Genomic DNA, 72,089 nt, shown 5'->3' with positions numbered 1-72,089 from the left:
ACAACTTTCTCATGTCTTTCTCATTCAGTAAGCCAAAAGTGGGGCACTCAAATCACTAAATCACTCTGTTTATGTGCTACTCTGTGTGTCTGTAAGAAAGAGAGAGAGTTGTTGTGTATCCTGAATGATTTATTTGCTGGCCTTCACAGCTATGAGGCTACAGCTCTGATTCAAAGCTCCTCTGTAACACTGACAAATGACATATATTCCTGGCTGACATGAATACTGTACTGAATATGACCTGCTCAATGGGGACAACCATCACGGCCCTCTCTATTTTGAAGTTCCTCAGAGGGCAACGGGACACAGAAGTGAAGGGCTTGAGATAGAGAGATCTGTGACATTCATCCTCAGGTGGTTTCTAGTACATATTTAGCACTGTAAAGCGGTTGCAGTGGATCTCGCATAAACGTATCATTCCCAGAGGGGCAGGAACGTACGCATGATGTTAGTACAATAGACCTACTAGAACATCCATTTGCATGTGCTTTCAACCCAAAACTCACCCTAGATAATACTGTATTGCTTGCTGTTAAAGGAATAGTTCAGTTCTGTTGTCATTTACTCACCCTCAGGTTGTTCCAAACCTGTATGTTTCTTTCTTGAACACAAAAGAAGATATTTTGAAGAATGTTGGTAAATGATCAGTTTCTGGCAGCCATTGACTTTCACAGTATTTTTTCCATACTATGATACAAGGCTCGCAAAATCACTGGCCATCCCATTTTTTTTTTGTTGTTAGTTTTTTTTTTTTTTTCAGTCAGGCTACCAAAACATTGGCGTTCGTCTTCCCGGTGGTCCTTAAAAAATGTCTTCAATTTAGTTGTGTCAAATTCAAGAGCATAGAAAGTATTAAATATCTTACGTGGTATAAGAAAAGTGTTAATTATAAGTTCAAGAGGTCTTACATTTGGGGACGGAAAGACAAAAAATGCATTATTGCTTAATGTGAATATTAAACTTCAAAAGACTATGATTTCATTGAACACAGTATGTTTCCATGTCAAAACGTTGTGCGGATGTTTTTATATGAACGTACCTCTGAAAGGAACCGAGTGTCTTCAGAAAAGTTGCGGTGGCATTTACATTTCATCTGACCTGTAACTCTTGACAAAGTAGTATTTATGTGTACAGACTTTACCAGGGAAACCGCTATTTCTGCAGTTCCAAAAGCGCCACCCAGTGGCAGAAAATTGCATTTTCTTTCAGTCCCTTTTGCTGTTTTTGCTCAGACCAATGCGAATGCATTAACAAAGAAGCTAATGTGCCTTCTAAAAATCTAAACAATTAAGACAGTAAGATCTTTTTTAATATAATTATACATTTGACTCAAGCCTTTTATAAAATATTGTATAAACGCTGAAATGTGTTTATCATTTTATAAGGTTTGTGTTTGTATGTGTGTGCGTGAAAACCTGTAACTGTACTGTAAATCGTGTCACTTTACGGTTTATTATGTCAACACAGACATTGCTCTGACCTGCTCACACAGTGTTCATTTTATTTGTGCAGGTCTTAAAAAGGGTAATAAAAGGCCTTAAACTGACTTTTATAAATTCTGCAGATACCATGTTAAAAGTGAAATAAATCCTTCCTTTGATATTTGAAAAATTGACATTTTTCTATCCAGTTTTCTAAATATACAAACAAATGTATTTTTTATTTGGGCTAGTCAAATTTATTTTGGGGTCCCAAATCTGAAGAGTGCCTGTTCGAAGGGCTACCAAGGATTTGGGAATTTTGCGAGTGCTGGAAGTCAATGGCTACAGTCAGCTGTTTCGTTACCAACTCAATTTTCAGGACATTTTCATGTTTGGGTCAACTGTCCCTTTTATCTTGTCAACAAAATTCCAGCAAAAAAAAAAAAGTTTACTACTTTTATTTATTATTATTTTGTTAACTGATAACTTAGAACCTAAACACTCATAATGACACATAATGACGAGAATTAAACAACTTAATTTAATTAACACATACAGTTGATGAAACTATCAGGAGGAAAAAATAACGCCACTAAATATTATCAATGCTTTCTGAAGATATGTAAAAAAATCAGTTTAAATCTGCACAACTAAAAAAAAGGCAAGTAGCACATTGAATCAAACGTGATAGATTGAAATTATATTTTCTTGTAAAACATACTCAAAAGTCAAAATCTTCCAAAAATCATTTCGTTCAGTGTAGTAGTCAGGCCAGAAGTCTTAAAAAAGTTTGTACATGTTAAATGTACTGACAAAATCAAGTCTTGCACCCTGGCCAAATGGCTAAACGCTTTAGCCACAGTCAGTTTTTGCTCACTCCTCAAAAAAAAGAAGAATTTCAGTTGAAGAAGCAGACATCCTTGTCTCGACCCCCAGAGACTCTGCAGAGAAATGGCTTCCTGTGAAGAAGTTTATCCAAGGGTACGCATGATTAACGAGGATATTTTCATTGGACGCCTCCATTCCATGCCACGCATAGTCGGAGGTGATAAGATCAGATTATTTATTGTGCCTTCCTCTCCAGGTCATTTACTATGTTAATTTTTATGAGCTGCGTGTTGCCTTTGTCTGTGGGTTGTGCGCTGCTCTTCTCAAACCTCGGGCGAGGGGTGGAAAAAAGGGGATTTGTGTACTTAGCGCACGCTCTGCCAAATTAGTCACCCATGCCGATTATTTCTGCCATTCAGGGCTGCTATGGAATGTCTAATTTAAGTTACACTCTGTGAAATTCAATTCTATTAGCAGAGCCGGAAAAATAGGCCTCTATTTGCGGGACCTTGTGGTTTGTATCTGAAGAGATAATGAAATGTTACTTGTAACAGATTGGTTTGACTTGGATCCTTCAGGCAGAGGAGTTCTTTGTTTCTTGTATCTAGGTCTTCTCCAGAGATCGCACACATCCCAAAAGAACCAAGCTATTTGGAGGAGTCCAAAACGAATGATGCAAATATCAGCCTCTGAACCTGTAATGAAACAAAAGACAAAAACATAATTAAGGCATGCATTTATGAGGCTATTTTTGGAATTTCAGCAACCATTTCCACAAATCTCAAACTTGGGACTGTTTACTCTGCCTTGTGATATTGAAAACAGATATAAAGTGGGGTCAGAGCAAAGGGTCGACCTCGGCACCCCTAGAATAGAGCGAGGTTAAGTGCTTTGCTCCATTGGCCGGAGGAACTGCGGCCCACAGGATGTGAAAGCAGGAGAACTATCCAGAGTCTACTACCATACATTAGACTAATTGCTCCGTGTACAATTTTCCAGTGACAGCAACTATGAAAAGAACTTGTGTCGAGACTTAAGTGCACCTTTAGTGGCATAAGCCCTCAAAATACCTGAGAGTGATGTGAGAGGCTTAACCACAGTCTGTCTGTCACCTCTAACAGACAAACCTCACGTCGACAGAGACAGATTTAACATCAAGGCCTTCATGGATAATTCATGTATAATTACAGAAAGCTTTCAAACAGGTTTAAATCACAGTCCCTCCCATCTCTCCACTACATCCCCCACCACACACACAGACATGCACAAAGTGGGGTCCACTAGTGAAAGTTTCTGTATAGCATTTTTGTAATTTTAAACATTATTTTTCACTACAAATTATATTATCAGCATAATACTTGGAGTGAACTCCATTAGGAAGAGAAATTTCACTCGTTGCTTATAAGTAGGGCAGAATAAGTATTTATAAATGCTAATACTTAGAGATATTTATAAGATTATGCTTGGATTGTCTAAAGAGAAAATCTATGTAACTTTTCACTAAGGCTGCATACATTTAATTTAAAATACAACAACACACTACTACTACTACTACTATTACTACTATAACTAATACATTAAATATACATCTTTTTAATATATTTTATGTAATTGATATTTGATGTAAGTTATCCCAATGCTGAATTTTCAGCAGTCATTACTCAAGTCTTCAGTGTCACAAAATCCTTAAGAAATTATTTTAATATGCTGAGTTTCTTATTTTTTATTAAACATTTCTTATTATCATCACCAATTGTGAAAACAGTTCTGATTAATATATGTATGGGAACTTAGCAATAGCATTATATAAATCTGTTTGTCACCTGTATGTAATTTCAGATCAATTAAATGTGTCCTTTCTGAATAAAAGTATTACTTTCTTTTAAAAAACAAAACAAAACACATTTCAATTAAAGTTTTCTGACTCTAAAATATATAAAAATATAAAAATAATGAAGCAGGTAAATAATATAATATAATATAATATAATATAATACAATATAATATAATATAATATAATATAATATAATATAATATAATATAATATAATATATAATTTTTAAATTTTTTTAAAGAATTTTGCACACACTTTTATCCAAAGTGACTTACATTGCTTTCAAAGTACACATTTTATTTCAGTTTTTGCTTTCCCTGGGAATCAAACCCTTGACCTTGCTTTACTGTTTGAGACAAATAATAATAATAATAATAATAATATAAAAAAAAAACATAAAATAAGATAACAAAATAAAACAAAACAAAATATATATAGATATAATAATAATAATATAATATAATAATATAATATAAAAAATAACAAAAAATAAAATAAAATAACAACACAACATAACAAATAAAATAAAATAAAAAACACACTAAAATAACATGAAATGACAAAAAATAAAATAAAATAAAAACAAAATAAAGTAAAATATCATAAAATAACATAAAATAACAACATAACATAAATAAAAAATTAAAATAACAAAATAAAATAAAAAAATAACAAAAAATAAAATAAAATAAAATAACAACATAACAAATATAATAAAATAAAAAAGTAAATTAAAATAACATGAAATAACAAAAAATAAAATGCGTACAAGTACATGTAGTTAAATAATATTACTCAGTACTCAAATTTATAATTACACTGTAACAAGGACATCTTAAAATGAAGTGTACCCAAATATTTTTGTCTTCAGAGTGTAATTGATATTGATTGTTTAAATGTAAAATAAAATGTGCAAAGAAGGCATTAAAATGAGAGCAGCTGTATATGTAATTTACCCCCCAGCCCTTAACTGTTCTATATTATCACTGCCCTCCTTCATTCCCAGTCTCATTCACATCAGCGCTAATAATCAAGAGCTCACAATGAGGTGAGAGGTTCTAACCCATGATTTACCCTTTGTGCATGTGTGTGGGTGTGTGTAAGAGAAAGAAAGCGAGTGTGTGCGTCTGAGAGTGAGAGGGCTCCCTTCAAGGTCAACTGCAGGTGAACGCCGGGTCAAACGGAGGTCGCTGGAGCTTCTAGGCGGGTCAATAACGCCCCCGGATCAGCATCCTCACACGGGCGATGCCTGGGCCACACATCAATTTGCCAGCTTGTGAAACAGTAATAAAAGAAAAAAAAGCAGGTGTAGCGGAGATGAATTGAAACAGTTACGGAAGGGGAATAAAACAAACGTATGGGGTGACTGCAAAACAGCACTGGCTTTCAAGTCTTAACTCCTTTTCATGTAAACGTCTCTGTCTGACACCTCTCATACATCCTTTTTTTCTCTCTCCCTCCCTCTCTCTCTCTCTCTCTCTCTCTCCTTCTAAAGAAGAGAACTCGCGCAGGGAGGAACGAGGCACTCGTTGGGGTTGGCGAAAGGTCAGTGCTGACAGGATGCAGGGTTAAACTGCCAGCTTAAAATACTGTTCATGACCCTCACAGCCTCGTTCTAAATACCCCCCTTTTGTGTCACCGTCACTGGCGGCATCAATATTCGCCTCTCTCAGATTTATTACACATTGTTGGGCAGGAGGGAAGAGACCATTTATGCACAAAAGTTACATTGATCTAATAGCTAATTCAGTCGAACGGCAAAAACAATCACAACGCTGTGCTGCGCTGAACGAGTGGCTGGGTGCTGTTGGGAGAACATTTGTTTCTATGTTTCAAACTTTTATAAGTTGTTGTTATGTAGGGACTGTACACTGAGTGTTTTTATACAGGACAGTCAAGCAACAACAGGAAACAATGGGGAGAAGAGAGGAGTTGGTGGGAAATGACCTGAGGAGGAATTGAACTTGTGGTGTTTGCACAAAAAAAGCACATGCACTACACATCAGGCTACTGTTTTTTTAACCAGTTTAAAATACTAAAATATAAGAATCTCTTAAAATATAATGAACATTTTGTGATTTATGTGTTGCTTGCAAACAAACTAACAAACAAACAAAAAACATCAACTTCATGAGAATACATGACTAGTTTTTTTTCTTTTTTTTTTTTTTTTTGTGAAAGCCAGCTAGATTTGCAATGCATTGCAATGGCAGCAATTTCACTTTGGCATAACTGTGCTCTTTTTGTATAATTAAAATACTATAACAGTTTTCTATTATAATTTTTTATTAATACTATTTTTTTTTTTATTTGTAAAGTTTCAGAATTTTTATTTTTTTATTTTTTTATTTTTCATATTCATATACATGTTTACTAAGATCCTTCTATTGTCTACTGAAACAATAATATTTAAAATATCAGTAAGCTTAATATGTATAAAATCATCATTTATTGGTTACTTTCAATTAGGAGGCGACTTTCCCGAACACTAACCCCAATAAACTTTTAAAAAAAGGATATTGAAATAATTTTAGCATTTTATTCCATTGTTTTTTTTTTTTTTTTTTTAAATATCATTTTAAAGTTTAAAAATATACATATTTATTTTATATTTTCTTTGTAATTCATTTTTATGTCACTACTGAAACAATGTTTTATTCTATTGGCTGAGACTGATTTGAACTACACCCCTACGTTTATGATTAGGAAATATTTATGTGTCACTCTCTCTCATAGCTACATGGTGCCCTGTTGAAAAAAACAGCATATGCTGGTTAGGTATGTTTTGGTGCTGGGATGCTGGTTTTAGCTGCTGATCCATTGCTGGTTTATGCTGGCCCTTTACTGGTTTATGTTGGTCCTTTGCTGGTTTATGACCAACATGACCAGCATAAACCAGCAAAGGACCAGCATTAACCACTGCCCTCCAAAGCCAAAGTGCAGTAACTACGCCAACACTGAAACTGAGAAAAATGCCTTTAAAGTTTTTACACCAGCTAGTCAAACATGTTGAAACTCTCATCTCTGAAACGGGACACAATTTAACCAGGAGACTTTGCCACAAGACAAAACAGTTGTCACAAAGTCCATTTTAAGCCTTAACTCAATTTTGACCAAATGTGTAGTTACTGTGCTTTGCCTTCCAGCTAAGGACCAGCATAAACCAGCTAAAACCAGCATCCCAGCACCAAAAACCTAACCAGCATATGTTGTTTTTTTCAGCAGGGTGAGTAGATACTGTAGACCCCATCATTGTGAGGTAAATGTATTTAAAAGCATGAAGAATCTGTATGTAACTTTCAGGAACGTCACTACCGAACACCTTTTTTTTTTTTGCAATTAAGCACACTTTCTTTTAACATTTAGTTTTATGCGTGTTTAACTGTTCAGAACTGTGCTAGCTAACCATGTGCTGATTAGCATCTTTAAACTAGACACAAAAGTATCTAAAACTGGTACTACCGAAAGTTACCTCCAAAACATGTGGTGATGTTTCAATTTTATTACATACAATTTTGCTTTTATGCATGTACAACTGTTCAGAACTGTGCTAGCTAGCCATGTGCTGATTAGCATCTTTGAGCGAGGTTCAAAAGTATCTAAAATTGTCACTACACCAAAACAGTCACAACTGAAACATGTCATCATTGTTTCGGTAGTGGCAAAAGGGAACACATAATCCTTTACGTGGGGAAAATAAGCAAAATTTTAGTACAGTTATGCATTTGTTTAGTATTTTAGTATGTTTTAGTAGCGTTAGTGAGCAAGTTAAAGGGGTCCTATTATGCTCTTTTACAAAGTCTTTATTTTGTTTTAGGGGTGCACTAGAACATGCTCTCATGCTTGGTGGTTTGAAAAACACAATTTTTCACATAATTTACATTATTACAATGGCTTTATTCCAAGGCTGGCACAAATGGCTCAATTTGTTCCGGGTTCCGGGTTCCACCTTCCGAAAAACCAAATGTATTGTGATTGGTTAGCAGTCCCACTGCGTTGCAATTGGCGAACAGCTTAGCCACCTAGAACAGCAGCAAACTAGATTAAAGTGATTCCTAAATTTTAAATATGGATATTTTTCTTACAAAAACACATCGGATTGCTAAAGGAGACTTTTACTGACCCTCCCGTAGCCATGCGAGACACTTTTTATTATGGATCGACTTGTTTTGGACTGATGGAGAGAAACACTTGTCTATACCGTTCAGTTCTAAAATTCGGGAGTGCCAGGATTATTTTTAATATAACTCCGATTGCATTTGTCTGAAAGAAGGAAGTCATATACACCTAGGATGCATAAAGTGTGAGTAAATAAAACAGTATTGTTGGTCCTATCGTCAGCCTGTGAGATCGCCAAAACATGATATTATCATTATTGTACTAATGTATTTAATTATTTACATGCCTGAAACCAGCTTCAGCATAAGACTAGTGAAGCTATCTACATTATGGAATTTGAATTTCCATCATAGCATGCGGAAAACAAACGCTGTAGTCCAAAGGAGCCGTTCGTTGTAGTTCCTAAAAACTAAATATCTCCCTTTGAAGTGTACTTTGAGATTTGTAACATTGTAGATGTTCAAACATACACACCACACACTGGCTAAAGTTCAAAAAGTGAAAAAGCATAATAGGACCCCTTTAAAGTTCTGTGTCAGTGATGTGGTCGGTACCAAAACATTAAAGTAAAACATAAATGTGCAGTCACAACCGAAACATGGGATGTTTTGTCAAAAATATAGTATATTGAATTTAGGGCTACAACAACTAATCCATAAAATCGATTATTATCGATAATGAAAATCATTGACAACGATTCTCATTATTGATTAAACGGGTCCGCCTACAGTGCAACTTCAGAGGGTCATGTCAAATTACAGCACTGAATGACGCATTTCTATGGAAAAGATGCATCTAATAATAGTGGAAGAAATAGAATGAGATGCTGCAGGAGAGTTCCAAGCTGCAAAAAAACACGAGAATAATTTATTTTAAACTTTAACCCCCTGGGGTTGACAAACGCGCCGGCACGTTTTGTGGCAGTTTCTCTGATAACCCCAAAAGGCAACCTGTGAGGCGCTTTGACAGATTTGTTTGCATCCTCAGCATGAAAACTTTCAGTTTACGGTTATGTCCTTTCCTGTAAATGTCACAAATTCACAAAAGCATTTCCATTTTTGCATAAAAGTCCATCCTGATTGGTTCAGTGTATATTCAAACTAACGAATCCTTAACTTTGAATTAACGTTATGCCTTTTTACAAAGAAATTATGTACTAAAAATACAGCAAATCTCATAAATCACACTTGAAATATTGTTACAATTTTAATTGTTATTGATTTGCCTGTGAAAACAACTTTATAAAATAGCCAAAAATATATATTTACAAGGATGTAAAGAAAATTCTAACAGGTCAATATAACCCTTCTTATTAAATTATATATTATTGTGTTTCGCTAGTGACACGGTAGTGACAAGTTTGGGGAGAGGAAAAATATTCCAAAAGTTTCTGAAAATACAATATCAGAATTAACTGCACAATTACTAGAAATGTGTACGTTGGATAGTATACAATTTGCAAACATACAAAATTTGTGGAAAAAGTTTATATGCGTAAACCATCTTGGTATATATATATATATATACAGTTAAGCACAGATTAACTGTCACTGGTAACCAAACCTTTACCCACTGGCCAAAATGTAAATGGTATTCTAAAGAATTGCATGGTTATTATATTGGCATAAGCTTAAAAAAGGTACTTTTGGTACTTTTAGTTAGTGTAATTTTGGTTCATTTTTTCATGAACATTGCATAAAGGAGGTTCTATATAAAAATACAGGAGAAATAAGGTAACAAGCAAGTGGTCAGGTGTACAGCCCGAATACGAAACGAACACAACGCAGAGCTAATTTCCCTTCTATCATAATTCATCTCCACCCTTTAAATATGTAAGACACATTTAAACGGATCCATGCATGTTCTAGGCAAATTAAAGCAGCTCTAATTAATGCTATGCAAAACACGGCCGTACGTTTATTACTTGATTTATCTTTGTTCTACTTAAGAGGGGCAGAGTTGTCTTGCCAATTTGTCTTCCTCTCACATACTTAAGATTCAGTATGTGTTTAAATGATTTATTTAATAAATAAGTGAATAAATCACCTCACAGCTAATTTCCCTAATGATATTAGAAAAGAGTAACTGTACAAATTGTGCAAAATAGAAGCCGCTATTAACCTGCAGCACCTTTCGTTTGCCGGGTTCACAACGTCCATCCATTTTCATTTGGGCGAAAACAAAAACATGATTAAAAGATTTGACATTTGACACAGATTTCACAAATAAAACCACTTTGCTTTCCGTGTCTAATAGACGAGGGTCAGGTCCCCGGCTCTCACGGTGATACATCAAAACACGGGACACGCTGTCCCATTTAGGACCCAAGACAACCGTAGGAACACCGAGCAGTTTAAAACATAACAAAATAAATGAAAACACGCACGAATAACCACCGCAATGCAATAAATTCTGGTTCACACTGCCTCCAAGTTCACAACTTGATCTTTTTTTTTTAACCCACCATTCGTTTTTTTCCAGTTGGGGTATTGGGTCCCTGGAGGCAGTGAGAAATAGATGGTGGAACTTAATAACTAGAGATGAACATTATTCCCCCAGCTACAGCGAATGTTTCACTGCTTGATTATGAGTGAATGGCCGACACAGACTAAAATGTTCCGTTTCCACAAGCATGAAGAGGGCATAAATAATTCAAAATTTATTCCCGCAGAAGGAGGGACAATGGAAATCATAAATTATCCATGTGCGATGCTTTAATGCAAGAGCTCAATGAACCTGCTCTAACTAACTAGTCTGCTTCCTCATTACACGCTAGGCACAGACCTCTTAACCTTTGAATATTAATTTAGCGACAACTACGGTGGGATGGGCTTTCTGCAAATGGGAATGATGGCTAGTGGAGAGGAAGCGTGGGTATATGCGGGATTATGAAATGATCCTCAAGAGGTTATTATCTATATTTGTCTCTGCTACCATCTGTAAATACCACAAGCTCAGTGTGACTGCTGCCTTGTAAGTTATGACTGGAAGAGATGGATAGACATGCCAGAAAAACCCTGAATTATATTCAGAGCGCCATCGATCTTAAATCGCCAAAAAGATGTACGTTTTGTATGCTCCATGCAGCTTTTTTATGGTCATATTAGTAAATAGCAATAATAAAGGGATTGTTTTTATAGAGGTCATCTACCAGTAAAGGCCATAATGAAGAGAAGAAAGCAGAAACTGAGAACTGAGTCATTACATTGTGACTCACGGTACTGATAGCGATAATTTTCTAAAAAGGTCTTGAGTGCGGGAAGAAAAGACCTGTAAATGTACTGTGTTTCATGAGTAATTGTGACATATACGAGTCCCATGATTACACTAAAAGCTCCATATATTTAAAAGCAAACCAGAAACATCTTTTAAAACTGATGAAATTGATAAAACTTGAATGGACCATGAATAGATTTGGCATTGTGGTGCGTCATCTGTCTTATGTTATTACTGTTCATAACAGTGATGGGTGCAGACTTCCCCAATGCAGAATACTTTCAAATTAGAGAATTAGCCCATGACATATGGGATTTAGAGGAATCAGTTAAAATGCCAGATATAATACCCAAGATCTATAAGGTTTTACTCAATCAGACTAATTGAAATAGAACATCGAAGATTTCTCTTGGAAGCTTCGGATTATTCCCCCTGAATAAGACAGGCAATTATATGTAATAAACTTTAACAGGGCTAGTAGTGCATGGTGACAATGGCCAACCAGTCCTATCATGCATTAAGAGACAACAGATTTTAGTAGCAACGTTCTTTGTTTAACTGTGTTCAAGAAAGTACAAAATTATACTTTTTATATAGATTTTATATTAAGCTCGGTCTACTGCATACTGTCAGAAAAAGGTACAAAAGCTGTCACTAGGGAGGCGCCTTTTCAAAAGGTACACTTTAGGTATTATTAAGCTATTAATATGCATATTCCAGGGTAAACGAGGTACAAAAGTGTACTTTTTTCCTGATAATGTGAAAGGACAGCCAAAAATGTATAGTCCAAAAAAAAAAAAAAAAAGATATTACATCCAGTATCAACACTAAAATAAACAAGCTAGAAAAATGCATACTATCCTTAATATAAAATAGGATTAAAGTGGACTGTAAAAAAAAATCTGTTGCTTTTACAAAATAATTTTGGCTGCTGCGGTTGCCAGAATAATTTTGTAAAAATACAGAAAAACTGTACACACACTTAAAGAACAATTTTACTGTATAAAACTGTAATTAACAACCAAGAAAATTTGAATATAAACCCGTAAATTCAACAACACACACTCCTACCAAAATCTGTTTCATAACTTTAACATATACTGACAACCACCATAATACTGCAGGTGGTAAAAGAGAAAGCCACATGAAGAATCAAAGTTCATCACAAGTACTTTTCCAACAAGCTGAAGTATATACTAGTATACAAATGGTGCTATTCATTCACACAAACACAAAACACCCTCATGGTAACACACAACACAAAAATGCAATAAACATTTATTACACAACATAAGATGTAACATAAATCTCTAATGTACATAACTGGTAACAAAAACTATTAAAGGAGTCATCGGATGCCCATTTTCCACAAGTTAATATGATTCTTTAGAGTCTTAATGAGAAGTCTATAACATACTTTGGTTAAAATTTCTCAATGGTAGTGTAAAGAAACACTCTTTTTACCTGGTTAAAATCAGACCTTTTTAGCCCCGCCCCTCTCTGCTGTGGGATGACAAGCCGTAATGTTTATTTTAGCCACGTTTAGCTGCGAAACTTGCTAACTATCACATTATTAAGAAAGGCCATTTGCAAAGATGCATAAAAAACCCTTTTACTCACTTCTGCTGTGGGTGAAGCTGAATCACGAATGATTCACACGAACATAGACTCATATGTAGATCAGGATCGGCACTTTTACGAAAGTAACTTTAATCCTATGTGTCTTCAGCAGCTCAGATGTCGGGAGTAAATGACTACTGCTATGTTCATTATTACATTCAACAACAGAACACCTCAATCGCTCAATCTAAGACATTCATGTCTTCCCCTGCACCTGAGTCGACACAATGGCGATCAGAGTCTGACTGTTTCAGCTTGGTGAGGGCGGGTCTAAGGTAAGGCGCTCATGTCAATCAACTATAGTGGGGGCGGCCTCTGTCGGTGTGCCGTCACACTGACAAGAAATTGAGAATGACCTGATTTTAAAAAGGGGATATTACTTTTAAGATTAAAAAAATACCATTGGGTGGATTTTTATGATTGTAGGGTGGTTGGTACACAACTGCCAACACACATTAATGTTCAAACATGTAAAAGTGAGTTTTGCATCTGATGACCGGATGACCCCTTTAAGAAACATGATTATTTAAACAAATACTTTCAAATGTGAAGTGTCATGCAAGGAATTCTAGGAATATAAATTTAAAGTTTTTGACTGTAAATTATACGTTGATTTGTTCTTTTTTACTTCTGAAAACTGTACAATTAACAGCATTGTACTGTAAAAATACATGAAATGTCTGGTTAGATCTTTGTACAGTCTTTCCCTGTATATACTGGCATTTTCATAATATTTTACATTTAAAATTAAATTAATTTTTTGTGGTAAAATAAAATGAAAAAATAAATAAATAAAATATTAAAAATAAATAAAATAAAATAAAATAAAATAAAATAGGTACTTTGGTACCTGTCAAAGAAATGGAATATAAGACAATTACTTTCCAGCATGCACTTCAAGTATGTGATTTTTACACAACTCTATTTCCATACTTTTTTTTTTTATGTGACAGCCACAGGCGTTGAAAAGTGTTTAAGAGGGACATGCCAGTTCCAAGATGGGAGGTAAAAAGAGAGAGCTGCTTAATATGCGTTTCTCTTTTATAATCCAGAAGTTCTATTAGCAGATTACGAGCTATGGAATGTGAGGAGAGACAGACCACATAAGTGTGTGCTACATGAGACAATGCTGGCTTAAGTCATCAACTGTGTTCGAGAGAACAGCCAAAGAACGCGAACAAGAATTTAAAAACTTGATTATAATCGAAATAAACACATTTGTCTTTCCTGGTTGCTTTTGCCTGCAGGATGCTGCAGTTACGGCATCTACCAGCAGGGGCTAAATGGACTATATAACCAGCCAGACCTTGACCCTTTAGTGCCCTCAGACAAAGGTTTAGTTTAAAGCTGTTTCTTAACACACATGGGTTTGAGAGCTGATTGACACGTGAGCTTGTGATTTGCCTATGAAAATTACAATAGTAACACATCACCTTTTAGATGCGTTCAAGTTCAAAGGGTCTGTCAGAGAAACAAACAACTTGCATTATTGCTCTGAATTTCATCACAATGAAAGCTTGTGAAAAAGGTGGAGTAATCGGGCAGCATGTAAACGCCTCTGGATTATGTGCTCCTTGCCTAACTAATCCTGCTAATTGATGAACCTCTGTGTTCATGGTTCCCTTCATATTATTAGCGAATTTGTTTATTAATTAAGACTAAACTTATTTTGGGACATCAACCACGTAAACATGATCATCTGCTTAGAAGGGTGAGAAGGAAATTAGTCCCTCGATGCCGACTGGAGTGTGCATGAGATGAAATGCAAACACTCTTCATTTCAGAAAAGACATATGCAATATTTATACTTCAGCCTTAATAACACATTTTATCATTCTGTGCGATACAATTTATTTTTTATTCGCATCCTCTTTTAAATAGCTCATTTTATCACCGTCGTTGTTGCCAGTATTAGCAGATCATGAATGTTACACTATTCCTTGGAGCTCATTCAGCAAAAGTCTTTTATCCAATAATGTAACAACAAGATGACTGATTAGGCTATACATTACTAGACTGATGAAGGAGGAACACGGTAATAGATCGAGAGGATTTATTAAAATCGGAGAACAAAAAGATAAATGCCGTAAAGCTGCACTTGGTCTGCGTCTGTTTAGCTCCTCTATCATTTAGGGACTTCCTGAATATTAATGCCGGCAAAATGGAGATGTGGCACTATAAATATGAACAAATATGAAAGTAATTGGACCTATACAAATGAAACTATAAATATGGTCTCCATCCAGGCAGATCTGTCTCACTCAATATTGTTGCGGGAATTTACAGTATTCTTCCAGCGTGAGAAAACTGCTTGTTAGACTGTAATTGTCCTCAGACATTAACTAAACTATATTTAGCTGCGTGTTAGAAGTGTGACAGGCAGCTGATAACAGCTGGTGAAGGTCTTGTAAAGGAACTTGATTGTAAAACAATATGTACGCTGCTGAAAGGACAGGCTAATCATGTTAAGCTGCTGGTTAGTGATGCTTTTATTCAAGACTATATTTAGAGCACAAAATAATAGTTACGTTCCAAAAAACTGTGAGCTTTCCCATTGTCTGCATACAGGAATGTCCTACCAGATCTCATGACGAAAACATAGATGGGAATTTTTTCGGAAATACACAAAATATGTACCAATAAGTACATATCACTGCAGTTTACAACACAAATTAACACTAGAGGCGGTAAAATAGCAAGCACTTGTATCTTGGTAGCTCAGCCGGCATGGAATTGGACTTAGGATGTGGAATTCTTGGGTACAAATCCCGTCAAAAACATGACTCACGATGAAAGAGCTGAAAGATGAGTGTCATGATCGGGGCTGTGGGTCTTCCCTCAGCCTCCTGAGGTCGCTGTTCCTGCACTGCACTTCCTGATTGTATTCACCTGTCTTTGTCATTAGCACTGATCACCCACATCTGTTCACTTATCTGGACTATAAGAACTCTCACTTCTCACTCCTGTGTCATGTCTGCATTGTCTTTAGTCCTGTTTTGTATTCTGTGTTCCGAGATCCTTGGCCTTTGATTGAGTTCTTGATTTTGTTTATTTAGTGTTTCAGTTTATGTTTAGTTGTGCCATGTTGGCCTTTTTGTTTGTTTATTTTGTTATTATCATTAAAAAATACTTACCTGCATCTGGACCCAGACCTCCCTTATTCAACGTGACAATGAGAGATCGAAAAACAAGCTAAAATGGCATGCTTGCGATTGCGTTTTTACATCACATTGGCTCTACTCAACGGACATTTTAAGTCAGAACTGCGGTGACACGTACAAAACCAGCGTCACATAAAACATACAATATGTACATTCATCTGTTCTGAAGCAAAACAAAAAAAGAACACTCTTTTAGCGCCACTCAGTGGACATTTCACATCAAATATGTCACGAAACGTACATGCTGGTACATATTTCGCGTCTTGCGATAAAGTTCCCACAGGTACGTTTTTGTCATACGGTCAGATTGAGAATTTCCAATAATTACTGATTTGCAACACTCTACATAGGCTGCAACTAGTGTTTGCTATTAGTATGTTGCGATATTTTAACCAGCATTAGCATACACAAATAGTAGGTAAAATAATACATTTTTTACTACAGTCATCAAAGCTCTGTAAATACAAAGATTTACTTTAAATTTCAACAAGCCGATTACTCACTGATTACAAAAACTTCCACAGATCATGTTTTCTTGCCATTTTAAGTCTTATTTTGTCACAGCAAGTGGTTACATCTAAGTGTGTGAGTTATTTACTTACTTTTTAAAATTAGTCTTCCTATTAACACCATTATATTGTTCATTCAGACTGATTCACGAACGCAGAATGCGCAAGAACACAAGAAGTGGGATTTATCGCATGAACCAATCACATCCAAACATAACCAGTCAGTTTATCAATCATATCGCGATGGAGGTGTTGCCTTCTCTATTTTACTAAAAACCAGAAAGTTCAAAAGAACAATAGCAATAGAAATAGAATAGAGAGTGCTAGAGTTAGAGGGTCAAAGGTTAGTCTTCCCACAAGGTGTACAAGCAAACAGTACTTTTATTTGACAACTTATCAGTAAAGAGTGGTCTTTTGGAGGGATTTTGAAGAAACAAAAAAGTTTACAAGGTTTTAAAGAATCCTCCATAGCAAAACTAGAGAAATGCACTGTACAACTGCTTGACAGCAGAGGACAAAAGAAGTGACCTGTTTCATCTCATCCACTACCTCCTTCTCCACCACCCTTTCCTCCTTGAGTCTGAACCCAAAAGCCCGAGTCGCCAGCAAACAACATTCCTCCAGGGGAGCCGAGCGCCCCTAAGAAGAATCATTATGGTGTCCTAGGGAGAGCGAGGCGACAGCTGGCCCTCTGCACATGTGACCCTTGCCACTTTGTCGACTTAACGTTGGTCACTGTGATCAAAGCCTGCAGAGGAGCAGCTGTGACCAGTAAGCTAAACACAGCGATTTCTGCAAATAGAAACAGCGTATGAGCTTCCGTACCAGTAATAACTGGAAGCATCAGTAGTAGGTTAAAGAAAAAAAAAGTATTGACAATGAGGTTTATGGGTGAATGGAATTTACACATAAGGGACTGCTTTATTAGACACAGATTTAAAGGTGACACACTTCCATATTCGCAAACAAAATCATACACAAGCTACTGTAGTCCCATGGAAAACCACTAGCCATGTGCATGCATAATTTAGAGCGCTAACATATAAACCTACTTAAACTGCAACTTGATTTTCTTCTGTTCACAATTAAAGAAATAAAAGTGGTGTTAAAACAGAAAAGAACCGACGTAAGCTCATTGTGAGAAATGGACAAGGGAAGCATTTTAATGTGGGAACGCCGAGGTCAGAGAGAGCACTCGGTGCAGCAGACAATTCCTCCCCCCACATCAGTTCCTCTCTTTTAAGTTCTGCCCTGCTTTCTGAACCCATGTCCCAAAGAAAGCCTGCATATTTTAACACGCACGCCGCTAAATATCCTGTTTGGTTTGCCGTATTCAGATCGCCCCACAAGGTTACTTCTCTGCCCTTACCTCTTTTTGTTCTTCAGACCACTGGCGAAACAGCGAAAGGTCTTGGCCGCATATAAACGAATTTCAAATGTCATGTCTTGCACGGCTAAAATGAAAGGAAACGCTCTCGCTCACTCGCGGCGGTGGCCGAGTCAATGAATTTGTCAAAATTTTATGATAATTCATTCAATTATTCCTCAGACATTTAAATGATAGCAGAGGAATAGACGAGTGGAGAGAGCGAAGGGGAGGGCCACAGCAATAATCCCTCTCCTGATATTAGAGAGTCTCCAGAGGGGTTTTAAAAGCTCTGTATCTCTGTGTGGAGAGGACTAAAACTTCACTCTTTCTCACAAAACAGCGTAAAGCCCTCCCTACTTTCTGCTCAATACGATGGTCCTTCGCACATAAACGTGCACACCCGCTTTCTCACTTCCACACTAGAAAGTCATACTAGCAATAATCAAAAAAATCCACCAGCCCACACAATCTCAGCAAACGCATCCTTCGCCGGTCTCGGAGAGAACGACAATAAAACCGGCCTTGTGCTCCTGTGACCTTTGACCCCCTCAGTCCCTCCTGCTTGGGGTCAAGTCAATGGGAGACTCGAAGGAAGACCCCATGTCAGACCCCTGAGCGATTCTGCATCCACCATGGCTAAGCTCCCCCTCTAGTGTTCACACGTCTGTATTCCTCTAAGCAACAAAAACAGCAGCCTGTGAATTCTTGCCCTGAGTTTGTGTTGTTTCACGTTGAATGCAACGCAGAGCAGCATTTGCTGGACTGCATCTAGTTGTAATGCAGGTTTTAACTTGAAAAGCAGAAGATTTTGCTACATTTGCCAGTTCTTTTGCCTGAACTGACCTGATTGATCACATAATGTCTCAGCATTTAAGACAGTAAAGATATATATAAATGATATAATAAATTACACATATAAATGATAAAATAATACATAGGGCCTTTTGATTTCAAAAACGTGGACAAAATCACAAAATCCAGTCATAAAAATGGAATTCAATGTATAATGCAAAATGTCATGGAATTCGATCATTTTGGATAAATAAATCAAAAATAGGTCAGTACACTTAAATCAAAATGTGATATTGACTACAGTCTGTGAATATTAAGCTGCAAAACTACTATTTAAATATGAATCCTGCATGTTCTGCGTGTCTCTGTGTGAATGAATGGCATAGGCACGCGGTTTTGTTTACACAAATATTGAAAAGCGTGTGACGCTTGTATTTTTTAAGTTTTAATACATAAGTACATGAACACATGAACAATTTCTAGAATTGCTCTGAGAATCACTTCATAAACATTTTACTGCTTCTTGTGAGAAAAACTATCGACATGTTGTAACGCTCTAACCCGGATAACTATTCAAGTTAGTGAAATGAAAGAGATAGAAAACATTTCACATTTAATGGCTGGTACACGACAACGCACCCCTCTCATACATGAGAGTTTAACTCTTTCTTGGCTTTACAAATAAAAGTAAAGGCAAAATATTAATAGCAAGAAGGCAGAGCGAACTTATCGTCTGTATGGTTCTCGTTAAACAGTTACGTAGTCATTCTACGTCAACTCCACCCAGCGTGCGTTATATGTTACGTGATCAGTCTCTTAACCCCTGTCACCGTCCCACCTGTGGGACGCTTGGCGCTCTTTTTCCGTTGTCCTTTTTCTCTATCAAATGTTTTAGTAACCATCATAAATTATATATCATTGGAAAGCTTAGAAGCTCGAGATTCAACCTGTGAAATTTTGAAATCGGTCATTGCATTACCATGGAAATGGTACTTTAAAATCGTTTGGCGGTCTCCTCCCCCTTAGCGGTGTCATATTACAAAATGCATTACAGTCTTTTAGAATCACAACTTTTTACAATCTTGACAAAAAACATATCATCGGAAAGGTCTGAGTCTCAGGATTGCATATCTGGTGGTTATTTTGTGATAGAATGAATTTTTTTTAGAAAAATTTAGACTTTTGTGACAGAAAAGTACATAAAAAAATATATGGCATTTGTATGGCACCCGGTGGCTGTTTGTGGTATAACACCTAAACAAACTTTCACAGGAACCTTATTTTTTTCCATATCAACTTCAAATTTGGAACATAACTTATTTAGATGTGAGGCTTCAATTTGAAATCAAATTTAGGATAAAACCTGTTATGTAAAATACGTATTTTATATAAAATATAATAAAAAGTGTACCGTGCATTTTATTTACAGTAAATTTAAACTTCGATAATTTGTTGATACTTCATTTTTTTTTTTTTTAATTCCACTTCTGCAATAATCTGCTGATTGTCTTCTTTAAAAAGAGACCAACTTTAGATCTGTATTCCAAAGTGTTCATGAATTACAACAATTTAAGTTTGGATAGTGCACTTTCATGCCTATTTTAAAAAATGGGGGTGACAGTTAAGGGGAGAGCACCTCACAATATAATGTAATGTATGTAACAGAGCTCGTGTTAACCGAAAATTTTCCATCATTGACGAAATGTTTTAATCAGTGACGGAAAAATCTGAAGGCTGTCCGTCACTTTGACGGAATACACCACACAGAGGGTGATCTATTGTAATTTGTAACTGAAGTTCCCACCCCTGTCCAGTTGGTGGCAAATGCGCTCCAGTGTTCGCTCAGAGCACGTTATCTAGAACAAAAAAGAAACTCTTAGGAATCCTTTGCTATGCGTTTGATTACACCAGTACCCAGTTAAGGCTACAGCGATCTATCACGCCACATTAAAGAGCGCCAAAACGGTATTTATTGCTTGAATTTTCTAACGAAATGGACATAATTTGAAATCTGAGGCTTTTTCATATTGAAAGTAACAAATTAGGCACACTATGTAGCCTACTCTTCACAAACAGCATATACCGAAAGATCGATTCGGATTTAAGAAATATTAGTCTATAAAAATGAGAATCTATTCAAATCGAGAAATCAATTTTTTTACCCAGCCCTAGCATGTTTTGTTGTTTTTGTCACTCCTGAGTGTGGTATTGAACACGAAAAGTAAAGCAGTTTCTATTCATCTGTTCTCTTCATAAATAAATGCAAAAACATACAGTATGCTTGCATTGTAGGTTCATTATTAAAAATGAAAATTTGAACAAAAATAAAAGCAATTAAATGTATTATTATAATATGAAAATTCAAATGACGGATAATAATAGATTATGACAGAATTTTTACGACCCTGTCCGTCAAAATGACAGACAATAAAAAAGTCTAACGCAACCTCTGGTATGTAAATACATAGCTTTGGCCATTACAATGTATACAAACAGAAACTTAAAGATCTTTTCAGCAACATGTCAAAATAAAAGTTTGTTTTAACTTGAAGAAACTGTGACAGAAATATATTACTTAATGTAATGATAGTACTACTAATAAAATATTAAATAAATAAATAAAATCAGTTAATTAGAAAAAGTAGTGATAAAAACATTCAAATGTAATACAGAAAATTAATACAAAAAAATAAAAAAATAAAATATTATAGGGCCTTAACATTTTATTTTCTGTTAAACTTTTAATAAATTGCTGTTAAATTATGTATATACTATTGTAAACGTATAAGTTTTATTGTTTTAATTAATTAGATATGTTTTTTGATTAATTGAACCACACACACATATAGTATGCAAACATAAACGTTTATTTTGAATCGATTAATCGTGACTAATTGTTTTCCAGCTCTAAATAAAATATGACAAGAGTTAAACTGTGTCAGAACAAATTCATCTTGATAATGTCAGATAACTTTGATAGAAAGGTATGTAACAAAACATGGTAAGGTCAAAGTGTCAAATCAAATTTTTAGTCCCAAATTTTTATCATTTTTATCATTTTTTATCATTTTTATTGTTCCTGGTAGTCCACTGTATGAAGACTTTTTGGGTATAATATGTCACAGTTCACTTAATTTTTTTTAAATCGCTATCCTCAATTACATCTATAGTGTCCTGCACCCACTAGTAAAAAAAATCTGAAGTCTGAATAATTTCTTGGTTTGACTGTATATGTGTGTGTGTAAAATGTATAAGATATATACGTTTATATTAGATAGATAGATAGATAGATAGATAGATAGATAGATAGATAGATAGATAGATAGATAGATAGATAGATAGATAGATATGAAGTGAAATACAAAATGAAAATGAAAATAAATCTGTTTTAAGTCTGTTTTTAATGTGTGTTTTTATTTTTTTAATGTATTATTTTCACAAAGAACATTAAACACCATTTTGAGGCATCAACATTCACATTTGACTACTTCCTACAGTATGTCCTTTCTTACATCTGCATTCTTTAAAGTGCTTTAAAGTGACGGACACAAGCAGGGGGACAGAGGGGCGCTTGCCTGCGGGGGATGCTAATTATGCACTCTCTCTCCAAATTAACCAACTTTCACTGGGACCCAACCTCCATCTGATGCACTCGGAGAAGGGGCCGGGGAGAGGAGGGTGAGACGAAGAGCGCGAGAGAACGGCGAAGCTGGAAAACAGAAACAAACCAATAATCTTGTACTTTGCCTCTTGAAGGCGAGCCACAGTGCCTCTAATGTAGACAAGTCATTTTGTAGAAACCACTAACGCCCGCAGGGGACGGGGGAACACATCGCGGGCCGCCTCATTTCAAAGATCTTCTGCAATCAGCGCCACAATGGAGGCCCTCATTTTATGCTGCTACATCATAAAAGTGCTCTTTTGTTACATTTCCATCCTTAAAAGGGCCTTAATCCCTTTCTTTTCAGGCAAGTCTATGGCAAATTCCACAGGGACATCCCATTCGCTGCAAGGGCTAGAGTGACCCACTCAGAAAGCAGCGTGCGAGGCTTTGAGCCTTTCTTCTCCTGCCACTCTCGTGAGAACATTAAATCGTACTTTTCATTCCCCTCACTGTGGGGGGACGCCCCTTAATGATGACAGAGAAAGAGAAATTCCTCCACTCGGGTCCTATGATACCATTCTGCTGTCAAGCAGGCGTCTCCGTGGACAGAGAATCAAACATGGCTTCCTGCAGGTGGAGTGGCGATGAAGGTCACACCGCAGCTCCGCGGAGCAGGGGGAGAGGCAGCACTTCAGAGGAGTCGCCAGCTTTCTCACAGCAAATTAAGTCATCCGTGAAAACGTACGTCTCTTTAGCATTGCGTAAACGTTTGGCCTCGATCGGGCCGTTAGCCTGCTTCTTTTCATATTCCCGCCATTTTTGTAACGTTATGACTTGGCCACCAATCGTGATCTCTACAGCACTTTATTGTAATCTATAGCTTGTAAGTATTTTCTCTTTCTTTAACCGGTTTCTAAAAAATAGCTCGCGGCTCGTCGGGTTTGGTTTTCATTGCCTTTGTGTGGCTCTGTCTCCGAGGGGAGCCGATTAATCAGTTTAAAATTGAGCCGTGTTCCTCCAGTCACTCAGTTCCCTACTCAGCCTGGCCACTCGATGTTGGGTGCTTCAATGAGAACATTGTACTTATATAAAACACTTGTCAATCAAGCCTTAAACTGTACCATTCATCCGTGTGTCCCACATTTATCGTATCTTAGAGTGAAATGATAAGCATTCTCAGCAAATGCCTTCCCATAAATATTTAACGTTTAATAGCAGATCCAAGAACCATCTTTTTTTTCAAGAAATATCTATATTGAATAAAATATCTAATTAAACTGTTTAAGGTCTGCTCACCCAGGCTACATTAATTTGATCGAAAATACAGCAAAAACAGTAATATATAATGTAATATTTATACACTGCCATTCAAAAGTTTGGGATCATGTTTTTTTTTTTTTTAAGTCTTTTATGCTCATCAAAGTACATACAAAAACACTGAAAAAACAATAATAATATGAAATATTATTACAATTTAAAATAACTGTTTTCTGTTTTAATATACTTTAAAATAGAATTTATTTCTGTGATGCAGAGCTGAATTTTCAGCCATTACTACAGTCTTCAGTGTCACATGATCCTTCAGAAATCATTGTGATATGCTGAATTATTATTAATGTTGTAAACAGTTGTGCTGCTTAATAATTCGGAAACTGTAATACCTTTTCAGGATTCTGAATAAAATAAATAAAAAGTTCAAAAGAACAGCATTTATTTAAAATAGAAATCTTTTCTAGTAATATAAGTCTTTACTCCCACTTTTTATCAATTTAACAGGTTCCAATCCTATATATCCAATATATATATATATTTTATGAAGACTGTAGTAATGGCTGAAAATAGTGTACAGGTTCCATATATACTCACAGGTTCCATATATATATGTGAGTATATATGGAACCTGTGATACTTTTTTTTTTCAAGATTCCTTGATAAATAAAACATTAAAAAGAACAGCATTTATTTAAGATAGAAATTTTTAACTTTTGTAACAATGTTACAAATATATATATTATATATATTATATATATATATATTTAGCAGCAAAACTTTTTCCAACATTGATAATAATAGGATCATGTGACACTGAAGACTGGAGTATTGATGTTGGAAATCCATCTTTGCCTCACAGGAATAAATTCTATTTTAAAGTTTATTAATTAAACACAATTTTAGATTGCAATAATATTTCACAATATTACAGTTTTTTCTGTATTTTTTAATCAAATAAATGCCGAATGAGCAGAAAAGACTTCTTTATAAACATAAAAAATCTTACTGTTCCCAAACTTTTGAACAGCAGTATAGGTAATATTAATATATATTAACAAAAATATTATTTATATTATAATAAATATTTTCTATTTGAATATACTTTCAAATGTAATTTTTTCCTGTTATGGTAAAGCTGAATTTTCAGCATCATTACTTTAGTCTTCATTGTCACATGATCCTTCAGAAATCATTCTAATATGCTCATTTGCTGCTCAAGAAACAATTCTTATTAACATTAGAGCAGAAAACAATTGTGCTGCTTAATATTTCTATTGAAACTGTTATAATGTGGGATTCTTTGGTGAATAAATAGGAAAAGAAAAAATACTATTTATTCATTTTTTTTAGTTTAACGATGTGAAAGTTTACTGTCATCTTTTATTTTAATTTAATCCATGATTAATTTAATAATAACAATATAGCATAATGCAACATAGTATTTTATTTTATATTTATATAAATATTTATTTTTCTTGCATGTAAATTCACAAAAAAATGAATAATGCAATATATAATTAACCTTGTGAATAAATTATCTATAACAAGCCTTATTTACATAGAAAAAGGCATGATTGTTCTGAAAATAATGAAGATGACTTTATTGAAATATTCATGATGCCATTTAGCACTAGGTTAAATTATATTGAGGATGGTCAGTGAAAAAGATGCATGAGCATAAAAAGTGGTGCAACTGAATTCATCCCTAATTCTTAATTATGTATTAATTTGTCATCAATACGACAAAAAATTCTAAATTATGTCAAAATATTCCCAAACACCTGACATTCTCATTAACTGTTGACCTCCATACACAATTAGAGCAAAACTAGTTCTTTGTGCATAGGTAGGCAGCAGAGCTTATGCGATTCTCTTTCTAAGCACACTGCATTGTCTATTCAGGTCAGCGGCGGAGGCACCCGGATGTTGAGGGTGTAATGCGGTGGGATTTAGGCAGGTGAAAAAGTCTGCCGGTGTTCCTGCTGATAGCTGGATAGAGACCTCAACAACACATCCCAAGCTTTGAGAGCATTTTACCATGAGTGTCACTCTTTGTAATGGATTTTCTGTCTCCAAGGGGTTAGTAGTGAGCAGAGGAGACAAGGAAATATGGTAGTGTGTACTGTGTGTACAGAAATGCAATTTCCACATCTTCTTTTGTGATCCCAGACTGGAAATTAAAGTCATGTGCGAGCCTTACAACATGCTCGCATTAAACGAATTCACCCTTTGTGGTGTACAAGAACAAGTAGAGTTCAGCGACCTTGAACCAAATTTCATTCAGATGTATTGACGATGCTGAAAGTAGAGACGCCATCAATGTACTGAATACTTGAATTTCAAAAGGAATACTTGAATTTCATTAACCTGTAAGGACTCATCAATCAATGCTCAGCTAATCATTTTTTTTTCAGCCCCCTTCCCACTTACTGTTAGGCCAACATGCACCGTTGTAGCCTGCCAGGGCTGACTACAGTTGAAGCCAGAAAGTGTGTGAGCATGTGTGTTTTTAATTTACACTGTAGTGTCAGTACAAATTGTCTGCCATTTCTAACCACCTTCACTCAGATCTGAAGGATTACGCGTTGAATTACGCTATGACAGGCATTATCACCCCATAACATGTACTGTGAGTACTAACCATAGTTTAGACCGTATTTTATGCATTGCTTTAGACGACCAATTGATATTTTGGGATAATTTTATTTTATTTTATTTTATGACATGTGTCATCAACCCATAATATGTACTGTGAGTACTAACAAAAGCTTAGAGTGTATTTTATGCATTGCTACAGACTGCGTATTGATATTTTGGTATTTTCTTTTCTTTTGACAGGCATTATCCCCTTATAACTTGCTATAGACTACTAATTGATATTTTGGTACTTTTTATTTTATTTTATTTTATGACAGGCATCAACACCTCATAACATGTATTGTGATTACTAACCACAACTTAGACTTATTTTATGCATTGCTCTAGACTATCAATTGATATTTTGGGATAATTTTATTTGATTTGATTTTAAGACAGGTATCATCAACCCATAATATGTACTGTGAGTACTAACAAAAGCTTAGAGTGTATTTTATGCATTGCTATAGACTGCGAATTGATATTTTGGTACTTTTTATTTTATTTTATGACAGGCATTATCACCTCATAACATGTATTGTGATTACTAACCACATCTTAGACTTATTTTATGCATTGCTATAGACTACCAATTGATATTTTGGAATAACTTAACTAATTTAATTTAATTTAATTTAATTTTGTTTTATTTTATGCTGTATTTTATGAATTGCTATAGACTATTGAATTGTATTTTAATTTAATTTAATTTAATTAATTTTACTTTATTTTATTTTATTTTATTTTATTAATTTTATTTTAGTACTAACCACATCTTAGACTGTATTTTATGCATTGCTATAAGATAGCAATTGATATTTTGAGATTATTTAATTTTAATTTTATTATTTTATTTTATTCTATTCTATATTTTATGACAGGCATCATCACCTCATAACATGTACTGTGAGTACTAACCACAGCTTAGACTTTATTTTATGCATTGCTATAAACTACCAATTGATATTTTGGGATTTTTTTATTATTATTATTATTTTTTTTATAACAGTTTAATATTTTTTTACATTACTTTTATATTACATTACATTAAATGAACTAAAGGTGACAAAAATACATTTATTGTATTACTATTTAGTAATAATGTACACCCCCCCCCCCCAAAAAAAAAAAAAATCCACAAAAATAAAATAATAATAAATAAATAATAAAAGTGTCTTGAGTAACAAATCAGCATATCTCAATGATTTCTGAAGGATCATGTGACACTGACTACTGGAGTCACAGGAATAAATTAAATTAAAATAAATGTTTATTATTATTATTATTATTATTATTGCTATTATTATTATTATTATTATTATTATTAAATAAATGCATGCATGAGCATGGTGAGCAAAAGAAACTTTTCAAAAACATTCCCACCAGCCCCAAACTTTCTCAACGGTAGTATATGAGGTAAATGTATGAATCAAGGCCATAAAAGTTGCACTAATGCACAGTATGAAAAACAAAAATTCACATGTACTGTAACTACACACTACTTAAAAAGTTACTTCTCAGTTTCACAAAGACAGTCCTCTACGACTCTTCAAATAAGAGCTGTTTATGTCTGTAGCACTGCGTTTGCGGTCGAGATCAAAACCCAGACCAAGGCCCTCGCAAGGTCTACTGTACAAACTCAAACAGCAGCAGGACACCAAGGAGTGTCCCTGGATGCAAAACAGACCCAGCGTGGAGAACAGGAAATGAAAGCTTAATCCCTCCAACCTTTGACTTGCCTTGGCCTCTTCCATTCAACCAGTGAGCTATTCTGTTCCCCTATTCATCCCATCTCTTCTCCTCATTCCTCTAGGACAGAAAAGAAAGAGGAAAAAACACAACTGCGTATGTTTACTCCTCTTAATATCGACGCTAGCCGTAGCAGGTCAAATGAAGCGGCAGCTCCGAGCTCCATTTCCGATCCCTCTTCATTTTATTTTCCAACAATTTATTAAGCAATTAAAATTCTCCTATTACACACTCTTTTATGCTGTCATTTTTTTTAAAGCAGAGCGAAATTATTATACCAAATCATAGCATAATTATCATAACATTACACTAATTCCCAAAGAAGTATTTAAATTATATGGTTGGTTGATTGCGAGATGAATTAGGGAACCGTTTTTCCATGAGCCTCATCCAAGCCAAATATGGATTAGACCTCGAAACACAGGAAGCTGAGAGGAAAGAGAAACGCATCTTACCCGAGTTCGGGAAGCAAAGTCCATATAAAGGTCACGTAGCTGTCATTCAAACGAATCCGTTTGCGATCTATCAAGGAAGCGATATCTTGTGGACAAGCGGTTCTCTGTACAGCATGAGACTGTCGTAGTTTTAATTGAATTTAATGCAGATTTGTAGTACACTGGGGGACAGTCTTTGTTAGCTGCTTTCCAAAAAAGGAAAATCCAGTCATAAAAGAGGTATTTTTAAATATCATAAGGTGATTAAGAAGTGTGGAGCTCACCAGAAAATCATTTTGGTAAAATTAGTCATCCGTTTAGGTGGATTTAGACAAGCGCACTTACACATTTACTTGAAGGCACACGCAGGCACTAGCAAATACTTCATAGTATTATCGCAGCCAATTACAAATACGCTCTTTTTAACTTAATATTGGCTTTATTGGATGAGGTTAAGCCACATATGAGTAGCATAATGGAGCGCCTGAGTGCTGCTTTGTGGATTTTAGGTGCATTAATTGCGTTCATTGTAAACGAATTAAGTGTTACGATTAAAGCGCAACATACACAGCACACCTCTGGATCACGTGGCTGCTTTGTTGGTGTCTCTCTCTATACCATATGATGAGCTCTGTCCCGGCTCTGTTAGCATGTGGCTGTATGGACGGAAAAACAGAGGGGGAATTGAGAGCTATTCAATGCTCAGTGGGCTTTCGTATTCACTTACACCCCCCATTGCTTATAGAATTGAACGGGGCTTTGATCCCCAAATCTAATTGTTTAGTGTTGCACAAATCAAATAAGTGGCTAGTGGATTGCTTATCTGAGTAAGTTCTCATTTTGGGAGGAAAAATGTGGGCGTGCGCGTTGTCAATTACGAGTGCGCGCTAAAACAACACGGGCATCTCTAACGACATAAATTATGCTAATGAGCTTGATTAGAGAAGCGCATTCAATATGCAAAGATGGGTGCGCGCTGAAGTGGTTATCAGTCTCTCAGGTAAGAACTGTCAAATCCAGCCATGGTCTCAATCCCAGGCCTTTCAAATTTCTACTTTCATCATGTTCTCGAGTGCTGGAGGCTCACAATGGAGAGTGTTTACCCCGGCGTATTCCCGCAAACAGCGGCGGCACAAAAAAAGATTGGTCTGTCTCCACGCCTGGCGCATTGTGCGGACGTCAGTAAAGGGCTTTTTGTGCCATTGTCCGACGTGTCAGGCGGAATGAGAGGGGGTGTTAAGAGGTGCAAAGATGTGGGAGCACACCTGCTGAGCTGGCCCAAGCAAGCTCTCTTTCTCCCCCACTATTAATTTGTGTTGCTCTGAGAACTCCTTTTGTTGTCACGGAGCTGTTGGTGGCTACATGTTTGAAGTGTCACAAGTGTCAGTCTTTATTACATTCAGCGCGAGGATGGCCAATGAGAGATAGCGAGAACGACGGAGCACGAGAGAAATAAAGGCTAATAATAATAGCCCCCGCTCCAGCCTAAGAAACCTAATGTGTCGCGAATTAAGAAAACTTGGCAAGGCTACCTGGGATTGTGATGTTCCGGACGATTTCAGTGCTGGAGGTTGTCACGCTAGCTAATGCCCGACTTTGAGGCTCAATTGTGGCACCATTTGTCAGCGATCATTACCAATGGACTAACATAATTCCCGCCGCTGATTAAAATGTCTTGTAATTTAACAAAGACACAGGATGGATTAATCCACTGCTAACTAACAGAGTTGGGATATTAATATGGCTAGAGAAAAAACAGTGCACAATTAAGCGCTGACCAGGCCGGCAGACATATTTAGTGTAATATTAAGAGTTATAGTACCGTAAATTGTTTTCCTTTAATTTTTTCCTTATAATTTATCAAGGTTGCACATGAATGTGGGACATATTTAGTGTAATTTTAAGAGTTTGTAAAGAGTTTTTTATTTAGTACCTAACCTGAATAAGACATTTCACATAAAAGATGTTTACATTTAGTCCACAAAAGAAAATAACCCTGAACCTGTTTGCTTAATACTGTGTTGTTACCTGAATGATCCACAGCTGTGTTTTGTTTTGTGATAGTTCTTCACGAGTCCCTTGTTTGTCCTGAACAGTTAAACTGCCTGCTGTTCATCAGAAAAATGTTTGTTTTTCAGCACTTTTGTGTATTCAAACCCTTTCCAACAATGACGGTATGATTTTGCGATCCATTTTTTCACACTGAGGACAACTGAAGGACTCATATGCAACCATTACAGAAGGTTCAAATGCTCACTGAAGGAAAAACTATTCATTGAAACTTTTTTAATTTGAAGATCAGGGTAAATTTAACTGATTTTGTCTTCTGGGAAACATGTAAATATCTTCTGTAGCTTCTGAAGGGCAGTACTAAAAAAAAAAAAAAAAGATTTAAACAAAATAAGAAAAAAACATATCTTCATTCTGTTCAAAAGTTTACACCCCAAGCTCTTAATGCATAGTGAGCATTCGAGCCTTCTGTAATAGTTGCATTTAAGTCCCTTAGTTGTCCTCAGTGTGTAAAGATGGATCTCAGAATCATACAGTCATTGTTGGAAAAGGTTCAAATCCTGAATGCTAAAAACCAAATAATTTGTGGGACCTGAAGGATTTTTCTGAAGAACAGCAGGCAGTTTAACTGTTCAGGACAAACAAGGGACTCATGAACAACTATCACTAACCAGAAAACAGGGTAATTTTCAACCATTATTTTCTCTTGTAAACTATATGTAAACGTCTTTTGTGTTAAATGCCTTATTCAGTCAGTATACTAAGTAAAGAAAAAAATGCATTCCTCATATTTTGGTAAAATAATTAACATTTTGCACATTCTGCAAGGTGTATGTAAACTTTTGACATCAACTGTACAGTATTATTCAAAAGTATGATATCAGTAAGACTTTCTTTTCTTTCTTTTCCTTTTTCCATTTTATTGAATTATTCATTTACTCATTCATTCATTCATTCTTTCAAATGTTAAATAGTTAAATGTATAAATGTCACAATATCATAAAATCATAAAAAGAATTCTTTAAAAAAATGATCAGTTTCCAGTTTTCAACATTGGAAATATTTCTGTTATTACCAAATAAGTATTTAATAAGCACTGACTAGGCATATTCAAATGATTTCTGAAGGATTTTTAGTAGGACCTTTAGTAACCTTTGTAACTGTCATTCTATGCTGCTGATAAAAACTATATTAAAATAGAAAACTATTATTTTAAAAAGTAATAATATTTCACAATGTTACGTAAGGAATAATTGAATAATCTACGGCCCGAAGTCAATTATTCCGCTTATACTACAGTTACCACACCTCAAGACATCGATCAAATGATATATTTCAAGACATTCGTCCCGTTTTTATCCTTAAAACGCTATTGTGAGTAGGATTAATTTCTTACGCAGCTCATTCAACAGCTTCGTTGCTAGTTCCAAAACGTCATTTTAGAACTAGTAACGACGCTTGGGCTGTTGATAGCAAAATAATGCCGTTAATAATGAAGTTTAGACAGACCGACAGACAAGCAGACAGACGGAAAGAGTGAGGGAGAGAAACTAAGTGCATGACTTTACCTCTCTCACGTCTGTCTCTCTCAAGGGTGACTGGCAGCATCGTCTCTACTAACAGTTAAACTTTAAGTTCATTTTCTTCAAGACCACGCCATTGTTACCTCGCGTGTGAGAGCTGTCATGTCATTTTTAAGTTGTTAATCGTCAGAGCAGCGCTAACAACATTAGCGCGAATGCTAACGCAAGTGCAAACTGTAACGTTATGTGTGTGCGTCTGTGAGGTGAGTGAGAGAGGGCTAGATAAATAGAGTTTGTGCTTTCCGTACATAATAAAACGTAAAATTTTGTGGAAAAAAACATGGAAATAATCTGTCGTTTTTATCCTGATGTTTACTGTATTTATTAGTTTGGCCAGTGTCATTGTGGGTTTTAGTTATTTTGCTGTTTTGGGCTGTAAGGACCTTTGAAATAACTGAAATCGTATGGCGAAGTGATATAGACATGCACTGCGGTCTAAAGCTGCCTGGAACTATGTTCGCCGTGCGTTTCCCTGAATATAATGCACACCTCTAGAACGTTCGTCAGCCAATCAGATTCAAGCATTCAACGGCCCTGTAGTATAAAGTTTTACAATAAAGTCAGTAGGGTTCAAAACAGCATTGAACCCCTTTGAATTTCAAATGTACTGACAAACAAACATATTTTTTTAAATATATCACTTTGTGTTCGACAGAAACTAATAACACTAAACCTTTTAGAAAACCACATTACATTAGGCATAATAATATTTGCAGTATAAGAGATCAATTGCTATTTGATTACTACTTTCACCTTAGTACATGTAAACTAAGAATTTGGAGAAAGTACTGTTTCTAATAAACATGTACTGCCCACAGTAAAGCCACACACAAACCCTATTGATTCTTATTTGTTGCTGTATTCACAGACTCCAAAGTGAGAGCCGGTGGAAAATATCCATAATTGCTCTCATCGGCACTTCATTTGGAGCGAGCAATATTGGGAGGGAAACCCGTTGTGACCTTTTGCTTATTCTAATTCCCCAGCAATAAGGCCATGCGGAGGTGATCACTGATGCACATAATGGCACACTTACCGATACATGGATCTACACAGAATAGTGAATAGAGAGATGAGACATGGACGAAAATCACGCGCCACTTGCTCCGTGTTCAATGGCGGGTGTTGATGAAGCCGGAGCAAGTGCATTTGGGCCGTTCACCGGAGCCCCATATGGTGTTCCTGGTCCGTGTCATTGGCTTGTTACAATTCTGACTACCAGCCAAGGAACTAGAGTGAGAGAGAGACAGAGAGAAAGAGCGAGCCAGGCCACCAAAGACAGTGCTACAAACCGGAATGGTCCAGGGTCAACAGTACCATAATTACTTTCAAATGTCAGCCTACAATAAAATACAACAGTTCATCTGGCAGAGAGCAAATTAGCTTTGACCATGGCGTAATTACCCTTTCCAGAAGAACCATTAGCAGAGATCAAATCTGCCCGTCCACTGTTTGAGGAAAGGCCATCAGAGTACACTCCACCTGACAAGGATGCACATTTGCCATTTTGCAAGGTAATTAATTGTCCTTATAATAGAAATTTTTATATTTGACTCTGGAATTGAAAAGTGTAATAACCTGCCAGCTTTATCTTAAAGCCTTAAAAGTTTCAAAGACCCATCTTTTGCTTTCAAGGGTGTCTTTCCTTTTTTGACAAGTTCAGAGACTATGAATCGGCTGGTGCGGGATTACTAGTACTCCATGCTATCCTGTGCTGTGCTCCGAAAACCAAAACATCGTGTATCATGTTTTAGCATATTAGAATGATTTTTGAAAGATTGTGTGATTGTAAGGATTAATAGCTGCTAAAATTTTTGCTTTGCCACCACAGGAATAAATTAATTTGTATTTTTGAACAAATAAATGCAGCCTTTGTGGGCATAAGAGATTTCAAAAACATTTTTAAAAATGGTCTGTTCTAAATAGAGCAGAGAAAATCCTTCTTAATTAATGACAACATATTTAAAAATGGTCATTTTGTCTTGTACACGGCTTCTTATTGTCAGAACACTGAATTATTAAATACTAACCCTTCTATACTAACCACTGATCAAGTGTATTGACTTCTGCTCCTAAACAACAACAAAGATAAAGTCTTAATGACTGTGAGGATACACCATTATCCTCCCTGTTAGAAAGTGAGGATAGTGCAGATAGGGCACATTGTCCTGACTGAAATTCTTTAGTTATTTCCGCAGAGATGCATTAAGGTGGATTTCTTTATAAGAAGTAATTACATTCAAAGCACACTTTCCCTCGGTCCAAGCGCACAAAGCAGTGGGCAATGAATAGAGTGCAGAAAACCTGTGTTCTTTGTTCTTGTCATCCTTAAAACTAATTAGAAAATGCCAATCTCCAATTAGCTAATGTGCTTCTGTTGACCTCTCCGACAATGGCCAACGGTTAAGTTTGGGATGATTAACATTTCAGGAACTTCATCCACAGCCCGAAACTTGGTGATGTTTGATATTAGAGAGAGATTACTATGCCGAGCACTCGCCTAAGGTCATGTGACTTATACTGAAAGAGCATTACCACAGAGTCTACAAAATAATAATGTGGTTACGGAGAAGAGAGCTGCTTATAACCAAATGCCATACCATAGTAATGTCAGCATTGGCCAGCTGACTATTAAAATTAGTGCTGTTACCATCTTTCTCCCGGGAAATGTCACAATTGACACAATTACATGCTACGCTACATCTTTTCTGGCAATATTTCATATCATGTACCCTGTATTTTCTCTCAGCTATTAAAAGGGTTAGTTCATCCCAAAATTCTAAAAAAAAACTGCTATCAATTAACTTACCCTCATCGTTGTTCCAAATTACTGTATGACTTACTTTCTTCTGTGGAGCAAAAGATATTTTGAAGAATGTTGGTAACCGTAACAGTTTTGGTTACCAATGACTTCCATTGTATGGACAAAAAAACACTGAAACATGTCTCAAAATATATATTTTCATTGTTTGTTCCACAGAAGACAGTATGCTATATAGACTTAAAACATCTTGGTTGAATAAATGTTGACTAAATATTTGGGTGAACCAGCCCTTGGACATCAGAACTTGTGATTATATAACTCTTGGTTCTTTTCAATGAATTGGTCATACAGGCTAGTAAAATAGTTTGAGTCATTCTGTGATTCAGTCTGAATCATTCGCACAGTTAATTCACTTGGAGTGGTTTCTCACTCCATAAAAAGAGTAAGAGGGCATTTAAGAATAGGGACAACAAACAAATTGCTGAATAAAGTGAAATATAAAGTATAATAATGAAATGTAATGTACAATCAAATGACACCAAAATGTAGTTTTATGCAAGTTTTACATTGTTTTAAATTATTTACAGTATTTCCATAACATTTTTTACAAATGTAGACAACTCATTAAGGAGGTTTTGTAAAATGTAGCTTACAAATACAAATTTGTATCCCCAAAAGAGGCACACAACAACTGGCAATATTTGTTGCCGCTAGATACTACTACTATTATACTAGCTACTATTTGTGACTGTGGCTGCCAAAATCCAGCTAAAGTTTTTTTTTTTGTGTGTGTGTGTGATTACTGTTTTCTACATAAAATCATCCTTTATAAGGTAAAGAACATTCTATGAAAATGTAACCTTTATATCTTTAAAATTTACTGAGTAAGGCCATGTCAAAGATTGAAATATCATAGTGAAATCAATGGTTGAAATCAAACTTTGATGCTTGTTATCTCATAATTACACCGTAAAAAATAATCCTTGACTATTTTTTGTAATTTCCTTGTAAATCCTTGTAATTTTGCGGCAGTATACTGTTTTTGGAAGTGAAAAATAATGTAAAATTTACAGTGAATAATAGTAAATTGACATTCAGAGAATTCCCTGCATTACATTTCACATTTTGTGTTTTTTTCCCCCATTGAAATAACTATGTTTCTTCTTTGTTTTTTCTTATCAGTTGTGTACATTAGGGTTAAATGTTACATCTAATGTTGTCAAATGAATTTTTATTGCATTATTTAGTTTCAGTTATGTATAACAAAGGTACAAAACAGATTTCAATACTTCCATAGTTTGGTATATTAGTATTATACCAGTCGATGAAATTATGGTATTTAAATCTAAATTTAAGTTAAAACCTAAAATGTTGCTACTGTATTTTTGACTCTAAAATTCTGGCAACCACAACTGCCAGTTATTAACTGTATTTTTTTTTTAACAATGTAGATTTCGATACTTTAGCCTGGATTTCACAGACAGGGACACATTCAATAGGTTGGTAAATTAACATTTTATCAGTTAATGAAATTACGGTATTTAAATGTAAATTTAAATGAAAACAGTAAAACCTAAAACATTGCTACCATATTTTTTACGGTAAAATTCTGGCAACCACAGCTACCGTTTTTTACCGTAACAGGATTTTTTTTTACAGTGAGGTGATGTGACCAATTGTAACACAGAATCTGCCATTTTTGTCCAACAAACAGACCAGACAGGAGAGTAGTAGAACTTAAAAAATGGTGTGTATTGATGTCTTTCCGCTGTTGAAACAAGATACCTTCTGATGTTCATTCATGTTTATTTTGTGCTATAAGTAGTAAAGAGGAAGAGATGTTTGGTTCACGTGCTGCTTAAACTGAGGCGTTACAGCAAGCCAAAAAAGGGTTTTATTGTTGGAATTACTTGCAAAATGCCAAAATTCGAAATGTAACTAAGTAACAGTAACTAAGTAATGGACAATAACGAAGGGGGGTGGGTCTTTGCGAAGGGTCAAATACCTTTACATTTTCTGTCAGGTAATTGGTAGTTTAGCTATCTTTTGTTTACAATATAAGAAAAATCGAAAGAAATCAGTTGCTCCCTATAGCTTAAGCTGTACCACACTGCAAAGTTGAGAAATCCGTCATCATTGAATCATTTTAATTTAGTCAATGCTGCAAATAAAAAAGAGGACCAATTAAGTCAAGTGAAACTTTTACCTTTTAAAATGTGAGAGGGTAGATTTTTCACAAACCTGAATAAATTATTTTTAATAGCAATACAGTGGGCGAAACACTAGCGAGTCGTGGGTTTGCTGAGACACTGTGTCATCTAACGCGACTACAGTAGACTGAAGAAAAAACACGCAACCTTGCTAAGTAATGCTAAGTAGTTGAAAATATGCCTGTTCAATGATATATCACACACTCCAATCCTCGCAAGATATGCAAATTCACCTCAATACCAGTGCATATGGGATTATGCCCTTATACGGGTACGGCAAAGAGATTAAGACATGACCTGCTTTTCTCACAATACCTGCAAGTGAGGCATGAAGCATCAGTAATGGTGATGAAAGCCATTACGATCAATTTTCGTAAGCCCCTGTGTGTTCAATAACGCATAGGTGCTGCCTATTTCCTGGCCGATTATTACTGTAAATTCCTGCTGCCTTTTGTAGGCTGCTTCCTGGCATGCCGATTAGCGCGGCGAGAGCCGACTGATGGGAAGAGAGAGAGGAGCCGGGCCTGGGAGCCAGCTTTCTCCAGAGCTGTGAATGGAGGATTAAGCTCAGGGAGCCGGGCATGGACAGGTGCCCAGCCAAGATGCGCAGCTTCCCAGGTACGTGCCCTAACTACATCTGGCCCCGTTTCCCCCTCTCACTGTTTTTTTGGCTTTAGCCAAATACCGCTGGGTTGAGATTGTCAGAGGAGCTCCTGAGTTGGCAGCGGCCACCGTGATTAGTCATATTGAATTATGCGTTGCGAAGATGTCCCCGCATCCGACGCGCGCACACGTGCGAGTTTATTTCCTCCCCGAACGCCCCTCGAACCGCTCTTCCTGCATTTATGTTTCGTGACAAGAAGATGCGGATGTGGGTAAACAGGATTATAGCCACGGTTCTGCTGTCACACACATCTCATAATTCGCATGCGTTCCTGACAGGCTTGGTGGCATTTAAAGTTACCTAACATTTGCCTTGGCGTACGCCACAGACTCAGGTGCAAATGAGGGCATCAGCCAGCGGTACGATCTCTTTTTTTTTTTTTTCGCAGGGATTTGACTATCGAATATGATGCTTTCTTCACATCGCTCAAGTCACATCCATCGCTGCATTGTTTCAGGCAGTCCCAAGATTACAATCGTCTTCATTAATTTTATCTCGGACATAAACTTTTAATATGATTTAATACGATCACATGACTTCCAGGGCAGTTTAAATGACTCCAACCTGTAATTACTGATCCAGCACTCAATTAAAATAATTTGATTGAAATTATTCAGTGGTTTTAAATACAAGCCTCAAGCTACATAACAATATTCAGAGCTGTGACCAAGAACATTCTGTTTGAGAGGAAAAAGCATGCTCTTATCCATATGAGAAATTCTGGAGAGAATAAATAAATAAATGACTAAATGCATTAGAAATAAAATAAACTTCACTTATACATTGTTCCATAAGTGTGGCAAATTTATGCATTCATGCAAACTAACTTTTGCACCGGCATGAATTCAATTAATGCACCAACAGTGTGGCAGCAATCACAGAATGCAGGCCATTATGGATTGGGGTGTAACCTCTCTCTTGATAAACAGACAGTTATAAAGCTGAGTGCCACGGTCACTGAACAACTATTAACACCAGCCATGCCGGCCATGCTCTGTTAATGGGCTGCGAAAAAATTATCTCTCGAGCTGAAAAGGCCAACAGAAGGAGATCAAGGTTTATTATGGGCATTATTATAATGGCAAACGAATGGCACCAACTTGGTAGCAAAACTGAGAGAGCAACTATAAACACAAAACAATGTCTATATTCACTATATAACCACAGCGAGAGGCTCTCCAGCTGTAATTCAGACAGAGTGTAGCGGTATCTGTCATTGCGTTACAGGTTTAAAATAAATTTGATGTGAAAGTAGCCCAGCTTAGCAGTGTTTCCTCGTCATGTTTATTCCATGTTTAGCTGAATTAATCGTTTCAGATTCAGCCTTTTACAGGTCAGTTATCACCTCATTCTGTCAGCGCTGAATTAAATAGATATTTGTAGGTTATGTATTTATTTATTGCATCATTACAGCTTATGAAAAATGCTATGGTCTTGAATGAATCATTTTCTGTGATGTTCTCCAAATATTTGCTTTTTGATATATATATTTCATTTACCATTATATTAATAGTATTTAATAGTATAGTTGTCTATTAAAAGTAACAATGGATGGCTTAATTAATGCATGACACAAGATAGCAACAATCATTAACCGGACAAAGGCTTTCCTAGTTTCCTAATCTCCCTTCTTACAGGCAACTAAAGATGTGCCATGCTTATGTGTCACAATGATTTGCTGACTTTTTGTAAGAGTTAATTAGCAAAATGTAATCTCATTAGCTGATGTGATGTCATGAGAATGCATGCACACTGCTGTTAACCTAAAGAACAAATATTAATAAGGCATGTTGTGATTTTTACACTACAACAACAGCAAGACTAGATCAATGAAAATATACAATGTTATGTGTCTGTTATTTAAAAAGAAAAAAAGAAAAAAAAAGGTTAGACAATTCTCATGTAACTTCAATGCTTTTCTAAAAATTTGTTTTGAAAAAATCCTTTTTTTGTTTTTTTTTTCCTCTTTATTTGTATTAAACTTTAATATACCCATTGATATGTCTAAATATATCTGGACTAAACTAAATATTTTTCTGTTGCTTTAAATTACCTCAGTTCACATCATATAAAATGTTATAAACCTTTTGCTTTTTTGTAATTATGATAGAACCTAAATAATATTGTTCATATTAGTCACACCTTAATCAATTTTTACCATTGAAAACTAAAACAGTATTAATTTCGTTCTACTTTCTGTCAAAGAAGTATGTTATATACACTACACTACTAAGTTTTTGAACAGTAAGATATTTAATGTTTTTTAAATTAAGTCTCTTCTGCTCACCAAGTCTGCATTTATTTGATCCAAAATACAGAAAAAACTGTCAAAATTTGAAATATGTTTAGTTTTAAAATACTGTAACTGTTTTCTATTTGAATAGATATTGAAAATGTAATTTATTCTTGTAATTTCACAGAGGATTATTTTAGCATCATTACTCCAGTCACACGATCTCTCAGAAATCATTCTAATATTCTAATATTGTTGTTATTATTATTATTATTATTATTATTATTATTATTATTATGCAGAAATCAGCCAAGTATATTTTTTTTCAGGTTTCTTTGATAAATAGAAAGTTCAGAGGAACAGCATGTATCTGAAATAGAAATCTTATGTAACATTATAAACATCTTTATCATCACTTTTGATTAATTTAAATCATCCTTGCTAAATAAAAGTATTAATTTCTATTCTTAAAATCCACCCCCAAATCAGCATATTAAAATGATATTTGAAAGATCATTGGACACTGAAGACTGGAGTAAAGATGCTGACATTTTTGCTTTAATCACAGGAATAAATTACATTTTAAAATATATTCAAATAGAAAACAGTTCTTTTAAAAAGTAAAAATATTTCAAAATTGTACTGTTTTTGCTGTACTTTGGATCAAATAAATGCAGGCTTAGTGAGCAGAAGAGACTTCTTTAAAAAAACAAAAAACATTACAAAACTTTTGACTGGTAGTGTATATATATTTCTTTTTTAATAATGCATACTATTTTGTTTGGTTTTGATCATAGCAATTTTAAAGATAGTTCAAATGTATCACATTCAAAAAAAAATCTTAAAAGGCCATTCACACACACACACACACACACACACACACACACACACACACACACACACACACACACACACATTTGTTTTTGTGAATTGTGGGGACATTCCATAGACGTAATGGTTTTTATACTGTACAAACCGTACTTTCTATCGCCCTACACCTACCCTACACCTAAACCTAGCCCTCACAGGAGATTGTGCACACTTTTACTTCCTCAAAAAAACTCATAGTGCATGATTTATAAGCCTGTTTCCTCATGGGGAACTGAGAAATGTCCCCACAAGGTCAAAATCTACTGGTATTCCTATCCTTGTGGGGACATTTGGTCCCCACAACATGATGAATACCAGGTACACACACACACACACACACACACACACACACACACACACAAACAATTCCTCTGTACATAAATAACTCAAGACAACTCTTTACGAGACTAAAGCATAATTCCTTTTATGTCCCCTATGTTACATCTATTACACTCATCTTAACTTCCCTAAACAAACTTTTTTCCCCTTTTTCTGACCCTTTCTGTCTTCTCTGGCCCTCAGAAACATAACAAAATCAAAGCTAGATCAAATGTGGAGTGAGGGAGGGGAAGAAGGGGAGGGAGGTGGTGGTGGTGGGTGGCCTGGACCCTGTCCAGGGTGCTCCAAACCAGCTGGTCCCTGCAAGCAGCACCCTGATCTGGGCTGCTTCTAACCGCCAGCCAACACACAGCCACTCTCTCAGCTTCACTCTTGCAAGTGCACCACAAATTAGCTGTTGAACTGATGCCACAGTACAGCACTATGGGGACTCCAGACGAAAGTTAGCTAGTGGTTCTTCTAGCATAGTTTTGACCCCACTTCATGCAGCTTACTGGCGGCAGGAACCTCCTGGTCCAATGGCTTCATTTTGCACTGCTATTTCAAAAGGATTTTACAGAGGTTTCTATACTCCTCCAGGCTCACAACACTTTCAGACTAATATCACATGAATTTTATGGAACTGGAGGCCAATATCTGTCCTTAACATCATGTAATTTTATTATAATTTGAAGATGCTTGCTATTTTGGTGCTACAGTAAATACTAGTTTATTTTATACGCTCTGTATGTTCTTTTTGCTCACATACAATTGAAGTCAAAAGTTTAAATACACCTTGCAGAATCTGCTAAATGTTAATTATTTTACCAAAATAAGAGATCATACTAAATGCATGTTATTGTTCATTTAGTACTGACCTGAATAAGATATTTCACATAAAAGACGATTACATATAGTCCACAAGAGAAAATAATAGTTGAATTTATAAAAATTACCCTGTTCATAAGTTTACATACACTTAATAAATTTGAAGATTAGGTAAATAGGTAAATATTTACATATTTTGACTTCTGGGAATCATGTATCTTCTGTAGCTTCTAAAGGGTTGTACTAAATGAAATATATATATTTATATTTAGACAAAATAAGAAAAAGAAGAACAACGGGCAGTTTAACTGTTCAGGACAAACAAGGGACTCATGAACAATGATCACTAAACAAACAAAAAAACACTGTGGACCATTTAGGTTACAACACATACAGTATTAAGAATTAAGCTTATGTAAACTTTTGAACGGGGTCATTTTTATAAATTCAACTATTATTGTCTCGTGTAGAATATATGTAAATGTCTTTTATGTGAAATATCTTATTCAGGTCAGTACTAAATAATAACGTGCATTTTGTATGATCCCTCTTATTTTGGTCAAATAATTAACATTTTGCAGATTTTGCAAGGCATATGTGTAAACTTTTGACTTCAACTGTATTACTAGTGAATTTCACAAATAATTACAAAGACACATTTGCAAGTGACACATTAACTAAATGTTCATTTTTAAAGTATAAAGACTGAATTTTTATTTTCTTGTGAAACTTACTTTTATATACCAGAGAATGTTAAAATTTACTGTAAACATAATTTTTTAAGTATCTTAATGTCATTCAAATGAAATCAACATGGTAATCAGCATCTCTTATCATTTCCACTTCACATACACATACATACAGTATCTGTGATATGTTCCATACCATGACTGAATGTAACAAACTGTCACAGCTGCAGTGGTGATTCATTAGGCACTTGTCACTGAGATAAGTGCAAAAACAAGCTGCTCACCAAAGACTCTTGATCCAGACATGCTTATGTCATCAAAAGCACCAAGATTAATTAGGCCCTCATTAGATGCCCGTCACATAGTGCACGGGTGCTGCTCATGTCTCTTACATAATGCTTAGCAAACATGTAGCACTGTGCTGTTGGCACTGAAGCAGTTAGCATAATCTTAGCACAGCCTCCAAAGCATTGTTTTGAAGGCGGCTGAGTGTGTTAGAGTCTAGATTGGAACTACTTCTAGTATTTTGATTAAAGAAGACCTATTATGGCCCTTTTTACAAGATGCAAGTCTCAGGTGTCGCCAGAATGTGTCAGTGAAGTTTCAACTCAAAATATGCCACTGATCATTTATTATATTTTGAATATGCCTATTTTGAGTGGAGGCAGAAACAAGCTGTTTTCGTGCACGTCTCTCCACGCCCCCTTTTCTAGAATAGGGCTGTGTCTTTACAGCTCGTACCTCAGATACTCTGCTAAAAAACGTTTGTTTGGTTTTGATTATCTTGTCTATCACCCTCAAATCATGCGTTTTGAACCATATTAGTTTAAACTTCTGATATAAGGTTTTCTGAGCACACACATTTGAAGCACGCACACAGAAAGCGGCTGTCACACAGCATGTGAGTACTAAACTAAGTTCTCTTTCATGTCTTATTGCGCTTAAACTGTCAAATACACACAAGTTTATGTTAAAAACACAGGAGTTACAAAAACAATCGGTTATGTCTGTGAAAGTAAACAGCTGGGAAAGAAATCACGTTTATATGAGATCTGTGTGGCAGTAGTGTAATATACAGTAAATAAATGAATAAATCCACTGCTCTCTTGTACCCTCTGAGGCTGAGACTCTAAATAGTGATCTGTGCTCTTCTGTGCAACCAACAACAGAACAGTTAGCATGCTTTGCTTGAACTTTCACCATGGTGTTAGAACTGGTACACCGTTGTCGTTTGCGAAAACAGTATGGCGGCACTGTGGGTAGAAACGTGTAGATTAAGGGGCGGTAATATTATATTAAGATCCACTTTCTACATCACAGGGGAGTGAAATCTGAGGGGTTCGTGTTTCACAAGCGTGCAGAGAAAGGTTTACCAAAAAAAAATGTACTAGGTTGTTCTTTTTCACGTTTTCTGGGTTGGTAGATGAGCCAGGGACCTATTTATAGCACTTAGACGCTGAGAAAGTCTGATTTTTGTGATATGTCAGCTTTAAATTAATGCAAGAAAGTATAGATGAGTAGCTAATTTCCTGGTAGTGCAGTCAAGTAACATTTTTTCAAAAAAAAAATTAAAAAAATAATAACAAATTAATTCATTAAAATAAAAAAAAAAATGTTTTTTTTTTTTTTTTTTTTTTTTTTTTTTTAAAATATCAAGATTTTCACCAAAAATATCAAGCAGTACAAATGTTTTCAGCATTAATAATATTAAAATGTTTCCTAAACACCTAAAAACCTAAAATAATTTTTTAAGGATCATGTGACACTGAAGACTGGAATAATGACTGCTGAAAATGCAATTTTTTTCAGACTAATGGAAAGGGGGGGAAATAATATAAGAAAATATGATCTCTGAATCAAATGCCAACATTTGAAAGACCCACTACACTTGGCCATAGAACTTTGAAGTGGTTCTTATCCACAGATGTAGAGAGAGAAAGTGAAAGAGCAAAAGGAGGACAAAAACTTTGAGGAAAGAAAGGGGAGAAACAAATACAATGTAGCGCATAACTGCACCTTTTCTCTCCTTTTAGCCAGAAGGGGTTTTATCCCTGGCTCTTAATTCACCTGTTTCCAAATAATCGAGAGAAATAAAATGAAGATTAACTCCTAACTGTGAACAAGAGCCTTTTCGCCCACTAATACACAAAGAAACGGCTGAGGCAAAGAAAAAAAAGATGAGAGGGTTGGCAGCATTGTCCTGAGCCACTTAAATCTTATTTTCAATTCACTAAATGTGTTATTTGACTTGGCAAGTGAGCTGGTATGTGTTGTAGGCCAGCAGGACATCTAATCATATAGGGACACCAAGTTTGCGGGCAGTATTAGCCTCAGCTTGTGACCTTAAGCTAAGTGGGTGGTTCGGCCCACAAGAAAATACGAACAGAAAGAAAGGAGGAGAAAAAGAAAAACAGTGAATAGCATTAACCTTTGCTTGAAGTTCAGGACTGATTTTCGAATCGCGCAAATCCAGCAAGGGGAAAAATTAGAAACTGAAAGAAGGAAAAAAAAAAAAAACGTGTTTAAAGAGGAGCAGGGTGCTGCAAAAGAAGTTAGCACAGCCTGGCAGGGTTCTGTCTGTGGATACGGACGTGCAAACATGGACAGCACTAGTGTTTTCATTTTAAACAAATGGACCTCTTAAATGATGGCCTGGAGTTATACAGCAATATCAAATTATGGCTGTAAGAGAGGCAATGTTTTTAAGGACCTGGAAAATCAAATAAAATGGCTCAGTGATTGGCTCAAAACACACAACCAATTTTCCCCACTTATCTTAAGCAGTAAATCCACAATTTATGAGCTCATATGTCAATTTATGTACCTCTGAGAGAACAAATATGATTTATTGGCCTCCATTTCATGCCAGAGTGATAAACCAGCAAAAGGTGATGGGAAATATAGCACAAGCTGTATGTCTGTGCAGTAAACAGAGTGAAGAAACGCTTGAAGAACCAGACAACAATTACCCTTCAAAATCTAATTCAGCTTAAAATACTGTACAAAAAATAGGAATTTTGAACCTCTGAAAACAATGCATTTGATTGAAAACACCCCCCCCCCTCAAAAAAAAATGATGCATTGGCATTAAATCAAAATAATGAAACAAACCAGCGCACTAAGGCCCTTGCCAAAGTAGATATAAATAATATCAAACATTTAAAGAATGTAGGAAGCAAAAGATAATTCCCACTGCCCTGTGAGGGGGAGGATAGGAAAAAAATCCAAAAAAATTCTAAAAGAAGAAGTGATAATGCCAAGATTGGAAGATTAATTCCATGGAATGGTTATGAGAAACACTGGCAGTGCCTCAAGGGTCAGTTCTGGCGGCTCTTGGCAGAAACCCTTGCGATGTGGTTTGAAGGGAGATCGTTTTACATCCTACCTCTGCCCGTAGGGACAGACCATTTCCTTTTTCCCACTATAACACGAATTTACCTTTTCCATGCATTTCTATCTTTGATCTAAGATATATTACTCATGAGCAAATGTAAACAAGCAGTTTGTTGTAAAAAAAAAAAATTATTGTTTCCTGCTGTCAAGATTTACCAGTATTAGGCTCATTGGAATATCTATAACCTAAGTTCTGGTTTGAGTCGCTGCATTTGTCTCAGACGGCAAGTCTGCTGTTGGTCTATATTATACTTTTTTTACTGAACACATTAATATAGACAGACATACTCATTTAAGAACCAATATAGAGTTTTTAAAGTGGACTTGGATACATTTGTATCCAAATACTTATTTTAATAAAATTAAGTAACCTTTTCAAATGGAAACCCACATTTATAAAAACTAAAACTAGACTTATGTTTGGTCGGTTACTGAGGTTTTTCCAAATGTGTGAACACCCTTACCCGTATATTAACCTATGAGCTATGAGGTTTTAATAGATAGCTATCAGATTTGTATTCAGAAAGTTCATTGTAACTGAATATTCCCATGATCGCAAATGTATAGTAAGTGAGATGATTTCAGCACTGCACTCATATTTGAAAAACATTCATAAAAAAAAAAAAACAGCAAACACACCAGATGGCATTCATTTTCCATTGCAATTACGTTATGTATATAGTGGGACTATACACAGTCAGACATGTATACACATACAGTATTCTGAGAAGGAAATACTTCTACATTCAATGCCAGCATAAACTTATGTTCGTAAGTGGAATATGTACTGCTGTTTTGTTTAATTTAATTGGGGCTATTTGGTAGCATTAAACAATGTTTGAAAAATTTGATTTAAACTACAATCATATACTAAATATGATAATAGTTTGGTTCAATTATTGCACTCTCTTTTATGTGGTTGATTAAAATAAACCATCCAAATTAACTGGAAATTGAAGATATAAAAGTGATGTTCAACATTACTTGTTGGAAAAATCAGCTTGTTATGAAAGCCCGTTTCCGCCACTGAATAAAGAATAAAAGAGGCAATTGCGATTTATTTATCTCGTAATTCAGACTTTTTTCTCGCTATAGTGAGTTTGCATCTCACAATTCTGACTTTTTTCTTATAATTGTGAGATATAAACTCACAATTGCGAGTTATAAAGTAAGAATTGTGAGATAAATGTGCAATTCTGAGGTCCTTAAAATAATTGCGTGATATACACTTTTTGTCAGAATTGGGAGAAAACTTGCAGACTTTTTTGTCTGTTGTGAGTTCGAGTTTGTCTCGTAATTCTGACTTTTTCTCTTGCAGTTGCAAACATATCTCACAATTCTGACTTATAATACACAACTGCGACATCACAGTTACATTGATTGCAGCTGTATGTGCATTGTGGTGGCAGAAAAACACTGGTAACAAGTGGGAAATAGGTAAAATCCATGGAATAAGAGAAAATATTGTTGTGCCTTTGGATGTAAGAATCGGAATGCGAATAATTTTTATAGAATATTGTCGTCAAAGACATTTGAAGCTAACCACAGACGTTTAAACAGACAAATTTTGGATGAAACCTGCTATGATTACCCTACTTTTAATGCATACATTTGATTTAAACAATAGGTCTACATAATATTCACATATGCAGTTCATAGGGGACATAATGTATTAGCCTTACAGTTATAGCATGTAATGCTGTTTAAACTTATAACATTTTATATAACATACCTGACAATTTTTTCTCCCAAATGCAAGTTTACATCACACAGCTCAGACTCGATTTAACTCAACAATAGTGAGTTTGTCAATTCTGAGGGAAAAAAGCCAGACGTGTGGGATATAAACCCATCATTTTCAGCCAAGAGGAAAAGACGGAATGACGTGTTGGTTATTCTGATTATCAGAATTGTGAGATATAATCTCGGAATTGCGAGAATAAAGACAGAATTTTAAAATATAAACTTAAATTGACCCTTTTTTTATTCTTTAACTCCATGGATTCGATAGACTGATACTTCGGAATTGTGAGTTTATATCTCACAATCTGAGAAAAAAAAATCGTGAGATATAAGCTCATAACTGTGAGAAAAGTCAGAATTGCAAAATATAAGCACGCAACTAAAAGAAAAAAGTCAAATTTACGAGATACAAACTCGCAATTCTGAGAAAAGTTCAGAATTGTGAGTTTATTTTTTCACAGTTGCGAGTTTAGATCCCATAATTCTGACTTTATTAATTACAATTCTGACTTTATAACTCGCAATTGCGAGTTTACATCTCACAATTCTAAGAAAAAAAGTCAGAAATGAGAGATATAAGCTTACAACTGCAAGAAAAAAGTCAGAATTACAAGATACAAACCTGCAATTCTGAGAAAAAAGTCAGAACTGAGAGAGAAGCTCACAACTGCAAGAAAAAAAAGTCAGAATTGTGAGATGTAAGCTCACAACTGCATGAAAAAAGTCCGAATTACAAGATGAGAAAAAAAGAATTGTAAGTTTATTTCTCGCAGATGTGAGTTTAGATCCCACAATTTGAATTTTATAAGTTGTAATTGCGACTTTCTGAGGTCAGAATTGTGAGATATAAGCTCACAACTGTGAGAAAAAAGTCAGAATTATGAGATACAAACTCGCAATTCTGAGAAAAGTCAGAACTGAGAGATAAGCTCTCACCTGCAAGAAAAAGTCAGAATTACGAGACACAAACCCACAATTCTGAGAAAAAAGTCAGAATTGCGAGATAAAGTTATTTCTCGCAGTTGTGAGTTTAGATCCCACAATTCTGACTTTATAAAAGAAAAGAAAGTCAGAATTGAGAAATATAAGCTCACAACTGCAAGAAAAATGTCAGAATTACGAGATACAACCCTGCAATTCTAAGAAAAAAGTCAGATTTATGAGATACAAACTCGCAATTCTAAGAAAAAAAAGTCAGAATTGAGAGATATAAGCTCACAACTGCAAGAAAAACGTCAGAATTATGAGATCCAAACTCACAATTCTGAGAAAAAAAGTCAGAATTGTGAGTTTATTTCTTGCAGTTGTGAGTTTAGATCCCATTATTCTGACTTTATATGTTGTAATTGCAAGTTAACATTTCACAAATCTGAGAAAAAAGTCAGAATTGTGAGATACAAGCTTGCAACTGTGAGAAAAAGTCAGAATTACAAGATGAAAAGTCACAAGTAAATTTTTTTCTTCTTTATTGCGTGGCGGAAACGGGCTTCCATAGTCAAGTCAAGTCAAGTCACCTTTATTTATATAGCGCTTTTAACAATACAGATTGTGTCAAAGCAACTGCACAGTATTTAAACAGCGCCATAGTGTGTAAGTAACGCATTATTGTAAATAATCAATTTTCAGTTAAGGCAGTTCCTCAATGAATTCAGTGACATCATTGTCAGTTCAGTTCAAATAGTATACGATATCGCTGGAAAGTGTCCCCAACTAAGCAAGCCAGAGGCGACATAGCTTGTACTAGCTTGTTAACTACTTGCACTATTAAAAAATGCAGTGAAGTTGCTACTTTATTTACTCACCTTCACTGTACCAAACTTTATTGTATCCTGTGTTCACTCACTCAACTTCACTGTAAACAGCTCACGCTTAACACACCATTATAATTGTTCTGATAAATCTACACAATCAGTCATTCTGAACCCTTATAGGCAGCAGTTATGCACATGAACATTGTCTAATAATAAACGTATCAGAACTGTCTACACGCCACTGAAGTTAAACCTCAAAGTACGTCTCTGACACAGTTCCAGCTCTGGAATCTCAATCTCTTCCCAATCCAGCCAGCTGCTGCCAGTCAGGGATGAGGGAAGCGCCTGGGTTTGTTGGTTTAGTGAAGCCCACCGACAGACCCCCCCTAGAGACTACAGGTTCTCCCCAGCCCCGTAACAGTCTGATCCACATGGCTGCACAAGCAATCTGTTTTCTATATTACTAGCTGGTATCACTGTACTATGCACTATAAAACAGCAATTGGGCAGGAAATTAAGTTAGGGGATCGGTATTTGGCAGAGGCGAATCAGGCTGTGGTCTTTCCCTCCGTGTACAAGGATCATTAAATATCACATAAGTTTGTTGATAAATTTCCATCGGCTTCCCCTCGCTCATGTTTCTTCCCTTTTTTTTACGTTTGGTTTTTTGTCAGCGCGCATGGGAAACAAAACATCCTAATGGGTATTTGAACAGCTTGAGATGTGTCGGCCTGGGAACTCACTTTCCTGTGACAGTAAAGGCTGGCTGAGATTTTAAACCTCTCAGCAGCTAAATATGGAAGTGTCTCTCTCTTCCCATGGCTTTCCATCCTACAAACAAATACAGGACAAACTCTCAGCCTAACTAAGCTTCTTTGGATTAACAGATGTGGAGTGTCTTTCTCTCTCTCAATCTCTCCCCCTCACTTCCTGTTTCTTCTTCCCATCACCCACTCCCTCTCTACCATTTGTTTTTGCTCCATCTCTCTCACCTCCTTTAGTTCCAGCCGAGAGAGATAGTTTCCGTTGGAGAGAGCGAGTGGGAACTCTCTGGTTTGCATGTGGTGTAAGTAGAATGAGTGACAGCGTGAGACTGGGTTTGTTCACTGCAATTCAACATCCAGTTCACATCTCTGAGTGTTCGTGTCAGATTGAGGGAGCCGCTTCCTCGGCTAGAAGCAGCTGACAGTCGCTTTTCAGCGTGCTGCTCATTATTTCTGCTGTATGGAGCAAGTCATATTGTTCAGCTTCATTTGTTATACAAACAAAACGCGTGTTTAAAAATGAAACGGGTTTTGCTGTAAAATTTCTGCTTCTAAACATCCCATGAGGTGATGTTCTTCTGTATTATTGTTGGGGCAGAGCTATACAGTTTTATATCTATTTACATAGAGACTTGCCAATGTACTTTCGTTATACCTATAAAATATTCAAACTGGCCACCATCCATAAAGAAATCAATTACAATAGATAGTTTTTAACATCACTAATTGTTCATGTTAATGATGCTGATGAATATACTATCTTGCGTGTTCACTTGTATAGAGATACATTCACGTTGATTGGTGCTGCCAGTCACACGGACTGTAATATTAACAGTAGTATGTCAAACTGAAATTAATATTTGATTCCATTCCAGTCGGGACCCAAAGGAGATTGTGCCATTTTGTATTTTTGACCAAATCTAACAAGTAAAATATTGTTTCTTTTCTTATCTTCTTAATCATAAAGCTAATTATCATCCTAATAATTAACCTCGAATTTGGTTTAATTTTTAGGCTGTTTAAATTTGTCTGACTCTAATTATAAAAGTAATAAAATGGCCTAGATCTTACTGAACAGTTAGTTCACAGAAGACAGAAAGGAGTTCATTCCTAGCAATGTCAAAGAAAATGGTAAAATACTTTCTATGTATGGTGTTTCTGACTCAGTAGAAAAAGTATGTTAGTGAATTTATATTTTACAGACACAATTCATATCTCTCATAATTGCTACTTCATATCACAATCTGGCACCTGAAACGTTATATCTCATAACTGTGACTTTATTTGTCTTAATTCTGACTTTGTAACTATTATTTTAGTATCACTACTGTAGTTTTTATTAATGTTTTGAATTAGTTTTTATTTTTTTTCATTTAAATTTGACTACTTTGAATACTTAAGTAGATTTGTTGTGTTTTGTCATTTTTATTCGTTTTTTTAATGTTTATAATTTTTATAATTTTACTTGTATTTTTTTATTTTCATAATTGTTATTACTAAAACACCAAGTAGTTTTTTTTATTATATTTTCAATGTCGTTTTTAAAACCTGTTTTACATAGATTTTTGTTATTTCATTAATTGTAATGTTGTAACACTATTATTTAGTATCACTGCGAAACTACTGTAGTTTTACTTAATATTTTAAATTAGCTTTTATTTTTTATTTTCCATTTTAACTAATTTCATTTTGACTAAAATACTTATAAGTATTTTGACTAAAATACTTATAAGTATATATATAATGGTTTTAGTTTTAGTTAATAATAATCCTGTCTCACAACTCTTACAGTGTGCTTTAATACATATTTTAAACTTTATTTTACAATTTCTTTTGTTTTAATGCTTACTTTAAGGTAAAAATGTGCTTCCAGCTTAACATGCAGTCAACCATACACCTTTAAAAAATAATCTTGGAGAGAAAAAAATTCATACTTTTTCAAATGATGGCAGCCAATATGTTGTTTTGGACCTCACTGCTTTCCATTGTATTGACAAAAACAATTGATTCAAGTTCAAAGGTTTGAAAAGACATGAGGACATGAGGACATGAGTAAATGACGACTCGAGTTATATTTTTGGGTGAACCATTTTTTTGAAGCAGAAGGTGTTAAAGTAGAACTACTTTACCAAGAAAATACGTAGGAAAGTGAGAAAAAGAGGGTGAGGCCACACTCATGCTGTAGCTTATTTCCTTTTAGGTGAGGCACACATACACACACGTATATACAAGTACACAGCATCCCCGTTAGGCCAGGATAGTGCAACCAGCCAGCTGAGATAAGGAAGCAAACAGGGGATAAATCCCAGCAGAAGCAGGGTCTTGATGGACAGACAGGCCACCATTAACAATGCCTGGGATTGTGAGAACAGTACACTGATGGAGAGATACCCTGGCATTTGGCAGCCGTGAGAAGTGGCCCTTAAAGATTTCACACTTCCAATTTCTGTGAATTATCAGCCATCTTCGACCTGTCACTCAGGCTGTCTGGTTAGAGATGCCCAAGTCAGGTCAGGCCCAGTCAGCTTATTGACAAAGCAATCCAGAGGTGATGTACCTCAGCCTGATAAAGCATTAGAGCAAAAGGCCGGGACAAGCAACTACAGGCCAAGTAATGGCCTGCTAGGCTACCAGCCGTGATGACAGAGTTAATTATGACTGACTGTATGGCGGTAAAGTGGCCTGAATAAATGTGGCAGAGACAAAAGGATCATTACCGTAATGGAAGACATTTGTATTTTAGTGTACTAGACATGAGATTATTATATTTATGTCTATGTCTATGAATTACAATTCAAATAGAGTTGTCATTCTTCATATATTTGGGTTTTATGATTTCTGTGATGCAGAAAATGCAGACAGAATCGCGGAATTTAGTCTGGAATAGCACAGAATGTCACGGAATTTGAACAATTTTGGATGAATAAATCAAAATTAGGTCAGTACACTTACATCAAAATGCAATATGGACTAGTGTCTGTGAATATTAAGGCAAATAAAATACTATTTAAACATGAATCATGCATATTCTGCGTGTCTCTGTGTAAATGAATGGCGCAGATGCGCTATTTTTTAATTACTACACACATTCTGAAGTGCTGTGTTTTTCGCTTCTGCCGCCTCAATGAAGACATGAACACACAAACATAATCTCTGCTTTTTTTTTTCTACAAAGTCAATTATAGATGCTTTTGATTATTAAAATTTAAATAAATCATTAAATGGAATCCACAAAATGAATAGAAAACACAGAATTTGGTAAAAATAAAACTGAATTTGAGAAAAAAAAAACATATTTCATAGGGCTTTTAATAGATTTCCTGGATGCATTAAATATTAAGAAAATATCAAGCAGCATTTCAGCATATGTGACCCTGGACCACAACACCATAATGATCCATTTTTTGCAACTGAGATTTATACATCATCTGAAACGCTTTACATTAATTTATGGTTTGTTAGGATAGGACGATATTTAGATAGGACAATAAGTTTTGATACATTTATGGTAGGAAATGTACAAAATATCTCATGGAACATGATCTTTACTTAATATCCTAATGATTTTTAGCATAGAAGAAAAATCGATCATTTTGACCCATATAATGTATTGTTGGCTATTGCCACAAATATTCCCATGCTACTTATGACTGGTTTTGTGGTCTGGGGTCACATATAATGATAAGAAATGTTTCTTGAGCATCAAATCAGCATATTAGAATGATTTCTGAAGGATCATGTGACACTGAAGACTGGAGTAATGGCTGCTGAAAATTCAGCTTTTCCACAACAGGAATAAACCACTTTTTTTTTTAAACATCCCAAAATAAAAAATCAGTTATTTTAAATAATATTTCACAATATTACTGTTTTTAATGTATTTTGATCAAATAATTTCAGCCTTGGTGAACAAAAGAAAAAAGGGGAAATCAAATCTAAAATAAATAAATAAATATTACTGATTTTAAAAAATATTTATTTATTTATGTTTTTGGTTGTACTTTTCCTTTAATTAACTATGATTTCTACCTGCCGTCTCTATTATAACCAAACACTGTTTGTCTAGCATCTTTCTCTGCCTCTCTCTGTTCATTTTTCTCCCCATCTTATTCTTTTCACTTCTTCATCGTTTCTCATCTGTGTCCTTAGAGTATTTTTTCTCTCTAAAGGTCCTAATGGTCTCCCTTCATACCTACTTGTCAGAATTAGACTTTTTTTTTTGTTCTGAAAGGAGGGAATTAATTTCTATGTGTGTCCTGCTTTAGTGACTCTTAGCTCTCTTTAAGACTTTTTCATTTAGCTCTCTCTCTCTCTTTCGTTTCATCTTCACTCCTCTTCATGCCACATTCTACTCTTCAGGTCTGTAGGAAATGATGATGATTAGACCTGCACTTGTGTTGTTCTTTCCATTACCTGATGACAAATGCTGTTCTAGAGGAAGCTATATATCTGAAGTGTGTGCATCTTTGTATATAGCCGCATTTGTGATGAGACATTATTATAATTGCAGGTGTAGGTCACAATATGAAAGCAGAAATGTAGCGTTCTATGATGAAAATTGAACGTTTGGTTGTATTTTTACTGATTGCAGTACACATATTTGTGTATATGTATACTATTGTGTGTTAGTGACTTAAATATATTTCATCCTAATATCATCCCTAATCTGACACAATTGCAACACTGCATAACCTTGACAGTTCGTAAACATCAGTAATGACACACTCATTCAGACATGCACAATTCAGTTGTCTTCCTCTGATGGACATTTTCAGTATCATAAAACCTACCTGGTCTCATGACGAAAACATACCTGTAGGAACTTTTCCGCAATATGCGAAACGCATACCAGTAAGTACATATCACTGCAGTTTCCAACAGAAATCAACACTAGAGGCAATACAACAGCGAGTATTTGCATTTGTTGTCGTTCAGTTATGACTACAGCTCTATATGTTTCACTTTCCAGACACAACAAGCTTGTCGTTTTCTTTGTGCACAAAAAGTATTCTTGTGGCTTCATAAAATTAAGGTTGAACCACTAATGTCACATGGACTATTTTAACAATGTCGTTACTACCTTTCTGGGCCTTAAATGTTGTAATTGCGCTGCTGCCTATGAAGGGCCAGAAAGTGCTCGGATTTCATAAAACATATCTTAGTTTGTGTTCTGAAGATGAACGAAGGTCTTACGAGTTTAGAATAAGATGAGAGTGAGTAATTAATGACAGAATTTTAATTCTTAAAGGGCAAACTAACTCTTTAAGCATCTGTGATGAAGTACAGATGTCAAAGATCACGTTCATCTGTGTCAATTCTTTGAAAAAACGTGTTATTCCTGTCTGCAACAATTGTTCAATTCATGATATTTTCCATAATTATTCATATTAAAGTCTGGATGAAGGAAGACTTTAAACTAAGTACTATAACTGATGTTTTAAGCCATTTTCTAAAAATAAATTATAATTAAAGGGTTAGTTTACCCAAATTTTAAAATTAGCCCATTATTTACTCACCCTCAAGGCATCCTAGGTGTATATGGCTTCTTTTTTTTTAGACGAATGCAATCGGAGATATATTAAAAATTGTTCTGGCTCCTTCAAGCTTTATAATGCAATGAGTTGTTGTTTATCTTCATCAGTCCAAAACAAGTCCAATAAAGCACATCCATCCATATTAAAGGGCTCATTTGGACTACAGCATTTGTTTTTCACATGCGTTGATTTCACAATGTAAATCCCACCTACGGAAATTCGAATTGTGAACTTTAGCGATGTAGCATGGACAGCCGCTTCTTGGATGCTTCAGCGAGCCTCGACTAAAGTGTCCACGAACTGCTTCGGTAGCCCTGCTGCTGCCGTGCCGTTGACGTGTTCTAAACATAAACATTGACTAGTGATGCTCATCGGTTGCCGCGACATAGACGTGTGCAGTGTGTGGTAAGAGATTTATTCACCATACTGTGTGGATAGTAGGGCTGGTCCGAATACCATTTTTTGAACTTTGAAGCTTCGGTATAATCCACACTGAATATTCGAAGCTTCGGTGGGAGGGGCTGAACATATTCTTCTCTCTAATAAAGGCAGGAATCTCTATATGTCTTTCTGTTTGCATTTTTATTATGATCTTCTTCATTCATATTTAAGCCGAATGAGAACCGTTTCGCGGGGGATGCAAGGTGTATGAAAAAAAACACGAATATTCGAATCTCAATTTAAAATCGAATGCCAACCCACCGAAACGAATATTCGAATAATCGAATATTCTGGTCCAGCCCTAGTGGATAGCTTCACTAGCCTTATGCTGGAGCTGGTTTCGGGCATGTAAATAGTTAAATACAGTAGCACAATAATGATAATATCATGTATCAGCGATCTCGCAGGCTGACGATAGGACCAACACTACTGTAGCGTATTATGTACTCACCCTCCATGCATCCTAGGTGTATATAACTTCCTTCTTTCAGACGAATGCAATCAAAGTTATATTAAAAATAATCCTGGCACTCCCAAGCTTTAGAACTGAAAGGCATAGATGAGTGTTTCTCTCCATCAGTCCAAAACAAGTCGATCCATAATAAAAAGTCCCTCACATGGCTCCGGGGATCAGTAAAAGCCTCTAGCGGTCCGATGTATCACTTTAAGAATCACTTTAATCTAGTTTGCTGCTTTAGTAAGGGGCGTGGCAGTAATGAATGCCAGCTAAGCTCTTCGCTAATTGCAACTTAGTGGGACTGCTAACCAATCACAATACATTTGGTTTTTCGGAAGTTGAAACCCGGAACTAATCGAGGCATTTGTGCTAGCCTGGGGAGAAAGCCTTTGTAATAATGTAATTTATGTGAAACATTATGCGTTTTTCGAACCACCAAGCATGAGAGCATGTTTTAGTGCACCCCCAAAACAAGATAAAGACTTTGTAAAAGAGCATAATAGGACCCCTTTAAAAAGTGCCTCACATATACAGGAGGTGAATAAAGGCCTCCTGTAGCAGATCGATGCATCTTTGTAAGAAAAATATACATATTTAAAACACAATAATCACTTTTCTCTAGCTTGCGCTAACAGTTGTACACGGAAGCAGCTCCAGGCAGATAACATACGGCTTATGCGTAGCTCATGTGCCTGTGAGTCTCGTGAAAATTTGTTTACAGGCGCAAAGGAAGTTTCCTGAGTTTGGCAAAGGAAAACCAGTCTCCTCTTGGCTTATATCGAAATCCTCTGACATTTTTCTTTACAAATCTTCATTAGTACTTCTAATTTGTGACCGTTGTGTTGTTTTGATACCTCCACTGTGCGTTTGTCGCTTCTGAGCCGTGCTTGCGCAACAATGACATCTTAAGTCATCACAAGCTAGAGAAAAGTGATCATTACGTTTTAAATATGGATATTTTTCTTTCTTACAAAAAAGCACTGATTCGCTACAGCCTTTATTCACCCCCTGAAGCCTTTTTATTATGGATGGATGCGCTTTATTTGACTTATTTTGGACTGTTGAAGAGAAACACCCGCTCAATGCATTATAAAGCTTGAAGGAGCCAGAAGTATTTCCAATATAACTTCGAAAGCATTCGTCTGAAAGAAGAAAGTCATATACACCTAGGATGCCTTGGGGGTGAGTAAATAATGGGCTAATTTTCATTTTAGGGTGAACTAACCCTTTAAAGCTTGTCTTTCATAATCTGATTACTTGTATAGTGTTTTTGGTATTAGAATGTGCACAGAAAATAATTACTCACAAAAAGGGGGTGTAATGAACTTAGTTTGTATTTGTAGTTTAATTGTATCCAACTTGATTAAGTTATACATTTAATTAAAATGGGTAAAGCCTGCTAATATGTCTAAGATATTTGGACAAAATTTGAAAGGTTTTGCCAAAGGCTACACATTGTCAGAATAATTTAGCAAAAAGCATTACAATTATCCCCGCTCTCCCTTACTACAACGGGGATTATTTTGGCACTGAAAGATCCCCATCATAAATTCATGCTCCATTTGAATAGAATCGCTGCACCAAACAATCCACTTTTATTGGTCTACTTAATACAACATTACACTTTTAATAAGGATAGTAATAGCTAGCATTAGTTACATAGCCTGAGCGACTTCGCTGGAGCGTTGTATTAAAAGGATTGATGGGCCAGCGTACCAAATTAGAGCTGGGTCCCCCAGATGCAGGCTAACGCTAAGTGCTAACAAATGGCCACACTCACAGGAGGTTGTGGAAAGGTTGGAGCTTTTTTTTTTCAGAGTGGAATGGAGTTGGGGTGGGGATAGAGACATACGTCAGACGGGCAGATGGAAGCATTCATCAGAAATCGGTGTGCCGGAGTGACTTTGAAGTCCTCTAGTGAGAGGTGAAAGAGAGAGCATGGCCTAGACCTCAGTGTTTATGTAGCCACACTGTGGGTGTAAGAGTTCATAATGAAGGATGGTGACATATGGAGCTGTCTGATTACACTCACATTGAGAGAATGTGTGTGTGTGGATGTTTAAGTACGTGCATTACTTTTCAAACAAGGTTTAACATACAGCAAAGTTTTTTGTATTCAACTGTATTTAAACACAATTGAGTAACTAGTTAACATAAACTAAGAAAGAACAGTACTTCTACAGCATTTATTAATCTTAGTTAATGTTAATTTCAACATTTAATAACGCATTTGTATTTGTTAACCTTATTGCATTGTTAACTAACATAAACTAACAATAAACGACTGCATTCATATTAACATGAACAAACAATGGACAATACATTTATTACACTATTTATTATTTTTTGTTAATGTTGGTTAATACATTAACTAATGTTTACAAATGACACCTTATTGTAAAGTGTTACCGTTCTAGGCATATCTATATACAGTACAGACCAAAAGTTTGGACACACCTTCTCATTCAAAGAGTTTTCTTTATTTTCATGACTATGAAAATTGTAGATTCACACTGAAGGCATCAAAACTATGAATTAACACATGTGGAATTATATTTAATTCTATAAAATATTAAATTCTATATATACTATATATACTTCTGCACAACACAACTGATAGTCCCAACCCCATTTATAAGGCAAGAAATCCCACTTATTAAACCTAACAGGGCACACCTGTGAAGTGAAAACCATTTCAGGTGACTACCTCTTGAAGCTCATCAAGAGAATGCAAAAGTGTGCAAAGCAGTAATCAAAGCAAAAGGTGGCTACTTTGAAGAACCTAGAATATGACATATTTTCAGTTGTTTCACACGTTTTTGTTATGTATATAATTCCACATGTGTTAATTCAAAAGTTTTGATGCCTTCAGTGTGAATCTACAATTTTCATAGTCATGAAAATAAAGAAAACTTTGGTTCAAAGGTGTGTCCAAACTTTTGGTCTGTACTGTATATGGTTGAGGTCAAAAGTTTACATACACCTTGCAGAATCTGAAAAATGTTAATTATTTTACCAAAATAAAAGGGATCATACAAAATGCTAAATGTTATTTTTTTATTTAGTACTGACCCGAATAAGAAATTTCATATAAAAGTCCACAAGAGTAAATAATAGTTGTAAAAATGTTAAAAATGTATACAAATGTTATAAACTGTTCAAAAGTTTACATACGCTTGATTCTTAATATGGCATTGTTACCTTAATGATCCAGAGCTTTTTTTTTTTTTTTTTTAGTGATAGTTATTCATGAGTCCCTTGTTTGTCCGGAACAGTTAAACTACCTGCTGTTCTTTAGAAAAACCCTTCAGGTCCCAAAAATCCTCTGGTTTTTCCAGCATTTTTGTGTATTTAAACCCTTTCCAACAATGACTGTATGATTTTGAGATCCATCTTTTCACACTGAGGATAACTGCGGGACTCATATGCAACTATTACAGAAGGTTCAAACGCTCACTGATGCTCCAGAAGGAAACACAATGTGTTAAGAGATGGGGGTGAAAACTGAATTAGAATATCAGGGTAAATTATTTTGTCTTCTGGGAAACATGTGAGTATTTTCTGTAACTTCTGAAGGGCAGTACTAAATGAAACAAATATGATATTTAGGTAAAATAAGAAAAATGTACACATCATTTATTCATTTCAAAAGTTTACACCCCTGGCTTTTAATGCATTGTCTTTCCTTCTGGAGCATCAGTGAGTATTTGAACCTTCTGTAATATATACAGTTCCACTTAGCTAGTATCCCACCATTTGTTTTGCAATACAATTTGAACACAATAAGTACATTGAACTTATTTATGTAAGTACATAGTAGAAATAATGTAAAGTATTTTTTTTAGTTAATTGGAGCACAACAATCTGCAACTTGAGTGGAACTTCGACCTGAAAAAATTATTTGAATTTCAGAATTTCTTAGCAACTTGTATGTCGTCCATTTCGTATAACAATTTGGCTGACTGCGTCAGTTCGAGCCTGACTGAAACGTGAGAGTAGCTTTATTTTGCATCAATCTCAGCACTATTCTCTAGTGTGTTTTTACTGGGGAAAAAAAAAAACGTCAGAGTCGATATTGGTGCTCACTGAGTGTCTCAGCAATGGTCTACTGTCCTTAAAATAACCATGTCTGCAACTCTCTACTCACAGTGTGGTGGACAGGTAACAGTAGCGCGGTGAGCGATAAAGGAAATGAGTTTGGGGCTAGAGGAGGACTCTCCACATACTTAGTGTGCAGGCTGCTAAGTTATTTCAAATGACAGCAGGTGCTCAACACACTAGCACATAGCCAAGTATATACTGTAGATGACTAGATTCACAAGACTCCAACCCGTAACAAATAAACAAATCTGAAGGTGCAAAAAAATATTCAAAATATTTTAAAAAATCACCTTTAAAGTTGTCCAAATAAAGTTCTTAGCAATGCATATTATTAATCAAAAAATAAGTTTTGATTTATGGTAGGGAATTTACAAAATATCTCCATGGAACATGATCTTCATCTTTATGATATCCTAATGATTTTTTGCATCAAAATCATTTTGATCTATACAGTGTATTGTTGGCAAATATACCCATGCAACCTAAGGCTGGTTTTGTGGTCCAGGGTCACATATTTTATAAGTTGTAAGATCATTAAAGTACATTTATAAGAAAATAAGTGAATTTAGTGCTACTTGCAGTGTCTTTGTGATTATTTGTGAAATTCACTAACAATTGATAAAAAATTAAAAATTGTTTCTGCATCTATTTTTGTTTGACTTTTTATATTTACATTACACTGGAAAAAAATTCCTGACTCAAGTTCTTCATCTCTCAATTCAGTCCCTTCAAGCAAGAAGTGTCTCGTCCTCCGCCCAGAAGTTCCCGTCGTGTCTGTCTCAGCCTAGCCGTCAAACTTCAGTCTCATCCCATTTCTGAACTGTTGTCCTTGTTGTGCGGTATCCCGCCGCCGATAAATTATGAATGCAAGGCGGGAAGCTATAAAATTTGTTGTATCTTCTATTATCTCCATGTTAAAGGCCACAAAAGCTCTTCAGTGAAGTCAGCCATTAAGCAATGACAGGTATTGCTATCAGGCTTCTTTATAGCCTATTACCTGCGATGACAGCAGCTGCTGCACAGCCACTGTACGGCCTATCACATTATTTGCAGCTAAAGTCAGCTACTGTGTCATTCTGGCTCATTTTCTTGACAGTGCTATCATAAATCCATTGGGCTGCGGGGGGGAAACTGTCGGCCGGCTCGATTATCTCCAGAGCCTGAATGGATCTTGAAATGTATGTAACAGCCAATGACTGTTATGGATCAGCCAAGCCAGGGCCATTGTACCCCTCTCTCTACACATCCATTTTTCAGTCTCTTTCACTCTCTCACTTTCTCTCCGTGTAGATTCAGGTTAGATGTATTAAAGGTGTAATATGCCAAGAATGAACCTGACAATCAGGTATTATTGAAATTTAAGATTACTTACTCTCTTGTTTAAAGAAATATGGTTCACTTCCAGGTTTGTGGTATAATGCTGATTACCATAAAAAATAATTTAAGAAAAAAAAAAATTCTGTGTAAAGTTATACTTAAATTTACAATAAAATTGCAAAACTTTGATTTAATCAGCTCAAATATTGCATAGATAAACAACTAAACATAAGAGCTTTTATAAAATTATAAGCTTGATGCTTCATTCATTGAAACGTTATTTATTTATTTAAAAAAAACTGAAAGAATCTGAATATGCAATTATTGGTAACACTTTACAGTAAGGTTTATTACAGTAGTTAACATTAGTTAACTACATTAGTTAACATGAACTAAGAATGAACAACACTTCTACAGCATTTATTAATCTTAGGTTAAGGTTAATTTCAGCATTTACTAATGCATTATTAAAACACAAGCTGTGTTTGTTAACATTAGTTAATGCACTGTGAACTAACATGAACAAACAATGAACTAGTGTATTTTGATTAACTTGAACAAATATTAACAAATAGTGTAATAAATGTATTGTTTATTCTTCATTGTTTGTTAAAACATTAATGTTAACAAATGACAGCTTTTTGTTGCAGTCAATATAATGCTACAGAAATGGTCAACTAAACTTAATTTGTATTTAACCTGGAATAAGAAACAGCAAGGGAAAATCTAGTTTTTTTCTTAAAACCGACTGTATAGAATTTTTGAGCCAAATCGATGTTATTATCTTTTATCCTATTTGCAATTATCATTTATTGAGCGCTCATTATATGGAAGTAACCTCTATAAAAGTACTTTTTATAGTCGCCATACTGAATTTGCCATAAGGTACTGCCTTTTCAGTCTTTCCGAATAAAGAAATGGCATATATCTGAATTAACTTGGCAATTTGCCCGGCAAGGTTGCATCTGCCACCTTTATTGCATCTGTTCATCCTTCTATTCAACTATTTGTCCATGCTTTGTGGCCTAGTGTTGGGCTCAGGCTATTTAAACTCACCTCCCACCTCCACTCCTCTATTTCCCTCCACTCTATGGGCTATAATGAGCCAGCCAGCACAAAACCAGGAAAACTTAATGAGTCATTACAAATCAAGGCCTGCAACCGCTCTCACCCATCCTCTTTTATGCTCTTAATACCTCATTCTCCCTCCCTTCTCCTCCCTCTCTCCCTCTTTCTCTCTTTCCAGGCTGGCAGAATAAGCTTCGACACCTCCCTATCTATTAGAAACAATTAGGAGCCCACAGCTCCTAGTGCGGACTCAAAAGAACTTCACATCTCAAGGGCTCAAGGCTCCCTAAGTAGCCGTGCTCAATGAGGAATGTAGAGGTGGCCCTTTCACACCCGTTACGTACCTCTCCCGCTCGGTGCCTCTCACTCTCTTTCTCCTTTTTCACGGGAACAAGCAATGGATGAAAACCAAAGTTGTCAAAAAAGGGACAGAATGGCCTGACTGAATGAGCGTAGGGTGTTTTATTTTTCCTTTACATCTTGTTCCAGAGCTGCAAAGTCATATTACACCATCAGTGTCATTCGCTAGCTGAATAAGCCATGGCGAAGTGCCATGACATGACCAAAAGCGACAGAAGGTTAGGCCTGATGCCCCTCTACAGGAGAAAGACGTGTTAACAAACAGAACAAGAGTACAGCTTGTACCATCTGTAGTCCGTAGATATAAAAAGAACTGAGGATCCGTGAAGCACTTGCTTTCCCAGCAAAGCGATGCCCATCATTGTAAACCAAATCCGCGCACAGACACGGCATGAAAACGATTTGGTATAGTTAACGATTTCTAAGTGAAACACGATACTTTGTTTCGAAAATGCTTCTGAGATGTCCCAAGGCAAGCGCGGCTCTGCTGCACTTTTTTTTCTTTTTTTTTTTTGATAACAAAATACAAAATGATATTCCGCCTACCTAGCGTTTTAGCATGTGTGAAGATATTCATTGTTCCTCTGGTGGGAACAGGGCTTTTCTTTCAATTTTCTTCATTGGCTTTTGAAACCGCATTCCACACTGATCCCTCAGAGGGCAAATAGGGGAGATCACATGGGTTTGGAGAGGTTTAAAATGGCAAATCCTGTTCAAGGTGTCGTTTCCCCAACTACACATCAATCTCATGTCTGAAACCTTCTTCCCAAGAGAGAAAGAGAAGATTGTAAGAGATTCCCCAACTAGAGAAAGGGGCTTTGGGATCTACACACATACTCCAACATATGTAAGAGGAGAACAGACATACTGGAAAGACAGAACAATGGATAGAATGATAGACAGAACAAAGGAACAAAATAGCTAGATAAAACAAACAGATGATAGATAGATTGATCACTTTTGTGATTGTACGTTGCGTTTCTGATTAATTTTATGGTTGTATTGTCAGTTAGATAATGATTGAGAAAATACCTTTTAAGTCCCATGGCTTAATGTGTAGTCTTGTTTACCATTATGTAATTCTTTGAAATAACAGAACAGATATATAAATGTGTAAACTGCATTCAATAAATGCGATTAAAAACAATGCCATGATATGACAACTGAATACAATAAAATCAAAATGTTAAAGGATTAGTTCACTTCCAGATTTTTTTTTTACAGATAATGTACTCATTATCTGTAAAAAAAAAAAAATCATTGTCACCCAAGATGTTTATGCCTTTCTTTCTTCAGTCTTAAAGAAAGTATGTTTTATCTTTATATAGTTGACTTCAATGGTGCCCGGCAAGTTTGAACGTCCAAAATGCAGTTTTAATGCAGCTTCAAAGGGTTCTAAACGATTCCAGCTGAGGAATAAGGGTCTTATCTAGCAAAACAATCTGTCCTTTTATTTAAAAAAATTACTTTAAAATACTCGTCTTGTCTGGCTCTGTGATCCGCATGCATACTCTGTGTGATCCGGGTCAATACAGTTAGGGTATGTCCAAAAACTCCCATATCATTTTCTCCTCCAATTTCAAAATCGTCCTACATCGCTGCAGAAGTACTGACCTAGTGTTTACAAAACAGCAATGTAGGACGATTTTAAAGTTGGAGGAGAAAATGAGATGGGAGTTTTTAGACCTACCCTAAATTTTTGTTCTGGAAGTGAGCCACTCTTTTAAATGCCACGATCCTCATGAGGATTTGTTTGTATACCTGTAAAGTTGTTTAAATTGTATGTAGATATTTAACATTTTGCTGTCAATACGCTAATATTGTACATTTAGATGCTGCCAATACTGTACATTTTTGTGTCTATGCAAACGTAAGTGGGGCTCGACAATAAAGATGACCCGTTTGGGACAGCTGATGGATTTGTCACAGGCATGATCAGGCCACTGCTGCATCCTCATGAAAGTTTATTATTTGCACATTTTTAAGCCTTGCCAATTTAAATATTCAAGCTATTTTAAAGCATTCAAGTGCAAGAAGACATGAAAGATAGCTACATTCAGTACAATACGTAAACACTGAAGTGCTCTTTCACGTTTTGCTTTAATGGATGAATACATCTTGCCAATTGGAACATCCAAGAGATTTTAAAGAATTTAAAGCACAAAAAGACGTGGATATAAAAACTCCATTCAGTGTGTTCTGTGCACAGCACATACACAGAGGCAACTACGTTTCCTTCCATGTCTTCTTGCGCTTGTACAGACAAATACATACACGAGTATGTCAAAATAGCCATCTTGGCCTTGAAATAGTCGCTTATGTCATTAAGTTAATTAAGAACTTAACCAGTCGAGAAAGAAATCGGATGTGTATCATTATATAGACCCAAAATAATAAGGATAATAATAACAACTCACTGCTCTTGACTGAATATATTTTGCAGTTTTAACAAGGATTAATCTATATTTTTATTTGTACAGTGAAGAATATGCAATGTTATTTTACATTTGAGACAATAAAGCCCTCCCTACACCTACCCCTAACCGATAAACATCTTTGAGGCACTTTATTTTACACTTTTCGATTATTTTCTTCATTTTATTTTCTTCACTTTCCGATCTGATATGTGATGTGAAACGGGAGTAGTATGGATTTGGCAAAAGGCAGGCAATTTGCACTTGTAAATAGACACTCTGTAAATATATGTGTGGTGCAACCACACTTTATGTTAAAATACCAACCCAGGCTCATTGGAAATGCGTGTCGCTAAATACATTTCTGCAACACCATAATTACGTAACTTTGCAGTATTTTCAAAGTGAAATTTCCAGAGAGTGGCGCTAAAACACACGTTCAACACTTGACCGTGGCACGTTTTTATTACGTTGGTACAGGCACGTATTTCTGCATTTTTATTACGCTGCTTGAGGTACGTATTGCGGCTGTTCAGAATTAAAATATCCAGGTACCCTCAGTAAAGATGAATGTTCTATCATGTTGAAAATATCCCCTACACCAAACCCAACCCTAAACCTACCCGATAGTGTTAAAAAAAAGCAAAAGTGATATAAAAATGCATTTGTTGATGCAGCCATGCTATTTGAACTTCCTCACATGGATTTCAGCTGTTTTGTCGAACCGTAGTTTCGCTGGGTTCAAAAACTCTTTTGAAGTCATAATCTAATATTCTGCAAGTAATTGTGTGAAAATTAGGCTTTATTAATCAAAACTCTGTGTGTAATTCATACTTTGTGTGAAAATAAATACAAGTTGTTGGAGTTTTAGTGCCTCTAGTATTCATTTCATTTTTTTTTTTCAGTTTTGCATAAATGTATATAGAGGCACTTATTTCCAATGAGTATATGTTGCAAAATACATATGAATACTCATTAGATAATGTTGGAATGACTTTCAGAAAGATAATTATGAACAATTGATGATAAACTGAAGACAACTTGTCATGTTTCTTTGTAATACCGAATGGTACAGACTGAATCTCCATCTGTACAGTTAATGTAAAAGCTACCTCAACATTGACAAGAAGAGTATCGTTTTGAAATGACTGACCAGCATTTTGTGGAGACACACTGACAAAACAGCACAAACTGTGTCGTAAATGTATTAATACTGTGCTTTCATTAATTAAGTGCAGACAGAATGACTGATAATTACTATACTGGCTCATTAAGACTATGTCGACAGGAAAACCCACACAAGCACACGCACACACAGGCATGCAGCTGTTACAGTTTGTTTGAGTAATAATGAGCCTGGCAGGTTTTGTTGCACAATTTACTTAGTTGATGAGCAGAATTAAAGCATTAAAGCAGCACACAATAGTCCATTCCTTAGTAAAGTAAAACTATGAGGATGAGTAATAAACCATAAATCAGTTTGCCGTTTCCAATATTCGTATGTCAATGCCATTTAAACACAATTTGCACTGATAACTCTAATATTGGAATAAAACACCAACAAAGCAGCTGTTGAAGGAAAATATGTAAATAGTAAAACTAGTTAACACCTTTAACAAATTGAATTAAATTTACTGATTAAGATTTAGAAACACTCTTAATATCCTGTAAACAAGCACACCAGCACCAAATGCTCACAACAACACACTTTTAGTGAGTTACCCCGATAAGGCTTATTACAGAATTCATAATGATAATAACGGTTAAAGTGCTTTGTCCACTTAAAGGTATAAAAAATAGAATAAGCAATAAAAGCTTCAGCTTCAATGCAGTAATATTCAACGTCCCATAAAATATTAATGTGTGTGGTAAAATTCTGTTAGTTCCAATATATTAAATTGCTAGTGTCTATAAAGTTGGCGTATGGGTATTTATTTACAAGCAGGGAAGCTTTCAAACCTGATAGCAGGTGCTGACTTCTTTTGAAGTTGTGTTTATAAATATCGAGTCAGGCACCTTCATAAGTGCCTATAAATTCTGAGCAGGAGCACAGTAGTTCTCTTATAGATCATAAACTCTAACGGCCTTCTGTTCTTCTCGAAGTTTTCATTGTTAAGGCAAGATGTGTTAGCGAAGGAGATTTTTATTGACTTTTACTGAGGTTTACCTTCAGAAGATGTGTGATTTGCCTGGGAGCACATTACACAGGTCCAGTCGAAGTACAACCTATAAGTTTACTTCTTTAGATTAAAAAAAGTTGGACTAAAACATGTCCTGTTTACACCTAGTATTAACATGTTTCAAGTTAAAGCACTGAAGAAAGAGGCAAAAGCGACAACATACACATAAGTTTTAACCTAACCACAAATGCCATTCTGAATATAAGGGATAGTTCACCCAAATTCTATGGTTGCATTGTCACTTAGATAATGACTGAGAAAATGCCTTTTAAGTCCAATGGCTTAAAGTGTAGTCTTGTTTAACATTATGTAATTCTTTGAAATCACAGAACAGAAAATAAATTTGTAAACTGTGTTAAATAAATGCGACTGCAAACAATGCCATGATATGACAAATGAATACAACAAAGTCAAAATGTTCACTTTTTTACAGATAATGTACTCACGCCATTGTCACCCAAGATGTTCATGCCTTTCTTTCTTCAGTATGTTTTTTGAGGAAAGCATTTCCCGAATTATCTCCATATAGTTGACTTCAATGGTGCCCACGAGTTTGAATGTCCAAAATGCAGTTTTAATGTAGCTTCAAGGGGCTCTAAACGGTCCCAGCTGAGGAATAAGGGTGTTATCTAGTGAAACAATCTGTCATTTTATTTAAAAAAAATAAAATAAAAATAAGTAATGGATGAATACATCTTGCCAACTGGAACATTCAAGAGATTTTAAAGAATTTAAAGCACAAAAAGACGTGAATATAAAATCTCCATTCAGTGTGTTCTGTGCACAGCACATACACAGAGGCAACTGCGTTTCCTTCCATGTCTTCTTGCGCTTGTACAGACAAATACATACAAAAGTATGTCAAAATAGCCAGCTTGGCCTTGAAATAGTTGCTTATGTAAGTGAACTTAACCAATTGAGAAAGAAATCGGATGTGCATCATTATGTAGATCCAAAATAATAATAACTCACTGCTCTTGACAGAATAACTTTTGTAGCTTTAACAAGGATTAATCTATATTTAATTATTTAAGAATATGCAATGTTATTTTACATTTGAGACAATAAAGCCCTCCCTACACCTACCCCTAACCGATAAACATCTTTGAGGCACTTTATTTTACACTTTTCGATTATTTTCTTTATTTTATTGAAGGAAAAGACATTTTAAATGCCTTTCCGATCTGATATGTGATGTGAAAAGGGAGTAGAATGGGTTTGGCAAAAGGCAGGCAATTTTGCACTTGTAAATAGACACTCTGTAAATATATGTGTATATGTGAAAGCTTTAACTTGAAAAAATAAAAATTCTGTCATTAATTACTCACCCAAACCTGTAAGACCTGCATCTTCGAACACAAATTAAGATATTTTTGATGAAATCCGGGAGCTTTTTGACCCTGCCTAGACAGCAATGCACCTGAAACGTTCAAGCTTACAAAGGTAGTAAGGACATTGATAAAATAGTCCATGTGACCTCAGTGGTTCAACCTTAATTTTATGAAGCTACGAGTTTACTTTTTGTGTGCAAAGAAAACTAAATTACGACTTTATTCAACAATTTCTTCTCTTGCATCATGGTACTATCATGAACGTCAAAAACGCTTATTTTGTGTTCCACAGCTGAGACAATGTCATACCTGTTTTTAGGATGAGTAAATATGACAGAATCCACAGGGAATTTTAAGTTTTGCGTACCGATTAATACCAGATTCAGTCAAGATCATAATGATCTTATTTAATCAACAACAGCACTCTCTGAATGAATCATTCATCAATATAAGAGCAATTCTTTGCTGTAAAAACCCCATATTGTTGAAAGGTAGACTTTCAGTCCATAACCATAAAATAAAACTATGCTATATCCACATGACATCACAAAGACACACTTTTCCACTTTACTAAAGCAATGTGCAACATTTTCCACTCTCAAATGAAAAGGCACGGAAAGGCTACTGAGGCATGGAAACTGTACAACTCCAAAGTACCTGTACCTCTGTCTGTGGCGTTTAAACATCCGACAGAAAGGATCTGTTCACACCTGTAGTCTTGAGAGAGAGGTGCTAAAGCATGATCTCAACATGTGTCACAACATAATCCACAGGGTTTACTGGAACACAGATGACCACACCACAGGGAGAAAAAGAGCTGTCTAATATCTCTCCACCAGCACGGACAGGAACACACATACACACACAACAAATATGCGTTAACATGTTTTATTATAAATAATTACGCATAACAATAATATGCAAGCACAAATTTGTGCATATCATTATTCACAAAGTGCCATGTTATCGTTAAAAAAGGAAAATTAAATCAAGTAAAATAATTTACGAGAAAAAAAAATCCTGTTTGATTTGTTTCTGATTTATGAATTTAAGAGATTTGCGTCTTTGTGTTTCGCATTAGCATCTATTTCTAACCCCTTTAATCTTTGGAGGGATACAACCAGTGTTTTCCCTTAAAGCTCTTCTATATTTGAAGTCATGGTGAATAAATTATACTTCCTAACCGAATGTAATTAGTGTGTTGAACTGCTAATCAGACATGATTACCTGTTGGCAACGAGAAGAAACTCTCATGCTTTTGGAGAGATAGGATAGAGAAATTGAGCTGATTATACCTGAATGAGAAATTAGAGCAAAATACTAATTTCAGAACTGATAATTATGCAATTCTGATGCAATGTAGCGCAATTCCTTCTGCCGTGTTTACAGGTGTTTCATGTGAACGGAGCAATTTGACCGCTCTTTAGTATTTGTATATGTGTTTGTAGTACTCAAGCATTGTCATCCAACTTCAGCATTATTGATAATGATTAGACATGTCTGTACCTGACAGGTACAAGAAGATCTAACAAATGCATTTTCTTTTTTTTATTTCTTTTTACTCTTTTGTTAATACTGCAATGTGAGACTTAGACATACAAACTCAAAGCAAGGACAATCATTTGGCTGTGCCTGTTTAATTCATTTAGCTGGGAGGCAAGGGCTGATAAGACGGCAAACCAAGACTTTCTTCAAAACTAGGAATATGCCAGGTCTGACATAATCCAATCGGGCCTGTTTTCATCAGCTTTTGTCTTGTATTTTTTGCTCTTCTTTTGGACTTTCCTTTGGTTCCGGCATGAAGTAGAAAACCAGAAATGACACAATTCGGTCGCACTTGTATGGCGTAGCAGCCCCAATCCAAACAGCTTTTCTGCAGTAAAACCCTTGAAGACCCACACACATCTAAATCTGGCCCTGAGGGCAACAGGCTCTACACCACCGAGATAAAGCAATCGAGGCCAAAAGCAGAAGAAATCACATATAATATATAAATATATATTCTAAGCTTTGCCATGGCAACATGCGTATGCATCTGACTTTCCAGTAAAAGCAGAGCTGGTATTCTGCAGAGGAATCGAGAGGGAGAAGAAAAAAAAAATGTAATCGCCCTCACAGAAGAAAAGCCCACGGAAAAAGTGCCGCACATGTGCAAGAGGAGCTCACACATCACCATGGTGGGAAGAGGAACAATGCGGTAATAACAGCCGAGGCGTCAAGGAGCTAAAAAGACGGTAAAAGATGGTTAAACGGTCAATTGTCTGGCAAAAATGCATAACAGGACCGTCAGAGGCTAAGCCTGGAGCTAGAGCCCCGCACAATGAAACGCAAGGCCTGCCCACCTCTAAAACTCTTAGCCGCTATTGGTGGAGTCTTCCCTCCACAGACCGGCTCTCCGTGCAGGATGAGCGTTCTACCTCCACGTTTGGCTGGACCGTTTTAACTTTGACAAACTTCTGACAGACTACCAAACGCAGGGAGCCTGACATATCCTGGCCTAT

The sequence above is a fragment of the Garra rufa genome, chromosome 5, assembly GCF_049309525.1.
Source record: "Garra rufa chromosome 5, GarRuf1.0, whole genome shotgun sequence".
Classification (NCBI taxonomy): Eukaryota; Metazoa; Chordata; class Actinopteri; order Cypriniformes; family Cyprinidae; genus Garra; species Garra rufa.
This window is presented reverse-complemented; position numbering follows the sequence as displayed.